Here is a 67,890-nt window from a genome sequence, read left to right as displayed (position 1 = left end):
GTATACGTGGAACAAAAATCTGGTTCGGATACAGATATTAGCTCGTCCGATCAGGATTTCTCGGAGAGTGATAATATACTTTCCAACCGACTACCTCAGAGACGGAACCGAGGCCGCTTCCTATCACGCAATAGGGGAAGAGGGAGAAGACCTCAAGAGGGAGGATTCTCTGAACCACCCATCTCTCATTATTTTTTGAGGGGCAGACGGGATCCAACAGCCCCACAATGACGTTAGGGACAATTGGGAATTCCCATTCCCCTGCCTTGTACTCCACACTAGAACAATTGGGTCAAGTCATGACTAATGACTTTGACCACTTTTGTGGCAGTACCATAGACTCAGAGGACAAACTTCAAATTGTCAATTTGTCAGATTATAGGCTCACTAGACAGGAGATGGGCCTGTTGGAGAGGGGGCTGTCCTTCGTCCCCCCGACCCGGTTCGACCCGTTCGTGTGGGCGAAGGACATCTCCCTCTTCACTCGCAAATTACGATAGAAAGAATACTTTGCTGTAAAAAACAAGGAAGAAATGAGTGAATTAGGCCTGGAATTGTCAGACCTCCAAGGTATCCAAACATTACAAGACCTGGAGGAAGAGAATCTTAGACCTATTGGGACTGGGCAATTCACAGACCTCAAACCTTCTAGCAGAGCTAATCCACCTTCTCTAACCTGTCCAGCGATTGACATTTTTGAAAAATTAGTCCTGAAAGACCTCAAAACATTAAAGATCTCTCAAAAAACACGTCCATACCTCACGTATGGAGAACCCCAGGCATTAAAAAATTTGGAAAGCAATAATCATCAAACCGGCCGATAAAGGCGGAAACATAGTGGTCATGAATAGAGAACAGTACGTGACTATGTGCCAACAGATCCTATGCGATACTTCCACTTATGGAATTTTAACAAGTGATCCAACTGAGAATTTCTTATGTGATCTGAATAAGATTCTATTACGGGCTCTAGACCGGGGATGCATTAACTACAAGGAATATCAATTTATATATTCCAAGAAACCTACTGTGGCAACTAGAGATGAGCGAGCACCAAAATGCTCAGGTGCTCGTTGCTCGAGTCAAACTTTCCGCGATGCTCGAGAGTTTGTTTCGAGTAACGAACCCCATTGAAGTCAATGGGCGACTCGAGCATTTTTGTATATGACCGATGCTCGCTAAGGTTTTCATTTGTGAAAATCTGCAAAACCTACGAAAGTGATGGAAACGACACAGAAACGGATAAGGCAGGCGAGGGGCAACATGCAGGGCTGAATCTCAGGTTCCCAGGTCTCACTATTAAGCCACAATAGCGGCAAGAGTGCCCCCCCCCCTAACAATTTTTACTTTGAACAAACCCTCATTAGCAAGGCACACTTCTGCCTCTGCACACAATCACTGCCTGCGGGACACACCGCTGCCTCTTCTCCTGGGTTACATGCTGCCCAACCCCCTGCACGACCCTGCCTCTGCAGCACACACAAAAGTGTCCCTGCGCAGCCTTCACCTGCCCTCATGCTACACGCTGGCCTCATAGCCACACCACCCTCATGTCTGTTTTTAAGTGCATCTGTCATGAGGAGGAACCGGAGGCACACACTGCAGAGGGCTGGCAGGGCCAGGTAGCAATCTTCTTTAAAAGGGGGGAGCGATAGCCCACAATGCTGTTGAGAATTGATAATACATTGACGTTCGATCTTCATTCCAATCCTGTGCCACCTCCGTCAGGAGCTGCAAACGTGGGCATAAAGGGGACTCAGCTGCCAGCCCAGCATTTCTACACATCTCCACAATGCAGCAATACTCGGTGTGGGAAGTATGTGAGCGGGCCCTGGGTCTGCCTCTGTCCCAGCAAACCCCTTGTGTGGCCCAAGGTGCTGCGAGTGACATAGCAATGGGGAATCCATGTGTCCACACACTACTCATTCTGTTTGGGTGTCGGATACCTCATCGACAACGCAAGGGGTAAACCATCTGCACTCTGCACCCTACCCAAGTCTGTCAGTGTTTTGGGGACAGACAGGTAAAACACCTCAATGGGAAGTCTGTATGCACCCACAGCATGGGTGGCTAGCAGGAACCCACAGACGGTACATAAAGAAATCCCATTGCAGTGCCCCGGATAGTTGAGGTAACGTTAGAGAAAAGACATGTTGGCTTCGGCCCACACTCCATGCCCTAGACAGTCTGGGTTTTTTAAAAGTTCCAGTGTTAAGGACCGCTACACATGACCGGTCACATTAACCTTTAAAGCCTTGGGTTCCAAATCAATTCGTATCCGGTGCACCAAGGAGGCCAAGAACTAAACAAAAAGTCAGTTTCCAGTTCTCCTCAGATACGTAGAGAGAGCCCCGGCAAGTATACAGCTCACTCTGCTTAAGGCGTACGTACTCTGAGCGGTTATTGACTTGGTATAGTTCTAATACAGGAAAGGAATGCGTCATTAGTCACGGGGTTAGTCTCATTGGGTTAAAAAAAACATTACAGCATAGTGTGAGAATATATATGAAATGTCCTTCGAATGTTTATTCCTCCCGGACGTTATCTCGTCCTCCCTTGTGAGTTTGGATGGTCGCAGCATCTTATTCACGCGATTCGCTCTTTTCCCAGAGCTTAGGGCGTGGGGGAGTCTCTTCTGATAACTGGTTGTTCCAGGCTTGGTTCTCGGAAGAATAAAAACAAATCATTAGACATTGCACCGAATCTCATGCTCTAAAGTTATTTCTGCTTGAATTATTGTTTCACTATGCACAAGCTTATTTACATCTTATAATGCTCCATTTTGTATCTAGCGGCCATTTTGAGACAGATTCTTCCATTTTATGAGACTGTACCTTCTCACCTGGCAGGTACAACTCCACTATGGGAAGTCTGTGTGCACCCACAACATGCGTGGCTAGCAGGAACCCACAGACGGTACATAAAGAAATCCCATTGTAGTGCCCCGGATAGCTGAGGTAACGTGAGAGTAAAGACATGTAGGCTTCGGCCCACACACCATGACCTAGTCAGTCTGGTTTTTTTGGGGGCCATATAGGTAGAACACCGTGAGGGGAAGACTTAATGAACCCATAGTATACACAGACCCCTGTAATATTTCTGTAGCAAAGGTATAAGCTGACTCCAGTAGCAGTTATGTTGCAGAAGTCTAGGGAGACCCCAGTAACATTTCTGTAGTAACAGTATAGACAGACCCCTGTAACATTTCATTAGCAGAAGTATAGGCAGACCCCTGTAACTTTTTTGTAGCTGAAGTATAGGCAGACCCCTGTAACATTTAGGCGCCAGAAGTATAGGCAGACCCCTGTAACATTTTAGTAGCAGAAGTATACACAGACCCCCTAGTAACATTTATGTAGCAGCAGTATTGGCAGACCCCTATAACATTTCTGTAGCAGCAGTAAAAGCAGACCCCTGTAACATTTGTGTAGCAGCAGTATATGCAGACCCCTGTAACATTTCAGTAGCAGCAGTACAGGCAGAGCCCAGTATTTGTAACATTTCTGTTGTAACAGTATAGACAGAGCCGAGTAACATTTCTGTAGTAACAGTATGGGCAGACCCCTGTAACATTTCTGTAGCAGCAGTATTAGCAGACCCCTGTAACATTTATGTAGCAGAAGCACAGGCAGACCCCTGTAACATGTCTGTGGTAGAAGTATAGGCAGACGCCAGTAACATTTCTGTAGCAGCAGTATAAGCAGACCCCTGAAACATTTATGTAGCAGAAGCATAAGCAGACCCCAATAGCATTTTTGTAGCAGCAGTATAGGCAGACCCTAGTACCATTTCTGTAGAAGTAAAGGCAGACCCCAGTAACATGTCTGTCGCCTCAGTAAAAGCAGACCCCTGTAACATTTATGTAGCAGAAGCATAGGAAGACCCCAGTACCATTTCTGTAGCAGAAGTATAGGCAGACCCCAGTAACATCCTTGTGGCAGCAGTATAGGCAGATCCCTGTAAAATTTACGTGGCAGCAGTATAAGCAGACCCCAGTAACATTTTTGTAGCAGCAGTACAGGCAGAGCCCAGTATTTGTAACATTTCAGTAGTAACAGTATAGACAGACCCCAGTAACATTTCTGTTGTAACAGTATAGACAGAGCCGAGTAACATTTCTGTAGTAACAGTATGGGAAGACCCCCGTAACATTTCTGTAGCAGCAGTATAAGCAGACCCCTGTAACATTTATGTAGCAGAAGCATAGGCAGACCCCTGTAACATTTCTGTAGTAGAAGTATAGGCAGACCCCAGTAACATTTCTGTAGCAGCAGTATAAGCAGACCCCTGAAACATTTATGTAGCAGAAGCATAGGCAGACCCCAGTACCATTTTTGTAGCAGCAGTCTAAGCAGACCCCAGTACCATTTCTGTAGAAGTAAAGGCAGACCCCAGTAACATGTCTGTCGCCTCAGTATAAGCAGACCACTAACATTTATGTAGCAGAAGCATAGGAAGACCCCAGTACTATTTTTGTAGCAGAAGTATACGCAGACCCCTGTAACATTTCTGTAGTAACAGTATAGACAGATCCCAAGGGGAATCACAGTGGTATAGAAATCTATATATACTAGGCCAGAAGCCCTTCACAGATATAGATATAAAACTTAATGACTTTTATTAAATAAAAATTAAAATCGTGGGCTAACATATAACACTCACAAACATCGAACTATCACAAACAACATATACAGTAGAGTATACAAAACCAACCCTGGTAGATTGGTTGTATAAGGTAGCTCGTCCCCTATGATATTTAGGGAGGCTACTATCATGGGATTTGTTCACTTTGAGATATTATTGAGACGTAGTAGTTGTACAAATACAAAGCTTAGAGGTACCGCTGTTACCAATAGATGATATAGGATCTTGAATAATAGTCGGACCTTAGTCTGGTCCAGTGCTTTCAAGATATACACCCAAGTCCAATACTGGGGTTATGGGTGTTAATCTTTAAATAATTATGCGGTACAGCGGATGATTTAGAAATACTCGATCGTGGCGGAGTGTTAGTTGATCGAGAAAGGTGCTAGAGAGGTGCTCGACGTGTTTCCCTGTCCTGGTTGGGGACAGTTCATCAGGAGCGGAGGTGATAATTACCACAAGCTGATGTAAGATAGTCGTACTACTAAACGATGGTCACCAGGGTTAGGTGACTAGCAGAACATATGATAGTCTCCACTGGTTTTGCGGTGGTGTCCAATCATGGACATCGCCACTAGAGATGAGCGAGCACCAAAATGCTCGGGTGCTCGTTACTCGGGACGAACTTTTCGCGATGCTCGAGGGTTCGTTTCGAATAACGAACCCCATTGAAGTCAATGGGCGACCCGAGCATTTTTGTATATCGCCGATGCTCTCTAAGGTTTTCATTTGTGAAAATCTGGGCAATTCAAGAAAGTTATGGGAACGACACAGCAACGGATAGGGCAGGCGAGGGGCTACATGTTGGGCTGCATCTCAAGTTCCCAGGTCCCACTATTAAGCCACAATACCGGCAAGAGTGGGTCCCCCCCCTTTCAACAACTTTTACTTCTGAAAAGCCCTCATTAGCAATGCATACCTTAGCTAAGCACCACACTACCTCCAGCAAAGCACAATCACTGCCTGCATGACACTCCGCTGCCACTTCTCCTGGGTTACATGCTGCCCAACCCCCCCACACGACCCAGCGTCTGCTGCACACACCAAAGTGTCCCTGCGCAGCCTTCAGCTACACATGCCATACCACCCTCATGTCTATTTATAAGTGTGTCTGCCAGAGGAAAAGCAGGCACACACTGCAGAGGGTTGGCATGGCTAGTGAGCGACCCTCCCATAAAAGGGGCGGGGCGATAGTCCACAATGCTTTACAGAAGCAATGAGAAATCCAATCCTGTGCCACCTCCATCTGGAGCTGCACACGTGGGCATAGCAATGGGGAACCTATGTGCCACACACTATTCATTCTGTCAAGGTGTCTGCATGCCCCAGTCAGACCGCGTTTTTTTATAAATAGTCACAGGCAGGTACAACTCCGCAATGGGAATTCCGTGTGCACCCACAGCATGGGTGGCTCCCTGGAACCCACCCACTGTACATAAATGTATCCCATTGCATTGCCCATCACAGCTGAGGTAATGTCGTGCTTAATGCAGGTGGGCTTCGGCCCACACTGCATGCCCCAGTCAGACTGGGGTTCTTTAGAAGTGGACACATGCAGTTACAACTCCCTGTGGACCCACAGCATGGGTGGCTCCCTGGAACCCACCGGCGGTACATAAATATATCCCATTGCATTGCCCATCACAGCTGAGGTAATGTTGTGCTTAATGCAGGTGGGCTAAAAATTAATTTGATTACACTGTAGGCGAGGGCCCCCAAAAATTGGTGTACCAACAGTACTAATGTACCTGAGAAAAATTGCCCATGCCCAACCAAGAGGGCAGGTGAAACACATTAATCGCTTTGGTTAATGTGGCTTAATTGGTAACTGGGCCTGGAGGCAGCCCAGTAAAAATAAAAATTGGTTGAGGTGAAAGTTTCAACGCTTTAATGAGCATTGAAACGTCTAAAAATTGTTTCGAAAAAGTATATGACTGAGCCTTGTGGGCCTAAGAAAAATTGCCCGTTCGGCGTGATTACGTGAGGTTTCAGGAGGAGGAGCAGGCGGAGGAGGAGGGATATTATACACAGATTGATGAAGCAAAAAGGTCCCCATTTTTGATGGTGATAGAGAAGGATGCTTCCATCCGCGGGTGCAGCCTACGTATTGTTTAGGTACCGCTGCTGTCCGCTGGTGGAGAAGAGAAGTCTGGGGAAATCCAGGCTTTGTTCATCTTGATGTGTAAGCCTGTCGGCACTGTCGGTTGACAGGTGGGTACGCTTATCCGTGATGATTCCCCAAGCCGCACTAAACACCCTCTCTGACAAGACGCTAGCCGCAGGACAAGCAAGCACCTCTAGGGCATACAGCGCAAGTTCAGGCCACGTGTCCAGCTTCCACACCCAGTAGTTGTAGGGGGCAGAGGCGTCACCGAGGACGGTCGTGCGATCTGCTACGTACTCCCTCACCATCCTTTTACAGTGCTCCCGCCAACTCAGCCTTGACTGGGGACCGGTGACACAGTCTTGCTGGGGAGCCACAAAGCTGTCAAAGGCCTTGGATAATGTTCCCCTGCCTGCGCTGTGCATGCTGCCTGATCTCTGCGCCTCCCCTGCTACCTGGGCCGCGGAAATGCGCCTTCGGCCACTAGCGCTGTCGGATGGGAAGTTTACCATCAGTTTGTCCACCAGCGCCCTGTGGTATAGCATCATTCTCGTACCCCTTTCCTCTTCGGGAATGAGAGTGGAAAGGCTCTCCTTATACCATGGGTCGAGCAGTGTGTACACCCAGTAATCCGTAGTGGCCAGAATGCGTGTAACGCGAGGGTCGCGAGAAAGGCATCCTAACATGAAGTCAGCCATGTGTGCCAGGGTACCTGTACGCAACACATGGCTGTCCTCACTCGGAAGATCACTTTCAGGATACTCCTCCTCCTCCTCCTCCTCCTCCTCTGGCCATACACGCTGAAAGGATGACAGGCAAGCTGCATCTGTACCCTCAGCAGTGGGCCAAGCTGTCTCTTCCCCCTCCTCCTCATACTCCTCCCCCTCCTCCTCAACGCGCTGAGATATAGACATGAGGGTGCTCTGACTATCCAGCGACATACTGTCTGTCCCCGCCTCCGTTTCCGATTCCAAAGCGTCTGCCTTTATGCTTTGCAGGGAACTTCTCAAGAGGCATAGCAGAGGAATGGTGACGCTAATGATTGCAGCATCCCCACTCAGCATCTGGGTAGACTCCTCAAAGTTTCCAAGGACCTGGCAGATGGCTGCCAACCAGGCCCACTCTTCTGTAAATAATTGAGGAGGCTGACTCCCACTACGCCGCCCATGTTGGAGTTGGTATTCCACTATAGCTCTACGCTGCTCATAGAGCCTGGCCAACATGTGGAGCGTAGAGTTCCACTGTGTGGGCACGTCGCACAGCAATCGGTGCACTGGCAGATGAAACCGATGTTGCAGGGTTTGCAGGGTGGCAGCGTCCGTCTTGGAGTTGCGGAAATGTGCGCTGACCCGGCGCACCTTTCCAAGCAGGTATGACAACTGTGGGTAGCTTTTCAGAAAGCGCTGAACCACCAAATTAAAGACATGGGCCAGGCATGGCACGTGCGTGAGGCTGCCGAGCTGCAGAGCCGCCACCAGGTTACGGCCGTTGTCACACACGACCATGCCCGGTTGGAGGCACAGCGGCGCAAGCCAGCGGTCGGTCTGCTCTGTCAGACCCTGCAGCAGTTCGTGGGCCGTGTGCCTCTTCTCTCCTAAGCTGAGTAGCTTCAGCACGGCCTGCTGACGCTTGCCCACCGCTGAGCTGCCATGCCGCGCGACACCGACTGCTGGCGACGTGCTGCTGCTGACACATCTTGATTGCGAGACAGAGGTTGCGTAGGAGGAGGAGGGTGGTTTAGTGGAGGAAGCATACACCACCGCAGATAGCACCACCGAGCTGGGGCACGCAATTCGTGGGGTGGGTAGGACGTGAGCGGTCCCAGGCTCTGACTCTGTCCCAGCCTCCACTAAATTCACCCAATGTGCCGTCAGGGAGATACAGTGGCCCTGCCCGCCTGTGCTTGTCCACGTGTCTGTTGTTAAGTGGACCTTGGCAGTAACCGCGTTGGTGAGGGCACGTACAATGTTGCGGGAGACGTGGTCGTGCAGGCCTGGGACGGCACATCGGGAAAAGTAGTGGCGACTGGGAACTGAGTAGCGCGGGGCCGCAGCCGCCATCATGGTTTGAAAGCCTCCGTTTCTACAAGCCTATAAGGCAGCATCTCAAGGGATGGTCGATTTGGCAATGTGCACGTTTAACACTTGAGCGTGCGGGTGCGTGGCGGCGTACTTGCGCTCGCGCTCAAACAGTTGCGCTAGCGACGTCTGGATGCTGCGCTGAGAGACATTGCTGGATGGGGCCGAGGACAGCAGAGGTGAGGGTGTGGGTGCAGGCCAGGAGGCGCTCGTGCCTGTGTCCTCAGAGGGGGGTTGGATCTCAGTGGCAGGTTGGGGCACAGGGGGAGAGGCAGTGGTGCAAACCGGAGGCGGTGAACGGCCTTCGTCCCACCTTGTGGGGTGCTTGGCCATCATATGCCTGCGCATGCTGGTGGTGGTGCCTCCCCAGCTGATCTTGGCGCGACAAACCTTGCACATCACTGTTCGTCGGTCGTGAGGCGTCTCTGTGAAAAACTGCCACACCGTAGAGCACCTTGACCTCTGCAGTGTGGCATGGCGCGAGGGGGCGCTTTGGGAAACATTTGGTGGATTATTCAGTCTGGCCCTGCCTCTACGCCTGGCCACCGCACTGGCTCGGCCTGTGCCCACACCCTGACTTGGGCCTACTGTCCTCGGCCGCGTCCACATCCTTTAGGCCTACCCCTACCCCTCAGCATGCTGTATTACCAGTAATGCAGAAACAGAACGCTGTAATTAAATGTGCCGCTTATTGGCCTGTGTTTGGAGGCTGACTTTGCTTACGGAACGCCAGGAAATAATTTGGCGCAAGCCTGCTGTAACACTTAGCTGGCTGTGTATGATTTTGTAGAACTACTACACCCAGCACACACAGACCCAGAACACTGAGCACAGTGACAGGCAGGCCAAATAGATTTTTTGACCAATATTTTTTAGAAAAGGCCCACTGCCTATATTCAATGAATATGTCTTCTGTCCCTGCCTCCACACTTCTGTCCCTGGAGTAGGTCACAGAACTGCAGAGTGTTGCACTGTCAACTGCAACACAGCGGTGATTTCAGAGCCCAGACAGAGCCATGAAATTATTTGGCGCAAGCCTGCTGTAACACTTAGCTGGCTGCGTATGATTTTGTAGAACTTATACACCCAGCACACACAGACCCAGAACACTGAGCACAGTGACAGGCAGGCCAAATAGATTTTTTGGCCAAATTTTTTTAGCAAAGGCCCACTGCCTATATTCAATCAATAATATTAATATGTCTTCTGTCCCTGCCTAACCACCACTTCTGGCCCTGGAGTATTACTGCAGGGCGCAATGCTCTGCACGGCCGATATACCAAAAAAAAAAAATGTGCATCACTGCAAAAAGCAGCCTCCACACTACTGCACACGGTTAGATGTGGCCCTAAGAAGGACCGTTGGGGTTCTTGAAGCCTACAATAACTCCTAACACTCTCCCTATAGCAGCTCCAACACAATAGCACTTTCCCTAAGCTATGTCAGAACGCATCTGTGGCGAGCCGCGGGAGGGGCCGATTTTTATACTCGGGTGACACCTGATCTCGCCAGCCACTCACTGCAGGGGGGTGGTATAGGGCTGGAACATCACAGGAGGAAGTTGTAATGCCTTCCCTGTCTTTCAATTGGCCAGAAAAGAGCGCTAACGTCTCAGAGATAAAAGTGAAAGTAACCCGAACATCGCGTGGTGCTCGTTAAGAGTAACGAGCATCCCGAACACCCTAATATTCGCCCGAGCATCAAGCTCAGACGAGTATGTTCGCTCATCTCTAATCGCCACCTTATTTTTACTTCTCATGAATAGGAATTTCCACTTAGATATTGGATTTTTTTCCCAAGTGGTATTCAAGCTGTCTATCAATATCAGATTCAACTATATGCACACCCTTCCGGGGAGCTTCATTGATTCAGAGCAGTGATGCAATCGGCTCCAATAGTTTTGTGGGTCGATGCGGTAGTGCCCCAAAATAAATCGTATGAGGAGCCCCCTCTCCAGTCTACTAAAATAATTTTATTCATCGCGCTACGGTCCATGCGCCTCAGAGTGGAACGCGGCTGTCATATAATCGGCAGACCGCCCAATCAGGAGACACCTTTCCTTTGCCTCATCACCTGGACTCCGGGAACTTTCCGAAGGTTGGGCATCGGTCACGACAAACTCCTTAGGTGAGAGAGGAACTATTTTTTCCCAATCAAGGCAGGCGCCCGAGAATAGTTCCTGGCAGTCTGTCTGCTCATGAGAGTGAGGAGGCTGTGAGGAAGGAGGAGCGAGAGGATTCAGAGTTCCAGCAGTGGACGGCGTAGAAGACTGGGTGGTCGATAGATTGCTGGATGCATTTTCTGCCATCCACGACAGGACCTGCTCACACTGCTCTGTTTGTAATAAAGGTCTACCACGTGGACCCAAAAATTGTGATATGAAGCTGGGGACCCCAAAAACTTGCCTCTCTCCTAATCCCGCAGCAGCCGGCTGCGATTCACCTGGACCAGGAACTCAGCCTGTGCCCACACCCTCACTTAGACCTCCGTGTCCTCGCCCGCGTCCACGTCCTCTAGCCCAACCCCTACCCCTCAGCATGGTGGATTACGAATAGAGCAGACACAGAGCGGTGTAAATAATTATGGAATTATTGGTGTACTGTTGGAGGCTGACAGCGGTATTGTAACGCTAACTCCAGGCACAAACAAAGAATACGGAAGGCTGCAAACAGGCCAAGCTATGCAATACTGATGCACTGCAACTCCCAGCAGCCACCCAGTAAATTTCAGACGGTCACAGGTAGCCCAGCGAAGGAGCTTTTATTTTAATTTTTTTGAAAAAGATTACCGGCTATATAGCGTGTATATGACTTTCCCTCTATCAGTCGCTGTGGCCGTACGCTGTGCGTGAAGTTGACGGCAGACACAGACCGGTGTAAAAAATTATGGAATTATTGGCGTACAGTTGGAGGCTGACAGCGGTATTGTAACGCAAACTGCAGCCAGAAAAAAATTATACGGAAGGCTGCAAACAGGCCTAGCTGGGTAATAGTGAAGCACTACAACTCCCAGCAGCCACGCAGTAAAATGCACATGGTCACAAGTAGCCCTAAGAAGGACCGTTGGGGTTTTTGTAGACAGGATTCTACACTTCCACTGTCCCTGTCTCACCAGCACTGTCCCTATACTTTGTATAATTGACTGCAGACTGAGAACGCTATAGCTGTAATAGTCTGCACAGATGAAAAAAAATTTTTTTTTGGTGCAAAACTGCTCCCAGCAGCCACAACAGTAATGCACACGGTCAGATGTGGCCCTAAGATCTCACCAGCCACCCACTGCAGGGGGTGGGATAGGGCTGGAATGTCACAGGAGGAAGTTGTAATGCCTTCCCTGCATTTCTATTGGCCAGAAAATGGCACTGAACATGCAGGGAAGGAAATGGAATTGACTCGAGTACCATGTGGTGTTCATCTCGAGTACCCTAATACTCGAACGAGCATCAAGCTCGGACCAGTGTGCACGCTCATCTGTAATTAAAACTCATTAACACTTTATGCAAATACATAAAGTTCCTGCACACTGAGGATCGCGATATTGTTGGGGTTTTTTAACGCAAGTGTCAATGGGACTTTCTAATGTTAAAAACGTATCTGCCAAAAAATTGCAAGTTTGTGCTTTGCAATTTTAGTGCGATGCGTTTTTAACATTAGAAAGTCCCATTGGCATTTGTGTTAAAAAATGCAGCTATATTACGATCGCAAGTGAAAAGGCCCCCTAGGATTAGGGATCTTGCACACTCGCGTTTTTCTTTCACATCTTTTTTTCACGTAATATCACTGCGGGGTTTTTTTAACGCAAATGTCAATAAGACTTTCTAATGTTAAAAATGCCCCCAAAAATCGCAAGTTTGTTCTTGCAATTTTTGTGTAATGCGTTTTCAAAATTAGAAAAGTCCCATTGACATTTGCGTTAAAAAAAACCGCAGTGATATTACGTGAAAAAAAGACGTGAAAGAAAACTGCAGGTGTGCAAGAGCCCTAATCCTATCAAGCAAAAATCTCAGTAATTGATATCAATGCAGCTCTTGTTCTTTGCTGCTGTGAAGCCATTCCCCTCTCTGGGATAGAAGGCCCCTGGATGTTACGTAACACTATTGTTTTTGGAGCTCAGAATTCAGAAACTCGACAGGAAGCCAACAAAATGGTTTAATTATTTCCCCAGGCTTCTCACTACAGAAGGGATCAGAATCGAGTCCAGACCTACGTTTCCCCTGAAGCTACGATCCCCAGGATGGCAATGAGTATTGGGGTGACACTTCTCCTAACAACTGCTGTCACTTTCCTGATTTACCTCACTAAATGGTGGAAAAAGGAGGAGCCAAGAAACCTGCCCCCGGGCCCCCGGCCCCTGCCACTACTGGGGAATATTTTACAATTCAACCTCACAGAAATACATCAGGATTTTGTTAAGGTAAAGTGCAGCATGTCTGCTAATGATTCTAAGATTGTCTGCCTGCAGACAGCTGGGTCGGATCCCCTGCGACAATTCTCGCAGTGGGATCTGACCCACGCCCCTGCAGCGACCAGTGTGGCTCTCACACGCTCCGCGGCTCCGGCTCTGTGATGCACGGAGGCAGCACTCTGGGAGCGACACTTCTGTGTGGGCCTCTGCGAGACCCGCGCAGAAATAGAACATGCAGCGATTTGTTTTCCGCGTGTATTTTCACGTGGCCAAATCACGGTCGTCTGCATAGGATTGCGTTTTGCAATGCAATGCTATGCAGACGGGCACGGACAGAAATTCTGCGGGAGTTGTACTTGATTAGAAAATCATGGCTGCATTCTTCCATAAACAGGATTATACCTGCCCAAAGGTTCTGTGTAGAGATGAGTGAACGTACTCGGTAAGGCCGATTTCGCAATCGAGCACCGCGATTTTTGAGTACTTCACTGGGTTGCAGAGGGGAGTGGGGGGAGAGGGACAGAGGTCCCACCTGTTCTGCGCTGCTACCCCCCGCTCCACCACGCCACGCCCCGCCCCCCGGTGCCCCCGAGTACTTTTCACCCGAGTAGTGAAGTACTCGAAAATCGCGGTGCTCGATTGCGAAATCGGCCTTACCGAGTACGTTCGCTCATCTCTAGTTCTGTGCAGTCCTGCACTAAGGGCAAAAACACACGAGTATGTTTGTTTTTCTCCCCTTATGCGGCTGTGATAATCATGGCCACATAATGGGACAAAACAAAACTAATGATTTCAATGGTTTCGCTTTCACTAGCTTTTGTTTTCAGCTGTGAATATTATGCCCTTATCTTTTTTGCACGTAGTGAATACATTGCGCTGGGAAGATCGGGCACCACTTATCTTCCCACGCTCTTTTTCAAACTCCTGCGCTATGGCGCAAAGTTTGAATGGTCGGCAAAGAGGAAGAAATTACCGAGCGCAGTTGCACCTACAGCAGTGCATTTCCCTAATGGGGTCTTTCCTTTCCTTTGCAAATTTTAGTGTGGAATTGAAAATAGCAGAATCCTGTCTGCAATTCTGCATCAAAATCCGTAGTTAGTGGTGTGGATTTTGGTGCAGAATTTAGGGAAGGCATATTCTGCAACAGTGTTGCAGACTATTCTGTTCCATGTGAAAGGTCCCTATAAATTCCATGGAGTTGCGCTGCAATGTCAGACACAGTCCATGGGCAGGTGTGACGCTGTACAGTATTTCTAATCATGCACAACCCTTTTTAGTATTGTATTATTAAGATATTCACATAGGAATTGATTGCATTAGTAACCTCGTAAGGGTGACCACCCACTACAGTTTTTTTTCACTGCGAAATTCGTAGCATTTTTTTTTCTGCAGCGGTCTATGGGACTTGTAATGTTACAATCGCGATCGCGCAAAATCGCAATTTACCCATAGACCCCTGGAGGAAAAAAACGCTGCGAGTTTCGCAGTGAAAAAAAACTGCAGTGGGTAGTCACCCTAAGGACGCAGCCTAGTTTGCTAATTAAAGAGGTTGTCTGGTTGCTGAACGATTTTGTAAGTTTTGCTGCAAAAATGTTGAAATAACATAAGCAGTAGAGATGAGCGAGCGTATTCGTCCGAGCTTGATGCTCGTTCGAGTATCAGGGTACTCGAGATGCTCGTTACTCGAGACGAGCACCACGCGGTACTCGAGTCAATTCCATTTCCTTCCCTGCTTGTTTAGCGCCATTTTCTGGCCAATAAACATGCAGGGAAGGCATTACAACTTCCTCCTGTGACGTGCCAGCCCTATTCCAACCCCCCTCCAATGAGTGGCTGGGGAGATCAGGTGACCCCCGAGCATAAAGGCAGTCCCGCCCGTGGCTCACCTCAGACACACGCTGGCAGAGATTAGGGAGAGTGCTGGTGCTATAGGGAGAGTGTTAGGCTACTGTTTGCATCTGCAAGAACCCCAACGTTCCTTCTTAGGGCCACATCTTACCGTGTGCATTACTGTTGTGGCTGCTGGGAGCAGTTTTGCACCAATTTTTTTTTTCATCTTGGGGTCTGCAGACTATTGCGTTCTCAGTTTGCAGCCAATTATACAGAGTATAGGGGCAGTACTGGTGAGGCAGGGACAGTGCTAGCGTAGAATCCTGTCAACAAGTACCCCAAAAATGCTCCTGCTTAGGGCTACCTGTGACCGTGTGCATTACTGTTCTGGCTGCTGTGACTCGTAGTGGCTCACTATTAGCCAGCTTGGCCTTTCTGCAGGCAAGCGTATAATTTTTTCGGCCTACAGTGTGCGTTACAGCACCGCTGTCAGCCTCCAAGTGCAGGCCAATGATCGCCTAATTTTTTAAACCGCTCTGTGCGCCCCGTCAACTTCACGCACAGCGTACGGCCACCTCCGCTGATAGAGGGAAAGACATATACACGCTATCTAGGCTGCTGGTTTTTTCAAAAACATGTGAAAAAAATCCTCCTTAGGGCTACCTGTGACCGTGTGCATTACTGTTCTGGCTGCTATGAGTTGTAGTGCCTCACTATTAGCCCGCTTGGCCTTTCTGCAGGCAAGCGTGTAATTTTTTTGGCCTACAGTGTGCGTTACATAACCGCTGTCAGCCTCCAAGTGCAGGCAAATAATTGCCTAATTTTTTACAACGCACTGTTTCTGCTGTATTCGAAATACACCATGCTGAGGGGTAGGGGTAGGCCTAGAGGACACGGCCGTGGACGCAAACGAGGACGCGGAGGCCCAAGTGAGGGTGTGGGCACAGGCCGAGTTCCTGGTCCAGGTCAATCGCAGCCGGCTGCTGCGGGATTAGGAGAGAGGCAAGTTTCTGGGGTCCCCAGCTTCATATCACAATTTATGGGTCCACGTGGTAGACCTTTATTACAAAATGAGCAGTGTGAGCAGGTCCTGTCGTGGATGGCAGAAAATGCATCCAGCAATGTATCGACCACCCAGTCTTCTACGCTGTCCACTGCTGCATCTCTGAATCCTCTGGCTGCTACTCCTCCTTCCTCCCAGCCTCCTCACTCCATGAAAATGACACATTCTGCTGAGCAGGCAAACTCCTAGGAACTGTTCTCGGGACCCTGCCTTGATTGGGAAAAAATGGTTCCTCTCTCACCTGAGGAGTTTATCGTGACCGATGACCAACCTTTGGAAAGCTCCCAGGGTCCGGGTGATGAGGCTGGGAACTTCCGGCAACTGTCTCAAGAGCTTTCGGTGGGTGAGGAGGTCAATGATGATGAGACACAGTTGTCTATCTGTGAGGTAGTAGTAAGAGCAGTAAGTTCGAGGGAGGAGCGCACAGAGGATTCGGAGGAAGAACAGCTGGATGATGAGGTGACTGACCCCACCTGGTTTGCTAAGCCTACTGAGGACAGGGCTTCAGAGGGGGAGGCAAGTGGAGCAGCAGGGCAGGTTGGAAGAGGCAGTGCGGTGGCCAGGGGTAGAGGCAGGGCCAGAGCGAAGAATCCCCCAACTGTTTCCCAAAGCACCCCCTCGCACCAAGCCTCCGTGCAAAGGGCTAGGTGTTCAAAAGTGTGGATGTCTTTCAGTGAGAGCGTGGATGACCGACAAACAGTGGTGTGCAACCTGTGTCGCGCCAAGATCAGCCGGGGAGCCACCACTACCAGCCTCACCACCACCAGCATGTGCAGGCATATGATGGCCAAGCACCCACACCCTCACCTCCACTGTCCTCCACCCCAACCAGCAATGACTCTCAGCGCAGCGTTCAGCTGTTGCTTACACAAGCGTTGGAGCGAAAGTGCAAATACACTGCCACCCACCGGCACGCACAAGCTTTAAACGTGCACATTGCCAAATTAATTAGCCTGGAGATGCTGCCGTACAGGCTTGTGAAAATGCAGGCTTTCAAAAACATGATGGCAGCGGCGGTCCCGCGCTACTCAGTCCCCAGTCGCCACTATTTTTCCCGGTGTGCCATCCCAGCCCTATACCAGCACGTCTCCCGCAACATAAATCATGCCCTAACCAACAAAGTTACTGGGAAGGTCAACTTAACCACGGACACGTGGACAAGTACTAGCGGGCAGGGCCACCATATCTCCCTGACAGCACATTGGGTGAATTTGGTGGAGGCTGGGACTGAGTCAGAGCCTGGGACCGCTCGCGTGCTACCAACACCCAGAAGAGCGGCTATGCCACTTCCTCTAAACCCTCCCCCTCCTCCTCCTCCTACGCAACCTCTACCTCTCAATTAAGAAGTGTGAGCAGCACGTCGCCAGCAGTCGGGATGGCGCAGTGGCGGGCAAGCGTCAGCAGGCCGTGCTGAAATTAATCAGCTTAGGTGACAAGAGGCACACAGCCCCCGAATCGTTGCAGGGTCTGACAGAGCAGACTGACCTCTGGCTTTCGCCGCTGAGCCTCCAACCGGGCATGGTCGTGTGTGACAACGGCCGTAACCTGGTGGTGGCTCTGCAGCTCAGCAGCCTCACACACGTGCCATGCCTGGCCCATGTCTTCAATCTGGTGGTTCAGCGGTTTCTGAAAAACTACCCTCACTCATCTGATCTGCTCGGCAAGGTGCGCCGCGTCAGCGCACATTACCGCAAGTCTACCACGGACGCTGCCACCCTGAGGACCCTGCAACATCGGTTTAATCTGCCAGAGCAACGACTGCTGTGCGACGTGCCCACACGGTGGAATTCTACACTGCACATGTTGGCCAGGCTGTATGAGCAGCGTAGAGCAATAGTGGAATACCAACTCCAACATGGGTGGCGTAGTGTTAGTCAGCCTCCCCAATTCTTTACCTAGGAGTGGGCCTGGATGGCAGATATCTGCCAGGTCCTCGGAAACATTGAGGAGTCTACCCAGATGGTGAGCGGTGATGCTACAATCATTAGCGTTAGCATCGCGCTGCTATGCCTGCTGAGAAGTTTGCTGCAAAGCATAAAGGCCGATGCTTTGCGGTTGGAACAGGAGATGGGGGAAGAGAGTATGTCGCTTGATAGCCATACCACCCTCATGTCTACATCTCAGTGCGTTTTGGAGGAGGAGGAGAGGGAGGAGGAGGGGGAGGAGCAGGAGGAGGGGGAAGAGACAGCTGGGCACACTGCAGAGGGTACCCATGCTGCTTGCCTCTCATCTGTTCAGCATGTAAGGGCTGAAGAGGAGGAGGAGGAATAGGAAGAGGAGGAAGAGGATCCTGAAAGTCATCTTCCTAGTAAGGACAGCGATGTGTTGCGTACAGGTACCCTGGCACACATGGGTGACTTCATGTTAGGCTGCCTTTTTCGTGACCCTCGTGTTAGACGCATTCAGGCCAACACGGATTACTGGGTATACACCCTTCTCAACCATCGGTAAAAGGAGAACCTTTCCACTCTCATTCCCGAAGAGGAAAGGGGTACGAGAATGATGCAATACCACAGGGCCCTGGTGGAAAAAGTAATGCAAAACTTCCCATCTGACAGTGCTAGTGGCAGAAGGCACAGTTCCGAGGGCCAAGTAACAGGGAAGTCGTGGACATCAGGCAGCATGTCCAGGGCAGGCAGGGGAACACTCTCCAAGGCCTTAGCCAGCTTTATGGCTCCCCAGCAAGACTGTGTCACCACTCCCCAGTCAAGGCTGAGTCGGAGGGAGCACTGTAAAAAGATGGTGAGGGAGTACGTAACCAATCGCAACACCGTCCTCCGTGATGCCTCTGCTCCATACAACTATTGGGTGTCAAAGCTGGACACGTGGCATGAACTTGCGCTGTACGCCCTGGAGGTTCTGGCTTGCCCTGCCGCTAGCGTCTTGTCAGAGAGGGTGTTTAATGCAGCTGGGGGAATCATCACAGATAAGCGTACCCGCCTGTCAACTGCCAGTGTCGATATGCTTACACTCATAAAGATGAACAACGCCTGGATTTCCCCAGACTTCTCTTCTCCACCGGTGGAGAGCAGAGGAACCTAAAGATTATTTTCACTGCAACCGGGGAAAAAAGCATTCTCTATCACCGGAAAAAAGGGGGAATTAGCTTTGTCAATCTCTCTCAGATATTAGTTCTCCTGAAACATCATGTCATCACGCTGAACTGCCAATTTTTCTGCAGCCCAAAAGGCTCTGCTTACAATTTTTTTTTTCAATTTTTCAAAGATTCAAAAGTATTGATACTTTAACATGAACCAATTTTTTTAACAGGGCTGCCTCCAGGCTCTGTTACAAATTAAGCAATAGCAAGCTGTATCTTTAAAAAATATTTATGGGTTTCACCTGCCCCCTCGGTTGAGCAATTATTCAGGGATACACTTGTACTCTTGGTACACTAATTTTTCTGGCCCTCGCCTATACTGTTATCTAGCTAATTTTTCCAGCCTTCGCCTACACTCATGGTAAACCAATGTTTCAGGGGTTCGCCTATACTCTTGCTACAGAAATTTTACAGGGGTCTGACAATACTTCTGCTACAGAAATGTTACAGGGGTCTGCCTATACTTTTACTACAGAAATGTTACAGTGGCCTGTTTATACTGTTACTACAGAAATGTTACTGGGGTCTGCCTATACTTCTGCTACAGAAATGTTACAGGGGTCTGCCCACTACTTTTACTACAGAAATGTTACTGGGGTCTGCCTATACCTTTGCTACAGAAATATTACTGGGGTCTGCCCACTACTTTTACTACAGAAATGTTACTGGGGTCTGCCTATACCTTTGCTACAGAAATGTTACAGGGGTCTGCCTATACTTTTACTACAGAAATGTTACTGGGGTTTGTCTATACGTTTACTACAGAAATGTTACAGGGTTCTGCCTATACTTCTGCTACAGAAATGTTACAGGGGTCTGCCTATGCTTTTACTGCAGAAATGTTGATGGGGTCTGCGTATACTTCTGCTACAGAAATGTTACTGGGGTCCGCCTATACCTTTGCTACTGAAATGTTACTGGTGTTTGTTTGCCTTTACTTCTGCTACAGAAATGTTACAGTGGTCTGTTTATACTGTTACTACAGAAATGTTACTGGCGTCTGCCTATACTTCTGCTACAGAAATGTTACAGGGGTCTGCCTATGCTTCTGCTACAGAAATATTACTGGGGTCTGCCTATACTTTTACTACAGAAATGTTACTGGGGTGTGCCTATACCTTCGCTACAGAAATATTACTGGGGTCTGCCCACACTTCTGCTACAGAAATGTTACAGGGGTCTGCCTATACTTTTACTACAGAAATGTTACAGGGGTCTGCCTATACTTTTACTACAGAAATGTTACTGGGGTCCGCCTACACCTTTGCTACAGAAATGTTACTGCGGTCTGCCTATACTTCTGCTACAGAAATGTTACTGGCGTCCGCCTATACGTTTGCTACTGAAATGTTACTGGTGTTTGTCTGCCAATACTTCTGCTACAGAAATGTTCCTGGGGTCTGTTTATACCTTTGCTACAGGAATGTTTCAGGGGTCTGTCTATACTATGGGTGCACTAAGTCTTCCCATCGCAGTATTTTACCTATCTGGCACAAATACACTGACTGACTAGGGCAGAAATGTGGGCCGAAGCCAAGGTCCTTGGCGGGGTAAAACTCTCCCATGCTTGGGCACTCTGATTTCTTCCTGTGTAATACCATCTTTGTGCACTGACAGCATAGGCGAGCCCAAGGAACTCAAAGACTTCCCCTTGCAGTGTTGAGCTATCTGTGTGGGGACACATGGATTTCCCATTGCTATGTAACTCTGGGCACCTTGGGTCACACAAGGTAGAGGCTGGGACCAAGCCTGACCCTGGGCCCGCTCACGGACTTCCCACACAGACTATAGCGGGTACTGGTCATGGTTTCTTGGCCTTGTAATGCCACTTCCTCCTCCTGTTTGGGGTCATTTCTTCATGTTTAATACTGTCTTTGGGTTCCTTGGACTCGCCTATGCTGTGGGTGCACAAAGACTTCCCATAGCGGTGTTTTACCTGTCTGACACAAATACACTGACTGATTTGGGTAGGGTGCAGAGTGCAGATGGCTTTCCCCTTGCATTGTCGATTGAGGTATCCGACACCTACACAGAATGAATAGAGTGTGGACACATGGATTTCCCATTGCTATGTCACTCGCGGCACCTTGGGTCACACAAGGTGTTTGCTGGGACCAAGCTTGACCCAGGGTCCGCTCACATACTTCCCACACAGACTATAGCGGGTCCTGGTCATGGTTTCTTGGCCTTGTAAAGCCACCTCCTCCTCCAGCTTGGGGTCTTGGGATCAGCAGTGGGCCACATGTATTTTCTCTCGTGTTATCACAGTTATCTGTGGCACTGGTTTGGGCCAAACAAGAGGAGCGTTACTGCATAACCAGACATTCACAGCTATACTTGCATCGGACTCCACTCTATGCCCGCAATTGCTAAGGGTGTGTGCAGAGGCCGATGTCCTCGGCGGAGTGAAAGTCTGCCATATTTGGGCACTGTAAGTTCTTCAGGTTTATTACTTTCCTTGGGTTCATTTGGCTCAGCTATGCTGTGGGTGCACAAAGACTTCCCATAGCGGTGTTTTACCTGTCTGGCACAAATACACTGACTGACTTGGGTAGGGTGCAGAGTGCAGATGGCTTTCCCCTTGCAGTGTCGATTGAGGTATCTGACACCTACACAGAATGAATAGTGTGTGGACACATGGATATCCCATTGCTATGTAACTCGCGGCACCTGGGGTCACAAAAGGTGTTTGCTTGGACTGAGCCTGACCCAGGGTCCGCTCACATACTTCCCACACAGACTATAGCGGGTCCTGGTCATGGTTTCTTGGCCTTGTAATGCCACCTCCTCCTGCTTGGGTCAGGGGATCAGCACTGGGCAACATGTATTTTCTCTCTTGTTACCACAGTTATCTGAGATGCTGGTTTGGGCCAAACAAGAGGAGCGATACTGCATTAATGAAACATTCACAGCTGTACTAGGATCGGAGTCCACTCTATGCCCACGACTGCCGAGGGTGTGTGCAGAGGCTTATGTCCTGGGGGAAATGCAACCGTGCCAGGTTGGGCCCGTGGAACTTGTTGCTGGTTAATCCAGTCTTTGTAGCGGTGAAAGCAACCGCAACCAATTAATTGAGGCGTTCTGTGCTGTACTATCATCGGAGTCCACTTTATGCTCATCATTGCTGAGGGTGTGTGCAGAGGCCGAGGTCCTGAGGAAAAGGCAACTGCGCCAGGTTGGGCCCGTGGAACTTGTTCCTGGTTAATTCAGTCTTTGTAGCGGTGAAAGCAACCGCAACAAATTAAATGAGATGTTCACTGCTGTACTAGCATCGGAGTCCGCTTTATGCCCAAGATTGCTGAGGGTGTGTGCAGAGGCCGAGGTCCTCGGCGGAGTGAAAGTCTGCCATGTTTGGGCACTGTAATTGCTTCATGTTTAATACTTTCCTTGGGTTCCTTTGGCTCGCCTATGCTGTGAGTGCACAAAGACTTCCCATAGCGGTGTTTTACCTGTCTGACACTAATACACTGACTGACTAGGGCAGAAAAGTAGGCCGAGGCCCTTCGCAGGGTGAAACTCTGCCATGTTTGGACACTCTGATTTGCTCCTGTGTAATACCATGCTTGAGTTTCTTGGGCTAGCCTATGCTGTGAGTGCACAATGAGTTCCCATTGCGTTGCTTTACCTGTCTGGCACAAATACACTGACTGACTAGGGTAGAAATGTGGGCCGAGGTCCTTGGCGGGGTGAAACTCTGCCATGTTTGGGTGCTCTGATTTCTTCTTGTGTAATACCATCTTTGTGCACCGACAGCATAGGCAAGCCCAAGGAACTCAAAGACTTTCTATTGTGGTGTAGAGCTATCTAACACCTACACAGAATGAATTGTGTGTGGACACATGGATTCCCCATTGCTATGTTACTCGCAGCACCTTGGGTCACACAAGATGAAGGCTGGGACTGAGCCTGACCCTGGGCCCGCTCACGTGCTTCCCACACAGAGTATTGCTGCATTGTGGAGATGTGTAGAAGTGCTGACACCTGAGTCCCCTTTATGCCCATGTTTGCGGCTCCTGACAATTTTGTGACGGAGGTGCCACAGGATTGGAATGATGATCGTACGTCAATTTATCATCGATTCTCCACAGCATTGTGAGCTATCGCCCCCCCCCCCCCTTTCAAGGAGGGTCGTTGCCTGGCCCTGCCAACCCTCTGCAGTGTGTGCCTCCAGTTCCTCCTCATCGCAGACGCACTTAGAAATAGACATGAAACGTTTGTGTGTGCTGTGGATGCAGGGTCGTGCGGGGGGTTGGACAGCATGTAACCCAGGAGAAGAGGCAGCAGTGTCACCCGCAGGCAGTGATTTTCCTTGGTTGCAGGTAGTGTGGTGCTTAGCTAAGGTGTGCCTTGCTAATGAGGGTTTGTCCGAAGTAAAAATTGTAAGGGGGTGACGCCAGACTCTTGCCCCCATTGTGGCTTAATAGTGGGACCTGGGAGCCTCAGATGCAGCCATGCATGCTGCCCCTGCCTTGCCCTATTTGTTTCTGTGGTGTTTCCATGACTTTTGGATGTCTTCAGAGTTTCACAAGTCATGACCTATGCGGAGCATCAGTCCCATACAAAAATGCTCGAGTCGTCCATTGACTTCAATGGGGTTCGTTACTCGAAATGAGCTCTCAAGCATCGCGGAAAGTTCGACTCGAGCAACGAGCACCCGAGCATTTTGGTGCTCGCTCATCTCTATCTAAAATCTCAATATACTGCTAGGGATAGATAGAGCTTTTCAAGATGTTTAAGCTGCTCATGCCATAGACACTAATGCAACCCTATACCATCAGTGATGTGCACTGATAACAAGCTAAATAGCCCCTCTCCCCTTGAATCTGCAGGACATGGCAATTTGGTTTTCAAGAAGAATTTCACATTTTGATTCAACTGGCCCCAGAGGTTTTCCGTTTTGCCTCAGTCCATTTTAAATGAGTCTTGCCCCAGAAAAGATGTCAGTGTTTCTGGATAGACAGTTGCCGGAAGTCCCCAGCCTCATCACCCGGACTCCGGGAACTTTCCAAAGGTTGGGCATCGGTCACGACAAACTCCTCAGGTGAGAGAGGAACCATTTTTTCCCACTGATGGCAGGGACCCGAGAACAGTTCCTGGGAATCTACCCGCTCAGAATATATCATTTTCATGGAGTTAGGAGGCTGGGAGGAAGGAGGAGCAGCAGCCAGAGGATTCATAGTTGCAGTCTCTAGTCCGGGACTAGTGGACTGTGTAGAAGACTGGGTGGTCGATACATTGCTGGATGCATTTTCTGCCATCCACGACAGGACCTGCTCACACTGCTCTGTTTGTAATAATGGTCTACCACGCGGACCCATAAATTGTGATCTGAAGCTGGGGACCCCAGAAACTTGCCTCTCTCCTAATCCCGCATCAGCCGGCTATGATTCACCTGGACCAGGAACTCAGCCTATGCCCACACCCTCACTTGGGACTCCGCGTCCTCGACCCTTACCCCTACTCCTCATCATGGCGGATTATGAATAGAGCAGGGCCTAAATAAATTACCCCACTGTACAGCACTGACAACTGTGGCTTAATTCACCACACACAGAGACTTGTAGATAGCGGAGGCTCTATGCTGTGACTTGAAAAAAGTAACCCGCTGTCTTGCGCTGATACCTAGGGGTAATTTACCGCTCGCAGAGACTTGTAGATAAGAGAGGCTGTGTGGAGTGGGAGAAGACTGTAAAGCCAGTGGATAGTGATGGTAACTGCGGCGATCTCAACCCCCCCCAAGGAAAGGGTATTGTGAGACGCTCTGCACAGCGGCAGAGCTGAAATAGTCTGCAATGGCCCCGGTAATATTACAGTACTGTTTAGCGGTGAGAATGCTGTCTAATTCACTGCAGACAGAGAACGGTATAACTGAGGTAGTACGCAGCAGGCTAGGAAATATTTGAGTGCTCTTTCACGGTGAGAGCGGTATTGTACGGCACTGCAGCCTGAATAAAAATTTTACTGAAAGGCTGCAAACAGGCCTAGATGCGTAATACAAAAATTGAAGCACTACTACTCCCAGCAGGCCCCAAGTAAAATGCACACGGTCAGATGTAGTCCAACGAAGGAGCTTTGGGGTTTTTGCACGGAGAATACGGACTGTATAGTGTATATAACTTTCCCTACAGAAGTGGCTGTGGCCCAGCTCTCCATGTCTAATTCATTGCAGACAGAGAACGGTATAAATGAGGCAGTTTGCAGCAGGCTAGGAATTATTTGCATGCAGTTTCATGGTGAGAGCGGTATTGTACGGCACTGCAGCCTGAATAAAAATTTTACTGAAAGGCTGCAAACAGGCCTAGCTGCGTCATACAAAAATGGAAGCACTACTACTCCCAGCAGGCACCAGGTAAAATGCACACGGTTAGATGTAGCCCTAAGAAGGACCGTTGGGGTTCTTGAAGACTGGACCTACGCTAACACTTTCCCTATATAAGCATCAGCACTTTCCCTATACTCTGTATAATACACTGCAGACTGAGAACTGAAATGGCCTGCACAGCCTGAGATGAAAAAAAAAAAAAAATTGGAGAAATCTGCTCCCAGCCCGCCACAACAGTAATGCACACAGTCAGGTGTGGCCCTAAGAAAGACTGTTGGGGTTCTTGAAGACTGGATCCTACTCTAACACTTTCCCTATATCAGCAGCAGCACTTTCCCTATTCTCTGCTAGCGTGTGTCTGTGGCGAGCTGCCGGCGGGACCGCTTTAAGTACTCGGCGGTCACTTGATCTCGCCAGCCACTCACTGCAAGGGACTGGGATAGGGCTGGAACGTCACAGGAGGAAGTGGCAATGCCTTCCCTGCATGCTATTGGCTAGAAAATGGCGCTAAACATGCGGGGAAGGAAATGGAATTGACTCGAGTACCGCGTGGTGCTCGCCTCGAGTAATGAGCATCTCGAACACCCTAATGCTCGGACCAGTGTGCTCGCTTATGTCTAGTTTTAGAACAACATTTGCTCCCATCCCGACAATGTCATTTGCAGGGAAGGTCTTGCATATTTCAGCAGGACAATGCTAAAGCACATACTGCACCCATCACAACAGCATGGCTTCGCAGAAGAAGAGTCCAGGTGCTGAACTAGCCGCCTGCAGTCCAGACCTTTAACTAATAGAAAACATTTAGTGCTTTATGTAAATAAAAATTTGGCAAAGAACAGCTAGAATTCTACTTTAGACAAGAATAGGACAACATTCCTCTAACAAAACCCCAGCAATTGGTCTCCTCGCTTCCCAGATGTTTACAGAGTATTGTTAAAAAAAAGGAATGTTACACAATGGCAGACATGGTGCTGACCCAACTGTTTGGATGTGTGTTGCTGCCATCAGTTTCCAAATGTTTTTTTTTTTTTTAATGAAATGGTAAAATGTCTCCCTTTCCCCTTATAACACACTATATGGACAAAAGTATTTGGACACTGCAGAAAATCAACAAATATGCAAATACTGAGTTTACCGAATAGCATGCTGGGAAGGGCATGGGCAAAATAAAAAGCTGCTCATTTTGTAATAACTATTCGATCTAGCTCTTGTGGGACGAACTAGAGCGATGGGTATGACACGCTCACGCCCATCTTCACCACAATCTCTTCTCACAACCTTGCACAAGGAATGGTGAGCTATTCCTGCCTAGAGAATGTGTGGAGAGTCTGCCTCGACGCGTTGCTGCTGTAATACAAGCAGAAGGAGGGCCGACATGTTACTAAATAGAAGAATAAAGCACTTTTTCTGAACCAAATGCAATGACCAAATCTTTTTGTCCATATAATGTATGTGTTCTATATTCTCCTGTGAATAAAATATGGTTAGATGAGATTTCCAAATCATTGCATTTCTTTTCTTTACATTTCTTTACATTTTACACAGCGTCCCAACTTTTTGGGAATTGGGGTTGTAGTATGTCCGATTGCAGGAAAGGGTTGATAGTTACATATTACTACAATGGGAAACTAACCCACAACTACCTAAAAGGGTCTGAGTGGAGAATTAGGACCCATATTCTACATATTGAAGGATACTAACAGAGGAGACCATGCCAGATCACAGAAGTTTCATAAATGGTGACTGGGTAATTCGGGAGTAGAGATGAGCGAGCACCAAAATGCTCGGGTGCTCGTTACTCGGGACGAACTTTTCGCGATGCTCGAGGGTTCGTTCCGAGTAACGAACCCCATTGAAGTCAATGGGCGACCCGAGCATTTTTGTATATCGCCGATGCTCGCTAAGGTTTTCATTTGTGAAAATCTGGGCAATTCAAGAAAGTGATGGGAACGACACAGAAACGGATAGGGCAGGCGAGGTGCTACATGTTGGGCTGCATCTCAAGTTCCCAGGTCCCACTATTAAGCCACAATAGCGGCAAGAGTGCCCCCCCCTCCCAACAACTTTGACTTCTGAAAAGCCCTCATTAGCAATGCATACCTTAGCTAAGCACCACACTACCTCCAACAAAGCACAATTACTGCCTGCATGACACTTCGCTGCCACTTCTCCTGGCTTACAAGCTGCCCCTCCCCCACGACCCAGTGTCCACAGCGCACACCAAACTGTCCCTGCCCAGCCTTCAGCTGCCCTCATGCCACGCCACCCTCATGTCTATTTATAAGTGCGTCTGCCAGAGGAAAAGCAGGCACACACTGCAGAGGGTTGGCACGGCTAGGCAGCGACCCTCTTTAAAAGGGGCGGGGCGATAGTCCACAATGCTGTACAGAAGCAATGAGAAATCCAATCCTGTGCCACCTCCATCTGGAGCTGCACACGTGGGCATAGCAATGGGGAACCTATGTGCCACACACTATTCATTCTGTCAGGGTGTCTGCATGCCCCAGTCAGACCGTGTTTTTTTATAAATAGTCACAGGCAGGTACAACTCCGCAATGGGAATTCCGTGTGCACCCACAGCATGGGTGGCTCCCTGGAACCCACCGGCGGTACATAAAAATATCCCATTGCAGTGCCCAGCACAGCTGAGGTAACGTCTGATTAAATGCAGGTGGACTTCGGCCCACACTGCATGCCCCAACCTGACCAGGGTTTTTAATTCATAGACACAGGCAGGTACAACTCCCTATTGTGAAGTCCCTGTGGACCGACAGCATGGGTGGGTGCCAGGAAGCCACTGGCGGTACATAAATATATCCCATTGCATTGCCCATCACAGCTGAGGTAATGTCGTGCTTAATGCAGGTGGGCTTCGGCCCGCACTGCATGCCCCAGTCAGACTGGGGTTCTTTAGAAGTGGACACATGCAGTTACAACTCCCTGTGGACCGACAGCATGGGTGGGTGCCAGGAAGCCACCGGCGGTACATAAATATATCCCATTGCAGTGCCCAACACAGCTGATGTAACGTCAGCTGTAATGCAGGTGGGCTAAAAATTAATTGAATTACACTGTAGGCGAGGGCCCCCAAAAATTGGTGTACCAACAGTACTAATGTACGTCAGAAAAATTGCCCATGCCCAACCAAGAGGGCAGGTAAAACCCATTAATCGCTTTGGTTAATGTGGCTTAATTTGTAGCTAGGCCTGGAGGCAGCCTAGTTAAAATAAAAATTGGTTGAGGTGAAAGTTTCAACGCTTTAATGAGCATTGAAACGTCTAAAAATTGTTTACAAAAATTATATGACTGAGCCTTGTGGGCCTAAGAAAAATTGCCCGTTCGGCGTGATTACGTGAGGTTTCAGGAGGAGGAGCAGGAGGAGGAGGAGGAATATTAGACACAGATTGATGAAGCTAAAAGGTCCCCGCTTTTGATGGTGATAGAGAACGATGCTTCCATCCGCGTGTGCAGCCTACGTATTGCTTAGGTATCGCTGCTGTCCGCTGGTGGAGAACAGAAGTCTGGGGAAATCCAGGCTTTGTTCATCTTGATGAGTGTTAGCCTGTCGGCACTGTCGGTTGACAGGTGGGTACGCTTATCCGTGATGATTCCCCCAGCCACACTAAACACACTCTCTGACAAGATGCTAGCCGCAGGACAAGCAAGCACCTCCAGGGCATACAGTGCGAGTTCAGGCCACGTGTCCATCTTCGACACCCAGTAGTTGTAGGGGGCAGAGGCGTCACAGAGGACGGTCGTGCGATCGGCTACGTACTCCCTCACCATCCTTTTACAGTGCTCCCGCCAACTGAGCCTTGACTGGGGACCGGTGACACAGTCTTGCTGGGGAGCCAGAAAGCTGGCAAAGGCCTTGGAGAATGTTTCCCTGCCTGCGCTGTACATGCTGCCTGATCTCTGCGCCTCCCCTGCTACCTGGCCCTGGGAACTGCGCCTTCGGCTACTAGCGCTGTCGGATGGGAAGTTTACCATCAGTTTGTCTATGAGGGTTAAAATTCTAAGTACAGCACCAATCCGGCCCACCCCACTTTCCCCGTTGCCGGCCGTAAGAAGAGACACCACACACAGGAGTCTGGTCTAGCTCCTCACACGGGAGAAAAAACTGCGCGCTTTATTACAGATTACATGAGATCTTATACCCTCTGTCCCATCCCCACTATGGGGTGATGGGCTCATAATCATATATGGGCAGTCCGGATTTCCGCCTTAGACAGTGAGGCGCCTCTGGCTTATACAGAAAATCACGTATTCAATTAACTCCAGTACAAAGAATTACCCACACAATTCTAAGAAGTCCGGCCTAACATCCATATATGGGAAGTCCGGATTTCTGGCCTAAGACAGTCAAAATTATGTACATTTGAACATCTTGATATCTTGTTTCTGCGCTTCTGGGAAATCGGCCAAGTACATGCGGCCTTGTGTCTGGTTCTTCTTCTCTGAATTTAAGATACATCTCTTGCAAAACCTTGGCATATCTGATGTAAGGCGAAGTATTAAAGTTTTTTTCATTTGGAATTGAATAAAACTTGCATACAGGTATAAAAGCATAAAAAACACATATGGCAATATATATATACCCTCACAAACCCCCCTAAAAAACTTAATATGGAGATCAAGCATCAGACCTTGCACTCTTCCTCGGTCGTCTCTCCCTTGCGTCAGGGTTTCTCCACTGCCCGTAAGTCCCTACTCCTAAAAGGGAAGGGATCCCTACCTAACCTCAGAAGGAGGCCATGGATTCCCTGGGCTTATTTCCGGGCCTCCATACCTTCTATCTGTACGAGTTAACACCCCACAGGGTGTGCCCTCGCCGGAACCTAAGGTCTTCTGCACTTTCCCTAGGCAAATGGGAAGTCCACTGACAGTCCATCTTATGAGACTGAGGCAGACACAGTACTAGTCCATCTCTCCATTTTTCTGGTAACGTATCTGGTTGGCATTATCGGAACTGGCTCTTCATCTTTTTCAAACAAGGGAAATTTTGGTCACATTATCCAGTCCCTTACTCATACTCTTTTTGATCAAAGGGAAAATACACATACAAGAAATTACATACCCAACCTCTTTCTGCTAAAATCATATCCACGGCCACTCTATTTTGGAACGCCATGGATGCAGTGGGCCCTAACTGGTCAGCTAACCCCTGTAAATCATCTCTGGTGTAGTTTGCAAACCTCTGCTGATTGTAAAAGATATAATTCATCCAATCTACATTATTATTAACAGTGACAATAACAAATAAGGACTCAAAACTTGCTTTAACCTGATCTCTAGAATTAAATTCAGCTCGCACCCCCCTTGGCACTCCTATTGCATCTATGTGTACATGATAGTCAAAGTTACCACCTGGAGTGTCAATGTCTCTCTTAGCACGATGCAGTGTTGGATTCTCACCCTCAGTGTAGGCTTATTGCACATTTCATTATATTAATTTGTTCTGAAACAGGGGCTAGTGTACAGTAGTCAAAGGTGTGTGTTAGAGGAATTGTACCAAATTATAGCATGTAAAGGATATGCAGGATCATTAGTTCTTTCAGTGCGAAGTGTGGATCCAAGTGGGCTTTCCTTCAAGCTTGACTGCAGTTGGGGTGGTGAACAACATCTGGTAAGGACATTCAAACAGGGTTTCTCTCTTAAACCTTTTTCACATAGACCCTGTCACCTGGTTTTAGATTGTGACACTCATCTGTAGGACCTGGGATAAAAGCAGAGACTACAGAATACATTATTGACAATTCCTTGGAGAGACCTATGACAAAATTAACAAGAAAATCATTCCCCAAACTCAGCTACTTTGGCATGTACCCTCCTAGAAAAAGAAACACTAATGGAAGACACTCAATTCAAAATTTGCCCATTTCCTCATTGCCTTTTGTATCTACTTTCCCACTACTCTGCGGACGGTAGGGTGTGTGAAAAACCTGGAATATACCCAAAACAGACATGATGTGTTGCATTATTTCACCTGTGAAGTGTGTACCTTTGTTTGACTCAATCACTTCCGGTACCCCATATCTGCGGATTACCTCATTCATGAGCTTCTGTGCGATTACCTGCTTATTTACTTTGGTAACAGAGTAGGTCTCCAACCTGAAAAACATTAACAACAACAAGCACATTTTCATGCTTCCCAACAAGTAGGAGCTGAGTGTAGCCAATTTGCAATCCCTGAAATGGGTAGAGTGGTCTAGGCAAGTGTGATGTGGCAAATTTACTTCTGCCCTGTTGCTTACGGCAAAGATCATGCAAAATTGGACAAATGATGCAGCAGCTACAGAAAACCCAGGAGCCACCCGTCCTTGTTCAAGCATCGACATCATTACTGCTTTAAGAGGTGCGTCTTTTCGTGCGTCAGCTGGGCCATCATGGGGCACAGGGACCGTGGTGGGCAAGTGCTGTTGACTGTTCACCATACGCCGTCCCTTTTTAGTCCATTTGTAGTTTTAGTCAAAGTTCAAAGCTATAATCAAAGTCCAAGATTTTTATCAAAGTCCAAGTTGTTATCAAAGTCCAAGATTTTTATCAAAGTCCAAGATTTTTATCAAAGTCCAAGTTTTTTATCAAAGTCCAAGTTTTTATCAAATTCTTCTTTTCTTCTTTCTTCCACGGCTTGAGGGCCGCTGCTTTTGCTGTGTGGCCTGTGATGGCGTTGCCTCTCGCTTCTCCGGTGTAGGAATTGGTGTGAGCTTTCCACTTTGTCTGGTAGAAATAGGGCCTCCATGAGACTGCACCGCTGCAACATTTTTAATTGGCTGTCCTGCTGTGGTAAAAAACTGTCTGGCCTTCCATGTTGGGCCGTAATCATGAGCTATGCCAGATGCATACCGGGAGTCAGTGTAAATGTTTGCCGTCTTACCTGTGGCCACTCCACACGCCTCCGTGAGTGCTTTTAATTCCGCTTCTTGTACTGCGACATGCGGAGACATTCTGCTTTTTAGGACATCTTGTTGTGTAACCACCGTATATCCAGTGTGGAGTCGTCAATCACCCTGGGTACCATCTATAAAAAACAACTCAAAATATGCATTATTAACAAGGGCTTCAGTAACTTTTTAAAACTTACATTTTCTTGTTGCATCAATGCTAGACAATCAGGCTGGTATTTTATTTCAAAAAGATCAGAACCTTGTTGCAAAAAATTTAAAAAATTCAAAAAATGGCTTGCAAAAAATTTAAAAATGGCTGATTTGCAATACCTAGATCACCTATGCCTTCTCCTCCCCCCCCCTTTAAACCAGGGTACTCAATTGGAACAATAGTAGCCGGGTTTAAGTTATTATAACATTGTAAAAAGATTTGATGGATGCAGATAAGGCCTGTAAAATGTTAGCACCTATAGCAGAAACATGAGTTACACCGGGGAAGAATAATCTACAAAACCTCTACTAATATTTGAAATGTGATATCCCTTTAAGTGAATTCCTTATTAGTCTGATCCTGCCTGCAATATCTTTATCAAATTTCAGACAGGAGAAAAAAAAACAAAACAAAAAAACTAGCTGCTCAAAATTCTCCCCCCTCCCTTGTGCAGGAGGGATGAAACATTACTACGTACTATTACATCATATAGCTCCACCCCTTCGATATTGGCTCCGTGCGTCCGTCTTCTCAACTTAATTTCAGCTTAACCGTCCACACGTCCACATCTCAACCAAGCAAAGTCCCATGCATGGGGTAGGACTTTTACCCCCAGTCAATTTCCACATCACACATTCCACCACAGCTTGAACACGGGTCACCAACTCCCATCCATCCATGCTCTCAAGTCTGCTCCGTCACCCCCCTTTGAAGGTGTACCAGTCCATACAGATGCACGGACAAAAAAAAGTTTGGCAAACATACATACATCAGTTGAAAAACATTGAGGTGAGTGCTATTAATTTTATAAAGTACATAATTCTATTGAGATGAGATTGTGAATGAACGCTATTTATGACAAATTATGTGAAAAAAAGTTTTGCTAAGTGACTGAAATATTCTATATTTCTTATCTACTGAAGCTATTATATGCTGTATTAAACACTGAAGTATTTAGTTTCTGTGACCCTGAATTTGGAGTGAGTTCTGAAAGCCCCCACTTTTTTAAAATAAATCTCTTATCTCTCCGCGACTATGAAACACATACTGAAATAAGTTTTAGCTTAAACTATTGAAAAAACATTTTGAAATCATAATTAACACATATGCTGGGACCTTGCAACATTCATTTTCAACCCCTGTATAAGTAAGAATATAACTTAGAAATTACTATATTTCCCTGCCTACTAAGACAGTATAACTAATTAAATTCATTTCAATTCATTGCAAGCAAGCCAAGATATTAACCAAGGATGTTATTGTATTTTCTCTCTCGCTGTTATCTTCCTGACCTTGGAGACTAAACACAAGTTAGCAGCTATATGTCAACAGACTCTTCTCCCCTTCAGCTAACTATTTGCACTTACAGTATATATATATACACATATATATCCACCTAGTATGGATTATACATTATCTATTATCTATCTTGTATTATACACATTTTCATCTCTCTTTGCCAACCAATCACATGCATTGTACTTCTCTCCCCTACCTAACTGCCAATATAACCTTCAATAGACACTCTCCTGACGCCCTCTTGATCACTTACTGTACTTTTCAACATTTCACTTACGGATACTTTCTTAAACAAATAATGTGTACATACGTAACTTACTCTGACTGTCTCTCTCTCTGCTTCTAGCAAACCTTGGTCTTCCAAGGCACCTCTCGGTCCTAAAGACCTCCCTCCCAGACACCATTTTGTAATCTACCGTGCGGGTCGGTGTCACACATTTTCATTAGATTTTTCTTACATTTTACAGATTCATCCACACGGCGGCAGCCCTTGAGGGGCTCTATCTTCTTTAATAAGGTCTTACGCATATTACAACAACAAAAATAATAATAATAATAACACGCTCCATAGAGTGAATCCCTCTTAATTCCAAATTGTCAGCCCCTTATATACCGGCAAAACAACCGAGGACATCTTCTTCCATGGAACCAGTCCCATAAAAATGCATCTCTCTGAAATCAAATCGCTAGCCCCATATATAAGGCAAACCGACCGAGAGTCCCTATTTCTATGAGACTTCTCATAGAGTGCGTCTCCTCCTCAGCTAAACCATTAACTAACTAAACTAAACCCGAGGGTCCCTTCTTCTATGAGACAAAATAAAAAGTAAGAGAAAAAAATTCTGCAGATACAACAAACAATCAAACAATCTCCACTATCGCTAAAACGCTACGGACTTCAACAACAAATAGACTACAGACTAGTTTCTGGGTGAGCCATTGGTGCGCATATCACGGTCAGTGGTCCATGACAGCAAACCCGGAGCCCACACGAGTTACCGTGTAGAACTCTTAACCCAACCCGTCCGGTCACAAACCACAGATAGTCAGTCCTGCTGCAAGACTCCCAGCGTAAAACACAACATAAATATATGTTTGTCTTACCTGGAGTTCTTGTGAGTTGATCAGGCTCGGTTTGCAGTAGGACGGTTTCTCAGTAGCGTGGATCCGGGTGAATTGCGCTGTAAGCTCCGATTTTACCGCCGCACGTTCGGGCGCCATTTATGAGGGTTAAAATTCTAAGTACAGCACCAATCCGGCCCACCCCACTTTCCCCGTTGCCGGCCGTAAGAAGAGACACCACACACAGGAGTCTGGTCTAGCTCCTCACACGGGAGAAAAAACTGCGCGCTTTATTACAGATTACATGAGATCTTATACCCTCTGTCCCATCCCCACTATGGGGTGATGGGCTCATAATCATATATGGGCAGTCCGGATTTCCGCCTTAGACAGTGAGGCGCCTCTGGCTTATACAGAAAATCACGTATTCAATTAACTCCAGTACAAAGAATTACCCACACAATTCTAAGAAGTCCGGCCTAACATCCATATATGGGAAGTCCGGATTTCTGGCCTAAGACAGTCAAAATTATGTACATTTGAACATCTTGATATCTTGTTTCTGCGCTTCTGGGAAATCGGCCAAGTACATGCGGCCTTGTGTCTGGTTCTTCTTCTCTGAATTTAAGATACATCTCTTGCAAAACCTTGGCATATCTGATGTAAGGCGAAGTATTAAAGTTTTTTTCATTTGGAATTGAATAAAACTTGCATACAGGTATAAAAGCATAAAAAACACATATGGCAATATATATATACCCTCACATGTCCACCAGCGCCCTGTGGTATAGCATCATTCTCGAACCCCTTTCCTCTTCGGGAATGAGAGTGGAAAGGTTCTCCTTATACCGTGGGTCGAGCAGTGTGTACACCCAGTAATCCGTAGTGGCCAGAATGCGTGTAACGCGAGGGTCACGAGAAAGGCATCCTAACATGAAGTCAGCCATGTGTGCCAGGGTACCTGTACGCAACACATGGCTGTCCTCACTCGGAAGATCACTTTCAGGATCCTCCTCCTCCTCCTCTGGCCATATACGCTGAAAGGATGACAGGTAAGCAGCATGTGTACCCTCAGCAGTGGGCCAAGCTGTCTCTTCCCCCTCCTCCTCATGCTCCTCCCCCTCCTCTGGCCATACACGCTGAAAGGATGACAGGCAAGCAGCATGTGTACCCTCAGCCGTGGGCCAAGCTGTCTCTTCCCCCTCCTCCTCATGCTCCTCCCCCTCCTCCTCAACGCACTGAGATATAGACATGAGGGTGCTCTGACTATCCAGCGACATACTGTCTTCCCCCGCCTCCGTTTCCGAGTGCAAAGCGTCTGCCTTTATGCTTTGCAAGGAACTTCTCAAGAGGCATAGCAGAGGAATGGTGACGCTAATGATTGCAGCATCCCCGCTCAGCATCTGGGTAGACTCCTCAAAGTTTCCAAGGACCTGGCAGATGGCTGCCAACCAGGCCCACTCTTCTGTAAATAATTGCGAAGGCTGACTCCCACTACGCCGCCCATGTTGGAGTTGGTATTCCACTATAGCTCTACGCTGCTCATAGAGCCTGGCCAACATGTGGAGCGTAGAGTTCCACTGTGTGGGCACGTCGCACAGCAATCGGTGCACTGGCAGATGAAACCGATGTTGCAGGGTGCGCAGGGTGGCAGTGTCCGTCTTGGAGTTGCAGAAATGTGCGCTGACTCGGCGCACCTTTCCGAGCAGGTATGACAAGTGTGGGTAGCTTTTCAGAAAGCGCTGAACCACCAAATTAAAGACATGGGCCAGGCATGGCACGTGCGTGAGGCTGCCGAGCTGCAGAGTCTCCACCAGATTACGGCCGTTGTCACACATGACCATGCCCGGTTGGAGGCTCAGCGGCGCAAGCCAGCGGTCGGTCTGCTCTGTCAGACCCTGCAGCAGTTCGTGGTCCGTGTGCCTCTTCTCTCCTAAGCTGAGTAGTTTCAGCACGGCCTGCTGACGCTTGCCCACCGCTGTGCTGCCTTGCCGCGCGACACCGACTGCTGGCGACGTGCTGCTGCTGACACATCTTTATTGCGAGACAGAGGTTGCATAGAAGGAGGAGGAGGGTGGTTTAGTGGAGGAAGCATACACCGCCGCAGATACCACCACCGAGCTGGGGCCCGCAATTCTGGGGGTGGGTAGGACGTGAGCGGTCCCAGGCTCTGACTCTGTCCCAGCCTCCACTAAATTCACCCAATGTGCCGTCAGGGAGATATAGTGGCCCTGCCCGCCTGTGCTTGTCCACGTGTCTGTTGTTAAGTGGACCTTGGCAGTAACCGCGTTGGTGAGGGCGCGTACAATGTTGCGGGAGACGTGGTCGTGCAGGGCTGGGACGGCACATCTGGAAAAGTAGTGGCAACTGGGAACCGAGTAGCGCGGGGCCGCCGCCGCCATCATGCTTTTGAAAGCCTCCGTTTCCACAACCCTATACGGCAGCATCTCCAGGCTGATCAATTTGGCAATGTGCACGTTTAACGCTTGAGCGTGCGGGTGAGTGGCGGCGTACTTGCACTCGCGCTCAAACAGTGGCGCTAGCGACGTCTGAACGCTGCGCTGAGAGACATTGCTGGATGGGGCCGAGGACAGCGGAGGTGAGGGTGTGGGTGCAGGCCAGGAGACGGTACTGCCTGTGTCCTGAGAGGGGGGTTGGATCTCAGTGGCAGGTTGGGGCACAGGGGGAGAGGCAGTGGTGCAAACCGGAGGCGGTGAACGGCCTTCGTCCCACCTTGTGGGGAGCTTGGCCATCATATGCCTGCGCATGCTGGTGGTGGTGCCTCCCCAGCTGATCTTGGCGCGACAAAGGTTGCACACCACAGTTCGGCGGTCGTCAGGCGTCTCTGTGAAAAACTGCCACACCGTAGAGCACCTTGACCTCTGCAGGGTGGCATGGCGCGAGGGGGCGCTTTGGGAACCAGTTGGTGGATTATTCGGTCTGGCCCTGCCTCTACCCCTGGCCACCGCACTGGCTCGGCCTGTGCCCACACCCTGACTTGGGCCTCCGCGTCCTCGCCCGCGTCCACGTCCTCTAGGCCTACCCCTACCCCTCAGCATGGTGTATTACCAGTAGTGCAGAAACAGAACGCTGTAATTAAATGTGCCGCTTATTGGCCTGTGGTTGGAGGCTGACTTCGCTTACGGAACGCCAGAAAATAATTTGGAGGACTACTACACCCAGCAGAGACCCAGAACACTGAGGACACAAACAGGCAGCCCAAATAGATTTTTTTCCCCAAATGTTTTTGCAAAGGCCCACTGCCTATATTCAATCAATATATCTCTTCTCTCTCTGCGTCACCACTTCTGGCCCTGGAGTATGTCAAAGAACTGCAGAGTGTTGCACTGTGGACTGCAATACAGCGGTGATTTAACAGCCCAGACAGAGCCAGGAAATAATTTTGCGCAAGCCTGCTGTAACACTTAGCTGGCTGCGTATGAATTAGGAGGACTACTACACCCAGCACAGACCCAGAACACTGAGGACAGTCATAGGCAGCCCAAATAGATTTTTTTCCCCAAATGTTTTTGCAAAGACCCACTGCCTATATTCAATCAATATGTCTTCTGTCCCTGCCTCACAATATATGTCTTCTGTCCCTGCCTAACCACCACTTCTGGCCCTGGAGTATTACTGCAGGGCACAATGCTCTGCACGGCCGATATACCAAAAAAAAAAAAGTGCAACACTGCAAAAAGCAGCCTCCACACTACTGCACACGGTCAGATGTGGCCCTAAGAAGGACCGTTGGGGTTCTTGAAGCCTAAAATACTCCTAACACTCTCCCTATAGCAGCTCCGGCACCAACAGCACTTTCCCTCCTCTATGTCAGAACGCATCTGTGGCAAGCCGCGGGAGGGGCCGATTTATATACTCGGGTGACACCTGATCTCCCCAGCCACTCACTGCAGGGGGGTGGTATAGGGCTTGAACGTCGCAGGGGGAAGTTGTAATGCCTTCCCTGTCTTTCTATTGGCCAGAAAAGCGCGCTAACGTCTCAGAGATGAAAGTGAAAGTAACTCGAACATCGCGTGGTACTCGTCACGAGTAACGAGCATCTCGAACACGCTAATACTCGAACGAGTACGTTCGCTCATCTCTATTCGGGAGCTCTTTTAGTGACCTTTACACAAGACAAAATTATCTATAGGACGCAGCACAGCTGTTGATTTTTGTCAATTAATGAACATTTGTTGCATTTGTAATTGAGGAATGTGGTCTGTGATGCATCTGGCAAAAGTTCTTGTGTTTTTTTCCGCAGACTTTGATTGCAGAATTACTTCTCCTGTATGTTAGAAATCTTTAACAATTCTGCAACATGTCCTTCATTTCACAGCAGAAGGCTTTTCCGCTGCAGAATTTAATCTTGTGGTTTTGAAGTAAAGATGTATGGATTTTAACAAGTGCAGAATTCAGGCCCCATAGGGATAACATTGCAATTCAGAAATATCCATGCAAAGTAATTCTGTACTGCGTGAAAGGTCCCTTAGTATGATCTTTGAAAATCAATTTAAGGCCTCTTCAAACGGGCGATACAGCATCACCGCGAGAAAATCGCAGCAATATCGCATCGCTGCACCGTGCAATATCGCTGCATCTTCTCACGGCAATACCGCAATTTTGTACCATCACATGCAAAGATTTTTGGGGGTGGGGCTTGAAATATAAGCCCTACCCTGAAAATAAGCTGTAACTAAAGGGGGGAAAAAGTATACATCACCTCTCCCGCGCTGTCCGGGGTGCCGCCGCAGCTTCTCCCCAGCTCCTGGCACTGATCATCTTCATCTTCTGGATGGGGATTGAAAAATCCCTGGCTGCTGGAAGAGCTAGGTGTGATTGGCTGCCGCTTAGCCAATCACAGCCAGTGCTCGAAGAATGGCTGTGATTGGTTCAATTACTGCCATTCATCGAGCACTTGCTGTGATTGGCTAATTGTCAGCCAATCACAGCCAGTGCTTCCATGAGGCAGGGGTTTTTGAATCCCCGGCCAGAAGAGAAGATGATCAGTGCCGGGATTCGGGGAGAAGATGCGGGCGGGTTGACAGCGTGTCTAAGGTGATGTATGTGTATTTTTTTAGATTATAGCTTTGATAGTAGCATTTGCTACTGTCAAAGTTGCATCGCATCGCACCGCACGAAAGCCGTGTTTTCGTGCGATGCCTTGCAACAGAGAGGAAGGCTCCAAAGGAAACCTATGCTACAAAACCTCACGAGTCGCGGGCATATCGCCGGACCCGTGAGGCTTTTTGTGTCATTTTGTAGCATGCTACAAAACATCGCATGTGTGAAGGAACCCATAGGAAAGCATGGGCTTGACATACATGCGATTTGTAGCATTGTAGCAACACTACAAAATTGCGCAACTTTGTTGGCTGTGTGAAGGAGGACTAAAGGTTACTGTATGAATTTAACATAGAAGTGAAGCATCATTTATAACAGTACTAGCGTACCCGTCGCGCGTTGCTGCGAAGACAGACATACATACATACTACGTTTTTATATATCTAGATGACGGCAGCAGCGACCACTGAGGTTTACCGCTGGGGTATGTCACTCTTATTACTAATGGGGGGAGTGTCACTATTATTACTGCTGTGGGATGTCACTATTATCGCTGGGGTGAAGGTGTCACTATTACCGCTGGGGTATGTGTACATGTGGCAGAAATGGGCAGGGCTCTTTCAGAATAGACCGGGTGCAGATTTTGACTGCTTTTTAGATGCGGAAATGCTGCAGAATTTTCCACAGAAATCTCCGCTGAGCACATTCTGCAGTATTTCCGCGTCCAAAAAGCAGTCAGAATCTGCACCCGGTCTATTCTGAAACAGCCTTGTCCTTTTTAGAACGACGGGGGTAAAATCATACGTTGTGATAAGCCCCGCCCCCTGACGTGTTGGCACTTTGCGATACATAAGTGGGTTTTGGGTTGTAGTTTGGGCACTCGGTCCCTAAAAGGTTCGCCATCACTGGCCTAGTACATGTTTGCCCACTTCCAACTCCAATGGAGACTGACTGTAAATGGCTGGCATGCTCTAGTATTTATGGTTTCAAGCTGTACGTGTCATTGCATACAGTCTATCTATCTATCTATCAGGGTTATTGCATACAGTCTATCTATCTATCTATCTATCTATCTATCTATGACATCGGGAAATGAGAGAATTAGATTTTGTAGGCCGCTGCTTCCCCCTTGCGGGCTGAATAAAATAGCCGTTGGGTGGAACATACAATTTATCCGGCTGCTGTGGCTTCTTAGGAAGATATCCTAGTACTTGTTTACCCACTTCCAACTCCAATGGTAATTGGCTGGCGTGCTCTAGTGGTTCAAAGCTGTACGTGTCATAATAGAGCCTTAATGACATCACAATGCAGCTTTATAGAACATGTTGGGGCATGTTCAAGGGCGTCCGATGTTGATGACATCAGTGATGACATCACAATAGCAGGTGGCTTACTTATTCGATCTACGTGGGGGGGGCGTAACTTTCGACGACGCTCGCGCGCCATTTATTGTAGGATATTTGTACTATGCCTATAATCTTCCCAGGAGTGTACTCAACAACTTCCCAAAGTTTCATGGCGATCGGATGAATGGTGTAGTAGCGCATAAAGGACAAACAGACACGCACGCAGACAGACATACATTCAATTTTATATATATAGATTGACTAGCGTACCCGTCGCGCGTTGCTGCGAAGACAGACATACATACATACATTCGTTTTTATATATCTAGATGACGGCAGCAGCGACCACTGAGGTTTTGTAGGCCGCTGCTTCCCCCTTGCAGGCTGAATAAAATAGCCGTTGTGTGGAACATCCAATTTATCCGGCTGCTGTGGCTTCTTGGGAAGATAGCCTAGTACATGTTTGCCCACTTCCAACTCCAATGGAGACTGACTGTAAATGGCTGGCGTGCTCTAGTATTTATGGTTTCAAGCTGTACGTGTCATTGCATACAGTCTATCTAGCTATCTATCTATCTATCAGGGTTATTGCATACAGTCTATCTATCTATGACATCAGGAAATGAGAGAATTAGATTCCGTACGTAAAATTTGAACGCTAATTCTTTGGCGCTTTGAATTGAATAATCGAGTTGGGACCCATTAACTTTTCCTATTTATGACATAATCAATGCTCGTGCCAAATTTCAAGTTTCTATGACATTGGGAAGTGAGAGAATTAAATTCCATACATAAAATTTGGACGCTAATTCTTTTGCGCTTAGAATTGAATAATCGAGTTGGGATGAGACATAAGGCCTTGCCCATAAGCATTCCCCAACCTCCAAGAACTGAACCTACCTACCTGAATGAGATTTTGTAGGCCGCTGCTTCCCCCTTGCGGGCTGAATAAAATAGCCGTTGGGTGGAACATACAATTTATCCGGCTGCTGTGGCTTCTTAGGAAGATATCCTAGTACTTGTTTACCCACTTCCAACTCCAATGGTAATTGGCTGGCGTGCTCTAGTGGTTCCAAGCTGTACGTGTCATAATAGAGCCTTAATGACATCACAATGCAGCTTTATAGAACATGTTGGGGCATGTTCAAGGGCGTCCGATCTTGATGACATCACAATAGCAGGTGGCTTACTTATTCGATCTACGTGGGGGGGTGGTAACTTTCGACGACGCTCGCGCGCGCGCCATTTATCGTAGGATAGTTGTACTATGCCTATAATCTTCCCAGGAGCGTACTCAACAACTTCCCAAAGTTTCATGGCGATCGGATGAATGGTGTAGTAGCGCATAAAGGACAAACAGACACGCACGCACGCACACAGACATACATTCATTTTTATATATATAGATTAGAAATCTACAATTTTGTGTCTACAGTTACCATACAGTATTGCATGTCATTGTGCTTTAGACTGCAAACATGCCTCTTCCTAAAATCACAGAGGTTAGGAAAAATACTCAAAGATATAAATCACAGAAAAAGAAGCCAGATACACGATATATACTACTGGAAAAGCTCAATCGCCGTTTAACCTGGTAGCATGCAGCAAGCCAGACTGCAATATAGAAGAGCTAAAATGTTTATGTGCAGACTGATTGAGCAGCCACTCAACTCATCCCAGGGTGGGGGAGGGGTGACTGCTAGGAAACCCAGTCCACACAATATGAACCGATACCAAGATGACCGCCATAGATATGTGCGCCACACATACAGATGTACAACCCACACTGATTAAGCAGTGGAGTGCCCTGAATTAATAAGTGTGCCACACTGGCATGCCATCCTGGGCATCTCCAGCATCAATAGCAAACTGCATGCATAGAAAACACTAATAAATGTGGGTGTTAGTCAGTATTTGAAATTCAAAACACGTAAGCTGGCGTGCTGCGGCAAGGCTACTTCGCGTACGCCAGAACCTACGCTATCTCCCAATTAACTACATTAAATCACAGAGGTAAGAAAAAAAATGCTCAAAGACATAACTCCTAGAAAAAGAAGCCAGATACACAATATATACTACAGGAAAAGCTCAACCATTGTTTAACCTGGTAGCAGCAGCAGCAAGCCAGATTACAACATAGAGGAGCAAAAATGTTCATGTGCAGACTGATTGAGCAGGCCCTCAAATCAACCCCGGGTGGTGGTGGTGGGGGGGGGATAACTGTTAACAAACCCAGTCCACACAATATGAACTGATACCAAGATGACCGCCATAGATAGGTGCGCCACACATATAGGCATACAACCCACACTGACTAAGCAGTGGATTGCCCTGCATTAATAAGTGTGCCACACTGGCATGCCATCCTGGGCTCCTCCAGCATCTATAGCAAACCGCATGCATAGAAAACACACACTGATAAATGCTGGTCTTGGTATTTTAGACCCAAAACACGTGAGCTGACGTGCCGCGACAAGGCCACCCTGTGTACGGCAGAACCTACGCTACATCACAATTAACTACAAAAAATAACATGAACATTTTTGCCCCTCTAAATTGCAATCTGGCAAACATGCCTCTTCTAGTCTTAATCTGCAGTTATATTCCCATTCTCTTCCTTCTGTTCCATAAGAAATGGAGTATCACACAGGGTTTGTTTGTAGTCTGGAACGATGGAGGCACATAGATCTACTTAGGAGCTGTAGACTATTCTGTACATGACCAATTCTTTAAAAGACACTCTACTCTGACCACGCTTATCTGACAAGTAAAATATACCCAATCTTAGAGTAAATTAACTTCAGTCCTAGATGTTACATATATGGTCTTTAAATTAGTCCACCAGGTTAGGAAACCCATTTTCCTATACCCTATTAGGGAATTCAATTAATACAGGGGGTCTTCAATTCAGGTTCCTCTTCTCTTGGCCAGATTGAGAGTGGTTATAAAGTGTGCCCCTAGCTCTGGAGGACCTGCCCTGCCCGACATTAAACAGACAGACCATTGATTGGAATGTCCACTATGAAATGTGTAATTTCCTCTGTGGTAGCACTGCAAAACATTTGAACACCTATTGCAAAGTTGCTCTACTGTTTACACTCATTTATCTGGATCCCAGCTGAGGGATACTTCGTGTATTATCAAGGGACTAGAGATGAGCGAGTGTACTCGCTAAGGCAAACTACTTGAGCGAGTAGTGCCTTATGCCAGTACCTGCCCGCTCGTCTCTAAAGATTCAGCTGCCGGCGGGGGGCGGCGGGGGAGAGCGGGGAGGAACGAGGGGGGGGGGGAGATCTCTCTCTCACTTCCTTCCCCCTGCTCACCCCCGCAACTCACCGCTCTCCCCCGCCGGCACCCGAATCTTTTGAGACGAACGGGCGGGTACTCGCCTAAGGCACTACTCGCTCAAGTAGTTTGCCTTAGAGAGTACGCTCGCTCATCTCTACAAGGGACCCTTCTAACATGCAGGGTTTTCCAAAGCGGATGACCTTTTTCATTGGGTTAGGAGACCATAATGTTCTAAGAACATTTTAGGTAGTTTGGCTATGGCTTCATATTGTTTCATTTATGTTTACCTTTATGCTTTGTGATGTTAAGAATTTCCTCTTCTTCTCTTATGTCCTTTCTTCTTACAGCTCAGTGAGAAATATGGCTCTGTGTACATTATTCAAATTGTTCACCAACAAATTGTCATGTTAGTCGGATATGAGGCTGTTAAGGAAGCTCTTGTTGACAGTGGGGATATATTTAATGACAGAGGAAAACTTGAAATTAACAATCTATTGTTTGGAGACTATGGTAAGTGGGACATTTTCCAACTGCACCCATTTAGGCACTAGAGTAACAAGTTTGGCCAGCCTGTACCACCTAAATTGAACAGTGCCACTTTTATTGCTGTCCTCATTTCATCGATTGGCTGAAGTGAAGAACATCCTACGCATTAGAGGATCTATGAGCTTCAGTCATTTCGTTTTGAGACATGTCTGCAGGCTAAATGTAAAATTTCTGAAGATTGGAGAACTTTGTGCATCTTAAACCAGGTATGTAGCCAAGGGAATTTAGAAAAGAGGTTGTGTGGTAGGTCCAACAAACTATTCTGCCTTGGCCATTGTGACCCTTGGGGGATGTCAACTCACTGGGATCACCATCTTTATGTATAAAATGTTTTGGGCCGCACACAAAATATGCTATAAAACACTGCGTTATTGTTTAAAACTGGTTGTCAGCAGCTTTTTTGTGCTTGACACAGTACAAGACAAAGCAGTTAAAATACAATTCAATACAAAACAAATGCTAGGGCTGTCTGAGCACTAACTGATACACTTCAGCTTTACCCAGCTGATGTAGATGCAGATCTGCAACCTGCCCCATGAAAACCCCACACTGGTTCATTACCATCTTCCTTGGGGTGTGTGGCTCCCTAAAGCTCCCCAAAACTGACTGGCTCACCCTTCCCTTTAAAGGAGTTCTTTCAGACAAATATTACTGATGACCTATTCTTAGCATAGGTCATCAATAGTTAATTGGCTGGGATCCACTGCTTAGGACCCCGGGCAATCAGTTTTTCGTGCTGTTAGGACAACACACAGGGATATGGAGTGTGCATTTACCAGCATTGACCACTACAAAGCTAACTGTTTCCGCCCCATACCCCTGTGTGTTGTGGTGCTGACACTAGTGCCTAATCAGCTGACTGGTCAGGGTCCCGAGCAGTGGATCCCAGCCAATCAACTATTGATGACCTATTCTGAGCATGTGTAGGAAAATTAGGAGAGCATTCCATCTGTGAGCCAAAACGTCTGTGTTGATTAATAGAGATGAGGACACCCACCTTTCGTGGTGGTCATCTAAACCACCATGTCACACATAAGAATGCCTTGATACCACACTGTAATTCCTGACAACCAGACGGAACCAGGAAGAGCACACTCGAAGAAGCCGACAGCCAAAGCAAGGATCGGAAATGAATAGGAAAATAATGTGTAAATAACCCCGGTGCTCCTGTGCGTTCACTCAGTAAGAATAATAATTGATGGAGAAGCACTTACTTGCACAGAGGGGCCCATATGAGTGACGAGCCTCCCCTGTAGAATTCTGGGAAGGCACGTCTCAACCTTGTGTTCAGTAGTTCAGGGTCCAGAGAGCAGCATCGAGATGGATGAATGGTCACTGTCATCTATCTTGGTGCTGTTCTCTGGACCGGGAGTACTGAACACAAGGTTGAGAGATGCCTTCCTGGACTTCTACAGAGGAGGCTCGTCACCCCTATAGGCCCCCTGTGCAAGTAAGTGCTTCTCTATCAATTATCACTTGTATTGAGTAAATGCACAGGAGCCCCGGGGTTATTTACACATTATTTTCCTATTCTGAGCATAGAACTTCAATAGAATTGGCCTGGAACATCCCTTTGAGGGTACTCTTAGGTGGAGTAAAATTAGCCTAATTGGCCAGCTCCAAAGTAGAGAAGCCTCTTCTCTGTTGCACATACTGCCTGCAGTGTCTTTACTTAGGCCCCCAAGCCATTTCAGTAGCTGCACTGCACTGCTACACCATTTAGATACAAAATTAGGGCAACAAGCTGAATTTTTGCCACCTTGTTATGGGAAGTCTAGTTACAACTATGCCTTGAACCATGGCTCAAGACACAGTAGCACCAAAAGCTTGAAGAGCACAATATAATACCACGTTTCTCCTGTAGTGTTTGCTGTGGGACAATAACAGCTGAGCATGAAAGGTTTCCGCTGCTAGTTGGGGCATCATGTCACTATTCTGTACAACTTTAGAAAAGAAATTAGTCTGAGCTGTTCTTATAATATCCTGGCCGATAGCCAGAAACAAAAAAAACTGTCCATGACCTGAAACTGTGAAGTTTGTGTCCATAGACCATTCTCTACTATGTCCTAGGGATTGTTGTGAGCAATGGGGAAAGGTGGCAAACAATGCGACGATTCTCTCTGATGACCTTGAGAAATTTAGGAATGGGCAAGAGGAGTGTTGAAATGAGGATCCAAGAGGAGGCCCAGTGTCTTAGAGAGAGAATTATGTTAAAACAAGGTAAGTGAATTGTGTCTAATCCTGTATTTCCAGTATATTCATCTATTGTTACCTCAACAATTAGAGTTTTGCCTTTAATTGCAGATACGTCATTTGATCCAACATACATTCTTGGGTTGGCTGTCTCCAATGTTATATGTTCTGTTGTTTTTGGTGAGAGGTTTGACTACGAGGACAAAAAATTCCTGACACTTTTATCCTACAACAGAGAAATCTTCAGGCGACTGAATTCTTTCTCTGGTCAGGTAAATATTGTTAAGATTCATTTTGCCCTGGCACCCCTCTTGCTTCCCGGGTAATGTTATGACTTTACCAAGATCTCTTGCAAAAAGTAATGAACTCTGAGGCCCAGATTCATTCTAAATTATTAAGTGATGCAAGTTTTTCATCAGATTTTACCAGGCTAAAAAGTTTAGAAAGTTGGCCTGTGCAGCATGGTGGAGGCAAGCTAGGAGATAGAGAAATACTATTTGAATATTATGGCAATGGTGAAGGCCCTTGACCATCGGGAGCCATATTCACTTGGGCATTTAGACTACTCATCAAAGTTTAAATGCCTTTTGTTAACCCAAATTAATTCTCCCATAGACAAAGTGATTGGTAAGGTGCCTGCAATCTTTAATGACAAGAGTTCAGGAATACTCTCAATCCGCCCTTGAATAACAAGATAGCAAAATATTAATACAGAACTGGATCACTAGAACAAACAAACCATGACTAGGTATCAATGGATTACATGCAACCAGGGGTGTAGCTAAAGGCTCAGGCGCCTGGGTACAAATATTCAGCATCCCGCCTCTTCCCCACCCGTACCTATAACCATACCCATACCTAAACAGTGCTGCATACAGATGCAAAAAACATTTACATACATGCTCTAATCTCTTAGCATAACCTTTCCAAACATGACTACCTTGCTGGACGTGATTTGTTTGTAGCCACTTAGGCTGTGTTCATGTTTTTTGGGAGGTTTTTGCATTTTTGAACCATAATTAAAAAACAAACTGCATGCGGTATTCAATAACCTCATGCATTTTTAAGAAATTACGACATTAAAAAACTGCATGTGGATTTAAACACATGCGGTTTAAAAAAAATGCAATTTATGAAAACCACTGGCAGGTTTTTGATCATTTTTTTAATTGTGTGTAAAGTGTGCAATCATATACAGGTCATACCCAGGTAATACCAGCACACTCCATATCACTATATGCATGACGTATAACCTATACCAGCTGTAAATATATATATATGTGTGTATATATAATTAGAGATGAGCGAACGCACTCGTCTGAGCTTGATGCTCGTTCGAGTATTAGGGTGCTCCAGATGCTCAGTACTCGAGTCAATTCCATTTCCTTCCCTGCATGTTTAGCGCCATTTTCTAGCTAATAGACATGCAGGGAAGGCATTACAACTTCCTCCTGTGACGTTCCAGCCCTATCCCACCCCCCTGCAGTGAGTGGCTGGTGAGATCAAGTGACCGCCGAGTATTTAAAGCGGTCCCGCCGGCAGCTCGCCTCAGACACACTGGGAGAGATTAGGGAGAGTGCTGCTGCTGCTATAGGGAGAGTGTTAGGCTACTGTTAGCGTCTTCAAGAACCCCAACGGTCCTTCTTAGGGCCACATCTGACCGTGTGCATTACTGTTGTGGCTGGCTGGGAGCAGTTTTGCACCAAGATTTTTTTTTTCATCTTGGGCTGTGCAGGCTATAGCGTTCTCAGTCTGCAGTCTATTATACAGAGTATAGGGGCAGTACTGGTGAGACAGGGACAGTGGAAGTGTAGAATCCTGTCTACAAGAACCCCAACGGTCCTTCTTAGGGCTACCTGTGACTGTAGTGCCTCACTATTACCCAGCTAGGCCTGTTTGCAGCCTTGCGTATATTTTTTTTCTGGCTGCAGTTTGCGTTACATTACCGCTGTTAGCCTCCAACTGGACGCCGATAATTCCAGAATTTTTTACACCGCTCTGTGTCCGCCGTCAACTTCGCGCACACCATACGGCGACAGCCGCTGATAGAGGGAAAGTCATATACACGCTATATAGCCTATATTCTTTTTCAAAAAAAAAATTTTAAAAAGCTCCTTCTTAGGGCTACCTGTGACCGTGTACATTGTACTGCCTGGCTGCTGGGAGTTGTAGTGCCTCACTATTACCCAGCTAGGCCTTTTTGCAGCCTAGCGTATAATTTTTCTCTGACTGCAGTTTGCGTTACATAACCGCTGTCAGCCTCCAACTGGACGCCAATAATTGCATAATTTTTTTACCCCACTCTGCGTGTGCCGTCAACTTCACGCACAGCGTGCGGCGACAGCCCCTGATAGAGGGAAAGTCATATACACTCTATATAGGCTGTATTCTTGTTCAAAAAAATTTAAATAAAAGCTGCTTTGTTGGGCTACCTGTGACCGTCTGAAATTTACTGGTTGTCTGCTGCGAGTTGTAGTGAATCACTATTGCACGGCTAGGCCTGTTTGCAGCCTTCCTTATTCTTTGTTTCTGCCTGAAGTTAGCGTTACATAACCGCTGTCAGCGTGAAAGTGTACGCCAATAATTCCATAATTATTCACACCGCTCTGTGTCTGCCGTCAACTTGACGCACAGTGTATGGCGACAGCCAATTATAGAGGGAAAGTCATATACACGCTATATAGCCTGTATTCTTTTTCAAACAAATGTAAACAAAAGCTCCTTCGTTGGGCTACCTGTGACCATGTGCATTTTACTGCCTGGCTGCTGGGAGTTGTAGTGAATCACTATTGCACGGCTAGGTCTGTTTGCAGCCTTCCTTATTCTTTGTTTCTGCCTGCAGTTAGCGTTACATAACCGCTGTCAGCGTGAAAGTGTACGCCAATAATTCCATAATTATTCACACCACTCTGTGTCTGCTCTATTTATAATACACCATGCTGAGGGGTAGAGGTAGGGTTAGAGGACATGGACGAGGACGTCCAAGTGAGGGTGTGGGCACAGGCCGAGTTCCGGGTCCAGGTGAATCGCAGCCGGCTGCTGCGGGATTAGGAGAGAGGCAAGTTTCTGGGGTCCCCAGCTTCATATCACAATTTATGGGTCCGCGTGGTAGACCTTTATTACAAACAGAGCAGTGTGAGCAGGTCCTGTCGTGGATGGCAGAAAATGCATCCAGCAATGTATGGACCACCCAGTCTTCTACGCAGTCCACTGCTGCAACTCTGAATCCTCTCGCTGCTGCTCCTCCTTCCTCCCAGCCTTCTCACTCCATGAAAATGACACATTCTGATGAGCAGACAGACTCCCAGGAACTGTTCTCGGGCCCCTACCTTGATTGGAAAAAAATGGTTCCTTTCTCACCTGAGGAGTTTGTCGTGACCGATGCCCAACCTTTGGAAAGTTCCCGGGGTCTGGGTGATGAGGCTGGGGACTTATGGCAACTGTCTCAAGAGCTTTCAGTGGGTGAGGAGGTCGATGATGATGAGACACAGTTGTCTATCAGTGAGTCAGTAGCAAGGGCAGTAAGTCCGAGGGCGGAGCGCACAGAGGATTCAGAGGAAGAGCAGCTGGACGATGAGGTGAGTGACCCCACCTGGTTTGCTAAGCCTACTGAGGAGAGGTCTTCAGAGGGGGAGGCAAGTGCAGCAGCAGGACAGGTTGGAAGAGGCAGTGGGGTGGCCAGGGGTAGAGGCAGGGCCAGAGCGAAGACTCCCCCAACTGTTTCCCAAAGCACCCCCTCGCACCAAGCCACCCTGCAGAGACCTAGGTCTTCAAAGGTGTGGATGTTTTTCAGTGAGAGCACGGATGACCGATGAACAGTGGTGTGCAACCTGTGTCGCGCCAAGATCAGCCGGGGAGCCACCAGTACCAGCCTCACCACCACCAGCATGCTAGGGATATGATGGCCCAGCACCCCACAAGGTGGAACGAAGGCCGTTCGCCTCCGGGTCGCACCACTGCCACTCCCCCTGTGCCCCAGCCTGCCACTCAGATCCAACCCCCCTCTCAGGACACAGGCACGAGAGCCTCCCGGCCTGCACCCACACCCTCACCTCCGCTGTCCTCGGTCCCATCCAGCAATGTCTCTCAGCGCAGCGTCCAGCTGTTGCTAGCGCAAGCGTTGGAGCGAAAGCGCAAATACGCTGCCACACACCCGCACGCTCAAACTTTAAATGTGCAAATAGCCAAATTGATCAACCTGGAGATGCTGCCGTACAGGCTTGTGGAAACGGAGGCTTTCAAAAACATGATGGTGGCGGCGGTCCCGCGCTACTCAATCCCCAGTCGGCACTATTTTTCCCGGTGTGCTGTCCCAGCCCTACACCAGCATGTCTCCCGCAACATTAATTTTGCCCTCACAACGCAGTTACTGGGAAGGTCCACTTAACCACGGACACGTGGACAAGTACTGGCGGGCAGGGCCACTGTATCTCCCTGACGGCATATTGGGTGAATTTGGTGAAGGCTGGGACCGAGTCAGAGCCTGGGACCGCACACGTCCTACCGAGACCCAGAATAGCGGGTCCTTCCTCGGTTCTGGTATCTGCAGCGGTCTATGCCACCTCCTCTAAACCCTCCCCCTCCTACTCCTATGCAACCTCTACCTCTCAATTAAGAAATGTGAGCAGCACGTCGCCAGCAGTCGCTGTATCTTTAAAAAAATGTTTATGGGTTTCACCTGCCCTCTGGGTTGATAAATTTTTCAGAGGTACACTTATACTCTTGGTACACTTATTTGTCGGGCCCACGCCTACACTCTTATCCAACTTATTTTTCCGGCCTTCACCTACGTTCATGGTATCCCAATGTTTCAGAGGATGGTCTATACTATTACTACAGAAATTTTGCTGGGGTCTGCCTGCCTATACTTCTGCTACAAGAAAGTTACAGGGGTCTGCCTATACTGCTGACACTTACATGTTATAAGGGTCTGCCTATAAGGAAGATGGAATAAATCCTCCACAGTGCCACCTATTGAAAGGCAGCATTCCTTCGAGTCAAAGTGGGACTTTTTATACAAGTCTTGTTACAATGACTGGGAATTAAAAGCAAAGCCAAACTCCATGTACATACAGCTGTTTCCGGGTTATTGCCCTTCATCAGTGTACAGTAGGAGTCTGGCTTTTGCTAGTGAGAGGCCTGGGACAGGGGTCAGAAACGCTCTTTCTTTTCTCCTTAGGGAGAGCAACTATATACTATAAACTAAGTGAGGAGACTCAAATGGCCACGCACGCTCCTCTGGGTAATATGCAAATAAGGGAGATGGAATAAATCCTCCACAGTGCCACCTATTGAAAGGCAGCATTCCTTCGAGTCAAAGTGGGACTTTGGGGTCTGCCTATACTGCTGCCACTTGAATGTTGCAGGGGCCTGCCTATACTTCTGCCACATAAATGTTACAGGGGTCTTCCTGTACTGCTGCCACAAGGATGTTACTGGGGTCTGCTTATACCGCTGCCACATTAATTTTACAGGGGTTTGCCTATACTGCTGCCACAAGGATGTTACTGGGGTCTGCCCACACTGCTGCCACATAAAAGTTACAGGGTCTGCCTATACTTCTGCTACAGAAATATTACTGGGATCTGTCTATAGTGTTACTACAGAAATGTTACAGGGGTCTGCGTATACTTCTGCTACAAAAATGTTACTGGGGTATGCCTGTACTGCTGCCACGTAAATTTTACAGGGGTCTGCCTATACTGCTGCCACAAGGATGTTACTGGGGTCTGCCTATACTTCTGCTACAGAAATGTTACTGGGATTTGTCTATACTGTTACTATAGAAATGTTACAGGGGTCTGCGTATACTTCTGCTACAAAAATGGTACTGAGGTCTGCCTATGCTTCTGCTACATAAATGTCACAGGGGTCTGCTTATACTGCGGCGACAGACATGTTATCGAGGTCTGCCTTTACTTTTACAGAAATGGTAATGGGGTCTGCCTATACTGCTGCTACAAAAATGGTACTGGGGTCTGCCTATACTTCTGCTACATAAATGTTTCAGGGGTCTGTTTATACTGCTGCTACAGAAATGTTACATGGGTCTGCCTATACTGCTGCTACATAAATGTTACTGGGGTCTGCCTATACTGTTATTACAGAAATGTTACTGGGGTCTGTCTATACTGTTACTACTGAAATGTTACAAATACTGGGCTCTACCTGTACTGCTGCTACTGAAATGTTACAGGGGTCTGCATATACTGCTGCTACACAAATGTTACAGGGGTCTGCTTATACTGCTGCTACAGAAATGTTACTCGGCTCTGTCTATGCTGTTACAACAGAAATGTTACTGGGGTCTGTCTATACTGTTACTACTGAAATGTTACAAATACTGGGCTCTGCCTGTACTACTGCTACTGAAATGTTACAGGGGTCTGCATATACTGCTGCTACACAAATGTTACAGGGGTCTGCCAATACTGCTGCTACATAAATGTTACTAGGCGGTCTGCGTATACTTCTGCTACTAAAATGTTACTGGGGTCTGCCTATACTTCAGCTACAGAAATGTAACAGGGGTCTGCCTATACTTCTGCTAATGAAATGTTACAGGGGTCTGTCTATACTGTTACTATAGAAATGTTACTGGGGTCTCCCTAGACTTCTGCAACATAACTGTTACTGGGGTCAGCTTATAGCTTTGCTACAGGAATATTACAGGGGTCTGTGTATACTATGGGTGCACTAAGTCTACCCCTCACGGTGTTCTACCTATCTGGCCCCCCAAAAAACACTGACTGACTAGGGCATGGAGTGTGAGCTGAAGCTAACATGTATTTTCTCTCACGTAGCCTCAGCTATCTGGGGCACTGCAATGGGATTTCTTTATGTACCGTCTGTGGGTTCCTGCGAGCCACCCATGCTGTGGGTGCACACAGACTTGCCATAGCGGAGTTGTACCTGCCTGTCCCCAAAACACTGACATACTTGGGTAGGGTGCAGTGTGCAGATGGTTTACCGCTTGCGTTGTCGATGAGGTATCCGACACCCAAACAGAATGAGTAGTGTGTGGACACATGGGAGTCCCCATTGCTATGTCACTCGCAGCACCTTGGGCCACATAAGGTGTTTGCTGGGACAGAGGCTGACCCAGGGCCCGCTCACATACTTCCCACACAGAGTATTGCTGCATTGTGGAGATGTGTAGAAGTGCTGGGCTGGCAGCTGAGTTCCCTTTATGCCCGTGTTTGCAGCTCCTGACGGAGGTGGCACAGGATTGGAGTTCTCATTGCTTCTGTACAGCATTGTGGCCAATGCCCCCCCCCCCCCTGCCAACCCTCTGCAGTGTGTGCCTCCGGTTCCTCATCATCGCAGACGTACTTATAAATAGACATGAGGGTGGTGTGGCTATGAGGCCAGCATGTGGCATGAGGGCAGCTGAAGGCTGCGCAGGGACACTTTTGTGTGCGCTGCGGACGCAGGGTTGTACGGGGGGTTGGGCAGCATGTAACCCAGGAGAAGTGGCAGCGGTGTGTCCCGCAGGCAGTGATTGTCCTTGGTTGGAGGTAGTGTGGTGCTTAGCTAAGGTGTGCATTGCTAATGAGGGTTTGTCCAAAGTAAAAATTGTTAGGGGGGGGGGGCACTCTTGCCGCTATTGTGGCTTAATAGTGAGACCTGGGAACCTGAGATGCAGCCCTGCATGTTGCCCCTCGCCTGCCCTATCCGTTTCTGTGTCGTTTCCATCACTTTCGTAGGTTTTGCAGATTTTCACAATTGAAAACCTTAGCGAGCATGGGTCACATATAAAAATGCTCGAGTCGCCCATTGACTTCAATGGGGTTCGTTACTCGAAACGAGCTCTCAGGCATCGCAAAAAGCTCGACTCGAGCAACGAGCACCCTAGCATTTTGGCGCTCGCTCCTCGCTCCTCTCCCTCTCCCTCCCTCTCTCTCTATATATATATAATATATATAGTAGGAGCCCTCACTGACTGACTCACTGACAGACTCGCAGCTAATTCTCTAACTTCCCACAACTCGATTATTCAATTCTAAGTGCAAAAGTATTGGCACCCCTATGTAATGTACCTAATCTAATTCTCTAACTTACCGGTGTCATACGAATATGAAATTTGGCACGACCATTCTTTAGGTTCTAAATATGAAAAGTAAAGGAGTTAAAACATGATTATTCAATGCTAAGTGCAAAAGTATTGGCACCCCTATGTAATGTAACTTTCCAGTGTTGTCCAAGCGTGAAATTTGTCACGAGCATTCTGTAGGTCCTAATCAGGAAAAGTAAAGGGGTCGCAACTCGATTATTCAATGCTAATTGCAAAAGTAAGTGCACCCCTATGTAATGTAATTTACCAATGTCATACAATCATAATATTTGGCACGACCATTCTTTAGGTCCTAAATAGGAAAAGTACAGGGGTCAGAACTTGATTATTGAATGCTAAGTGCAAAAGTATTGGCACCCCTGTGTAATGTACCTAATCTAATTCCCTAACTTCCCTGTGTCCTACAAACCTGAAATTTGGCATGAGTCTTCTTACAAGCATGAAGTTTGGCACAAGCATTCTTTAGAGCCTAAATTAAAAAAGTAACAGGGTCACAACTCGATTATTTAATGCTAATAGCAAAAGTAAGTGCACCTCTATGCACCTCTATGTAATGCAACTTCCCGGTGTCGTTCAAGCGTGAAATTTGGCACGAGTATTCTTTAGGTCCTAAATAGGAAAAGTCAAGGGGTCATAACTTGACTATTCAATGCTAATTGTAAAAGTAAGTGCACCCCTATGTAATGTAACTTCCCGATGTTGTGCAAGCATGTAATTTGGCGCGAGCACTCTTTGGGTCCTAAGTGCGGAGAGTGGGAGGTACATGCAGACTGAGAAGAATCTAACACTCCTCTATGTGTATACATATTTTATTCCTTGGTTGCTCTAAAGTAACCAACGCGTTCATAAAACTTTCTGTGCAAACAATATGTAAACACCTGTATCAAATTAACTGGGCTGAAGCCGGGCATATCAGCTAGTATACAATTATATAGGAGATATTGAGGTTATATCAGCATGGTCTATATCACTAAATACAGGGAGATATATAACTTATATTGGCTGTAAATTTATACTTCTATTACCAGGAGCTATCCAGGTCACACCAGCATTCTCCATTTCACTATATGCAGGCCTGTACATCTCCCTGTATATAGTGATATCGACCATGCTAGTGTAACTTTAGTATCTCCTATATATAATTATATGTATAAGCTATACAGTATAACTCATATCAGCTATACATATATAATTATATACTCACAAATATGCTTGTTCAGTTCCCCTCCAATGCTATCAGCCACTGCGCCTGACAGTGTACTGATAGACTGCAGTTATGAAGGAGTCTGCAGCGTGGAATTGGCTGCTGGCTGCCCTGAGTAATGGCCCACCCCTCCTTAAGTGTCATTCAGAGCCGGCCCATGGACCATGGCATTAAAGCAGTATATGGCAGAGGCCCTGTGACCTACCCCAGCTAAGGGTCCAGCTAGCGGTATGCCAGTACATGCATCCTAAAAAGGCATTTTCTAAGGAAATGCATTTCAATACTGAGAATGATTTTTTTTAAATCCATCTTTAAAACCTGTATTAGGACATAATTGATACATTATTTTCTAGCTTCTTGGTATGTTTCCACGTTTAATGAGATGCCTTCCTGGGCCACACCAAAAAATTCTATCAAACAGTATCAAGTTAAGAAGTTTTGTAAAGGAAATGGTGAAAGCACACCAAGACACCCTTGATGAGAATTACCCACGGGACCTCATTGACTGCTTTCTCTTGAAAATGCAAGAGGTAGGTTTGACCACAAGTCCTATTTCTTAGGGTTTCTTTACATGTGATGACTTGTCACAGCACTAAACAATGATTTGGAAAGTTTCATAACAAGGATCCAATGGTCATTTCCATGAGGGCAAATCTCACATCATGGCTGCATGCAATGGTACGCAATATTTGTAACAGAATTACATTTACCAATCGTGTTGGAATTGAAGAAATTGATTGCAATACCAGTAATATAGTAGATTCAATTAAAAACTTTTTTACAGGAAAAAAATAATCTCGATAATGAGTTCTGTGAGCAGAACTTAGAGGGGATAGTAATTGATTTGTTCTTTGCTGGGACTGAGTCTACAACCATGACACTGAGATACAGCTTCCTAATACTTCTTAAATACCCAGAGGTACAAGGTAAGAGATTTCTCCACTTAATGGGGGTTCTTCACAGAAGCTAAACATTGCTCCTTAGGGTTGTAGTATGGATCCATGGTGGTGAAGATGTTAGACCTACTGCACATCTCATGTTTCTCTTACTTTCATTAGAAAGTGTTTTTAGAGATTGGTATAAAGCAAGAAGGTCACATACTATTAGCTTCTTTTAGCCCACGTGAAATCCTGATCATTTGGCATACAAAAAGAGTCACATAATAATAATCCTTATTTGTATAGCACCAACTTATTCCGCAGCGCTTAAACATGTTTGATTAACAGGAATTTGCCTTGTATTCCACCACTCATTGGGTCCACAGCAAATTTTCAGAGACCTTGAAATGCCGTAGCTCCTGACATTCATGATGAAGTTCCTCACAATTTGATGTTTAAAGAAATCAGTGATTTGCTGCTGTTGGTTCTCATTCTGCAGAGAAAATCCAAGAAGAGATTGACCGTATAGTAGGTCAAAATCGATGTCCATCAGTAGAAGACAGGAGTAAAATGCCATACACAGATGCGGTTATCCATGAAATTCAGCGAGTCGCAGATATTTTCCCTATAGGACTGGCTCGTGCAGCAAGGCAAGATACGACTTTGAAAGGATTTCACATTCCCAAGGTAGGCTACTAATAGCAGAGTAATATTTTCTGTTACCCCGTTACCAATTGAAGAACATATTACAAATCTATCCATCATCCTCCGTAGGGCATGATGGTGATTCCTCTTTTAACATCCGTTCTGAAGGACCCAAAGCATTTCAAAAATCCAGAACAGTTTGACCCTGGACATTTTCTTGATGATAATGGTGATTTTAAGAAGAGTGAAGCCTTTCTGACTTTTTCTGCAGGTATTATGATGTTTAAGAGGTTTTCTCGAAGTAAACTATTGATGTCCTTTTTTCAGGATAGGTCATCAACAATTGATCAGCAGGGGTGCGTAGCTTGGGATCTCCGCCAATCAACTGATTGAAGTGACAGTGGTGCTTGGGTGACTGCGATTATCACTTGAGACTGCACTTAGCACAGCACATTGTATAATAGCTGTACTTGGTATTGCAGCTCAGTCCTATTCATTTCAATAAAAACATTTGGTACTGTGTTGGTCAGTAGAGCAAAATGTAATTCTTCTCAGTAGGAGAAACCAAGTAATTTTATAGATCTGATACTTTTTAATAGCTAACAAAAAATACATGATTCTTCCTTAGGCTTAAATGGAATAGATCCAAAGTATGTGTGTGTGTGTGTGTATGTATGTATATTGTGGCAGTGCAGTAGCAAGAGTGGCCTGTAGGAGGCCTCTGAGCACAGTTACTGTGTTTGGTTTAGTTAACCTGCACCTGCAAGGGTGTGGCTACACAGTTTAAATTTCCCCTCCCTCACAAATTTGGTGTCCTTGAAGCCTGTGGCGCTTAGGTCCATTGAGACCCATGGGGCCTGAGGTCTATGTAGATCGGGTGCTGGTCTGTGAGGGACCTGGAAGCACAGAGTGGACAGGGGTTAGTCAGCCCCTCGCTCATCACCTGTCGGGGCGAAGTCACCTTCCTGGAAGGTCCGCTTGAAGAAGTGGTTTGCGTTGCTATGTGCACTGTGACAGACAACAGTGTGAAGTTGCATATGATATGCTGGACTGTATGTTTACTGAATACATTGCTATGCTGAAATAAACGCTGGAGGAACCAGCATTTGGACTATCCACAGAAAACAAGGCAGTGGAGAAAGATGTACAGCAAGAAATGACTCTACCCACAAAGAACCTTGTAGGAAGTGCACCGAGTCCTCTTGAATGGAGAAAAAGAAGTGCTGTTGTGAAGAAGAAGAGGAGATTGGTGGTTGTAGGGGATTCCCTATTGAGAGGAACAGAGACCGCTGTCTGTAGACCTGACATAACCTCACGAGAGGTGTGCTGTCTTCCACGTGCACAAATCAAAGGTGTGTCTGATAGGCTGTCAAGAGTCTTCAGTCCTACAGAACACCACCCATTCCTACTAATACATGTAGGGACAAATGATACTGCAAAAAAAGACCATGCAACTATCTGTAGAGACTTTGAAGACCTCGGAAAGAAGGTGAAGGAACTAGCAGCTCAGGTGGTCTTCTCATCCATACTCCCAGTGGATGGCCATGGAATAAGAAGATGGAACAGGATTCTAGAGGTGAACAACTGGCTACATCGATGGTGCCATCAGCAAAGATTTGGATTCCTAGACCATGGAGTGAATTACCTATATGATCGACTGCTTGCTAGAGACGGGTTGCACCTTACAAAAACAGGTAAACACATTTTTGGTGGTCGCCTTCCTTCACTCATTAGAAGAGCTTTAAACTAGAACAATATGGGAAGGGAAGGGAAAGGCAAAAATATACAGCTAATTAATACATTTGAGACCCTAGCTATTAGAAGTGGAAGGAAGAATCAGAAGGCAAGTAGAGGAGCAAGAGACACCGATCACAAACTAAAATGTTTTTATACAAATGCACAGAGTGTGGGAAACATACAAGGAGAATTGGAGCTCCTAACACAGGAAGAGAAATATGATGTCATAGGCATCACGGAAACTTGGTGGAATAATACACGATTGGAACACAAGGCTTGAAGGATACAACTTACGGTATTTATAAAAAACAGACCTAATAAAAGGGGAGGAGGTGTTGTGTTGTATGTTAGGAGAACATTCATCTCCACCGAGATTCAAGCTTCAGAGCTGGGAGTTCTGTAGAAACTGTTTGAGTAAGAATACAAGGAGAGAACAACAGAAAGGACACCATTGTAGGCATTTACTATAGGCCGTCTGGACAAGCAGAAGATATGGAGGAACTCTTTCTACATCAGATGGCCAATCTCTCCAAAAAGCATGACATAGTGATTATGGTAGATTTTAACTATCCAGACATTTGTTGGGAATCTCTCAGATAAAAGTAATGGATCCAACAAATTCTCATCCGCTCTTGCTGACAACTTTATCTTCCAAAAGGTCGAAGAGAAAACAAGGGGATCTGCTATCTTGGACCTAATTCTTACCAACAGGGGGGGGGGGGGGAATGGTTGAGGGAGTAAGGGTGGCTGAGTCCTTAGGAGGCAGTGATCATGCTATCCTTGAATTTGGGATAAAAAGGGGAGGAAGACCTGAGGAAACTCAGACCTCAAGGTTGGATTTCAGAAAGGCAGATTTCAATGAACTCAGAAAGAGGGTAGAAAGAATTCAATAGCTGGGTGTTTTTAATTCTTAGACAGAATGGGAAGAATTGAGCTAAGCAGCAGCACATGTGAAAAAGACTTGGGTATACTAATAGATCATAGACTGAACATGAGTCAACAATGTGATGCAGCAGCCAAAAAGGCAAACACAATTCTGAGATGTATTAAGAGAAGCATAGAGTCTAGATCACGTGAGGTCATTATCCCCTCTACTCTTCCTTAGTCAGACCTCATCTGGAATACTGGGTCCAGTTCTGGGCACCCCACTTTAAAAAAGATATAGACAAACTGGAGCAAGTTCAGAGAAGAGTTACCAAGATGGTAAGCGGTCTGCAAATCATGTCCTATGAAGAACAGGTAAAGGATCTGGGAATGTTTAGCTTGCAAAAAAGAAGGCTGAGAGGAGACTTAATAGCGGTCTACAAATATCTGAAGGGTTTGTCACACTGCAAAGGGATCAGCCCTATTCTCATTTGCACAAGGAAAGACTAGAAGCAATGGGATGAAACTGCAAGGGGGGAGACACAGATTAGATATTAGACAGTGAGGGTGATCAATGAGTGGAACAGGTTGCCACGGGAGGTGGTGAGTTCTCCTTCAATGTAGGTGTTCAAACAAAGGCTGGACAAATATCTGTCTGGGATGATTTAGTGATCCTGCACTGAGCAGGGGGTTGGACCCAATGAGCCTGGAGGACCCTTCCAACTCTACCATTCTATGATTCTAAGACTTTACCCTGTGTTTTCTGGACATCATTGCGGTGCTGCTTCCCCTGGGCAGGGGAAAGTAAGCAAAGCTATCCCGTCCAAATAACCCCAACTTGCCATAAATGGTGTTTGGTTGTGGGCAGTGAATTTTTTACACCAGAGAGGTCGATTTAAAAGTTAAGTTCTGTGTGTGCAGCTAAAGATCCAGCAGACTGAAGTTTAAAGAGCCAGGAGGCCGAAGTCTGTCGTTGCCATGCGCAAAAGACGGCGACAGCGGGAGGCGATTGGTAAAAGACAGATGGATAGTGTGTTGAGGTGCGACCATATGGACGATGGTGCACCAGAGAATCTAGTGGCCAGGAGGCTAGTGCAAGTGGAGGTGAGAACCTGCCAGCTAATAGTGGGTGGGATCCCACCGTTGGTGGAATTGGATCCACAGCAGGGCAGGTCAGCAGTTATGCCAGACATCTTGTTATTCCTTCATTGTGGTCCAGAGACTGACAAAGTGGTGAGTCTAACCTTTGAGACTCCAAGTGGCACTGTGACATAGGACTTGACTAAATGTGAAAGTCTGCAAGTGGAGTTTGTGTTGGGCACAGACTTTACCCATTTGTTTCAGCTGTGGGAGGGAAGGTATCCACTGCAGTTTCACACAAAAACTGCAGGTGTGAACAGTGCTCAAGGACTGTCACCTGTGGGCCCAGAGGAGCAGCTGCAGTGCCACACATCAACTAGGGGGAGTGAGGAGAGCGCTCCGAGGACTGATGAAAGGGGGTCAAATGGACTGGAACATTATGATGTGGTTTTCTTTCAGAATAAAGGAAAACATGATAATGCAAAGTTGTACGAAGTACCTAATATGTCTTTGCTGTAGATTGGTGCAGGGAAATCTGCACAATATGAACACATGTCTAGTAGAAATGCTTATGATAATGAAGGGAAATCTGCACAATGTAAACTGGTGTCTAAAAATGCATATGCGGGAGATTGTTCAGGCATGGTTAGACTAGCTAATAACCATGGAAAGGTGCTGTGTGGCACACCTAGAGTTAGGGTGCGTTCACACAAGCGTGTTTTTGTGCGTACATACGCACGCACAAAAACACGCTTCTATTTGCAACAATGCATTCCCTATGGTGTGTGCACATGTCCATACTTTGCAGGTGCGTGCTCAGCGTGTCTTCTCCTGCTGTCCCTGCACTGTGGTGCTGATCTATCAGCAGGTGGGGATTTAAAATCCCCCCTGCTGAAAGAGCTGAATGTGATTGGCTGAGGTGCTCAGCCAATCCCAGGCAGCTCTCCCCGAATGAATGATGGGCGAGAGCTGCCTTTGATTGGCTGAGCACCTCAGCTAATCACATTCAGCTTTCAGCTGATAGATCAGCACTACAGTGCAGGGGGCAGCAGGAGAAGACGCGGCTGTGCCCCAGCAGCTGAAGGGAGGTGAGTATCTATTTTTTTTGTTTTTTAAAGCACTTTTACTTGATTTTCAGGGAAAGGCTTATATTCAAAGCCCTTCCCTTAAATCAATTGCAGGCAGCAGAATCCTCTACCGCAGCTGACGTGTGACAGCTGCGGTAGAGAATTAAAGAATTCCTCTGCTGCATCTGTCACATGTGGCAGATGTAACAGCAGGGAATTCTTTTAACTAGCGGGGATGAAGGAAACATCTGCTGCATGCAGATGTATTCTTCATCCCCGCGGGGGACACAGCAGCGGCCGACAGGTAAGTATTTTTTTTTTTACACTACTTTTAATTGGCTTTTCAGGGAAGGGCTTATGAAGCCCTTCCCTGAAGAGCCATTGACAGCTGCCAGGACTCAGTGGTGACTTCTGTCGCTGTCCCTAGCTCTGTAGCGCTGCTGAGCTATCAGCAGTCGGGGATTTAAAATCCCCGCCTGCTGGTAGCTCTGATTGTGATCGGCGCTATTAACCCTTTTACAGTGATATTTAAATCCGCCAAACGATGTTCCAGGGTCCTGTAAAGCTCCCCCACGATGAAATTGCAGGGAGCTGTGCAGGTGTCATGGAAGCTGGGGGCTTTCTGGAAGGCCCCAGGGCTGTCTTAGCAGACTGCCTATCAAGCCATGCCATGGGGTGGCTTGATAGACTGCCCAATAGCAGTATGATGTAATGTTATGACAGCCAGAATTCAATTATTTAACTAGGTGTGTATGTGCAGAGCAGATAACTGAAAAATAGAGCTCTGTGATGATGTATGAGTTTTTCAGTCCAACTTGCCAGATATAGGTAATGAAAAATCCTATATGTGCAAATACTCCTAAAATTCCATTTCAGTCCCCTAAGCTCCATGACCATAATGGTGTTTTATCTATAATGCAATCAGCTCAAGCATTATTTAATGGCTGTAGACAATGGGGACTTTTGTTGCAATGATGTTTCATCCATAAGGATGTAGAATTTCCCAGTCATTGTTTGAAGCTGCCACGATTGGCTTCTTGTGCTGGAGAGCAGAGGACCAGCAAAGGAGTAGGATTGAAAAATTAGGACAATTCTAACATAATTTGTCTTCCGTCTTCCTAGGCAAACGTATGTGTATGGGAGTGACCCTGGCCCGCATGGAGATCTTCCTATTCCTCACTACTTTACTGCAGAAGTTTACTTTGAAGCCCACTGTAGACAGAAAGCTCATCGACATCAAACCAGAACCCAACACCAATGGCTCTCAACCGCGCGATTATAAGATGTTTGCTGTCCCTCGCTGAATACTCCTCACAATGCTTATGTCAGACGGCATGACATACATCATCTATCGACAGTAGTGTCTCTGCTTAAAGGGGCTACATGGTAACTTAACAACTGGTTATGTAGTAAAAGTTGTTATAGCAATAGAAGTACACTGTTCTATATCTTTTCTTATGTTTCTCACTATATAAATGATTTCAGAACGTACAATATACTTGAGCGGCTGCTACTTTAAGTGCGTCTGTTATCTTTCTGCCCAAACAGGTCCTTTGCTTGCTTGGCATCTTATATCTAAAACACAAAATCTGTTTGCTTGTGTTGTATATAAATCCCCAGTTCTTGTCCGATTTGAGTAAAATTTGGCATTTTTTGTTGCCAATAGCAACCAATCATAGCTCAACTTTCATTTGTTATTCTGCTGAGGTAAAATAAAACCTGTGCTATGATTGGTTGCTATGGGCAACAGTATTTAATCCTCTTAGTGCTGAGGTAAAACAAAAGCTGCTCTGTGATTGGTTGCTATGGGCACCAAAAACAGTTTTTTTAATGATTGCTGATTTACTGTTAGACAGTTTTGATAAATGAGCGCTGGTGTTCATAAATTTGTTCCATGTATTTCTGTCTGGGGACATATCATTTTTGAAAACTGTTATCCACATGGACATCCAAGGCGGAATTAGGAAGGAAAAAATGGACAAATGATTGGTGGCTTCACCAGGGTTAGTCTGGGGCGAAAAATGAGTCCTGAAACACCAACGCTCAGTATGACTTTTCTAGTGGGAATTATTTGTTACTTGATAGAGTCCGTAGAATCCATTGGTGAAAGCACATGTGGGGGTTGCTGCATTAAAATTCAAGCAAATGCAAAAAATGCAAATAAGAGACAACAACATTTCAGATTTTTTTTGTAGCCTATAACCTTCTCCAGGTTGAGATTATACTATGTGCAAAATGTCATGTCAGGCGGTTGTACAGTGTGTGCGTAATGCTCAACCAAACAGACATTGACAATTATACAGAGGATATCTATCTTGTCAGTAAATAGCAGCACCTAAAGGGTTAACGTGTTCATGTTGTCCACCAGAATGTATTCGATTCTTGCCTTTACCTCCCAGCAGTTCCGCATTCTGATTACAGATCACATTCTTTCACTTTTGATACTTTACTAACTTGTGAATGACCATCTGTTAACCCATCCCATAAGAGCACAAGAGTTTTTTCTGTATACTCCTATTATGTGATGTAACGCTTGTCCATAAAAAGCTGTGTTTTTGCTCAGATTGAATCAGAAGCGTAATGATGTTGAAGAACATTGTGTCACCATAACATCAGAAGCAAGATAGATCAGCACTCAGGGCTCAGTCACACGGGTGTTTTAACGTGCGGTTTTCCACATGTAAAAAAAAACGCACTAGATAGAACCAATGCTTTCAATGGCAGCGGTCACATGTGCGAATTTTACATGCAGAAAAACACCTGCGGCGAAAATTATAGGACACCAGTTGGCAAAACGCAGGTAACTGCAGCAGCCGGTGTGTTTTGTATGTGAAACACCTGGATGCTGTCGCATCCAGGGGTTTCACCTTGCGCTCAATGGGGCTGGCAGCAGCAGTGACAGCTGTGGCAGAGGAGCGCGATGTTCTCCCATTGAATTCAATGGAGCTGGCAATACAGCCTGCTCCATTGAAAGCAATGGGCTGCCGGCAAGCCCTGCAGTGATTTTTCCAGGAAGGGCTTAAAATATTAGCTCTTTCCTGAAAAGCATCCCAAAAATGTGTAAAAAATTTTAAAAAAAATCTATACTCACCTCTCTGCAGCTGCTGGGGCTCAGGCGCGTCCAGCCGGCTCTTCTCTTGCACTGCTATGAAGAACTTTCAACAGGCGGGGATTTAAAATCCCCGCCTGCTGAAAGGGCTGGCTCTGTTTGGCTGAGCACTGTGACCAATCAGAGGCAGCTATCAGCTATTGAATGACAGCTGAGAGCTACCTGTGATTGGTCCCTGCACTCAGCCATTCAGAGGCAGCACTCACCTATTCATGAATGCCTTAGTAGGGAATAGCGGGCAACACACTTCCTGACTGGAAAAACGCTGCTAGGTGAGTTTTTTCCTGCGTGCCGCCAGCTTCGGTCACACAAATGTTTGAACACATCAGTCTAAACGCCCGTGTGACTGAGCCCAACAGGCTCTTTCAATAATGTAAAATCAGCATCATTATTTCTCCAACAATTAAAGCTGCAACATTTTGACCTATTTGAAGGCTTTTCTCAAGCATGCAGCAAAATGGCATAAGTGTGTGTGTGTATATATATATCAATAGCAAACCCACATAAGAAGCACCCCTATACTCTGCAATCTAATAGGTCAGGATATCTGTAACACAGGTGTCGGGCCAGAAGTTATTTAGACTTGATAAATATGAGAATTACCTGTAACCACTCAGACTCCCCAGATGCAGCGTCCAGCTCCTTCTATCATGCATGTGTGGTCAAACAGCCAATCACTGATAGACCTGTGCCAGCTCCGCACTCAGCAGCGTCACTGGGCATGCGTGAGAGTAGAAACAATGCCAGAACGGATGTCACCAGTAGTCTTCTGCCCACTCTAGTCTCAAATACACTATTGTGCATGCACGGGAATAGAAAACTCGTGAGAAGAGATGTCACCAGTAGTCTTCTGCCCACCACTGTCTCAAAAACACCACTCTGCATGCGCAAAGAGTGGTACTCCCATGGGAACAGGACACCACTATCATCCTCATCTTCAGCATCGCCTCACAGCGTAACAATACATTAAGATCAATTATGGGCTACCAAAACATAAAGGGACCTCATATTGCTATATAGCAAGAATATGGATATGAGAATGATTCTAGCATGAGCAGCACATCACAATGCTATAGCACATTGCTAGCAGGGATGTCATCAACATACTGCCAGGAAACAGGGAAACACTATCTAAGACAATCGTGTAAACCCAATCAATACCATTTATACACAATGGGTTTGCCACAGACATTCAGAAAGCACAATGGATGCAAACATCAGTTACCACACAGAAACATATCTGATACATGGGCCCATAATACCAATCAATGGCTTAATATGTAGTATTTCCACTAAGTACCCATTCCATGAGCATCAGCAAAGATGAGATAGACCAATTAGAACACCAATAAAGAATTTTTATTAGATGGAGCGCAAGACATCATACATCCAGGGAACCAACCAGCATCAGTACATCCAGGAGCAATCCACTAAGATACTGGATCCATTGGATCATTATCCAAGACTAACTAGGGGCGGGCATCCTGGGCACCTTAATCCCGACAACATATGCCCTGTATGAGGGCAATACAAACAATAAGTACAAGATAGAAATGATCACAAAGAACATAAGAAAACAACAAATACATTAACCCCTTCCCGCTCCAGGACGTACATTTACATCCTGGAGCATCGGGGTATGTATGAAGAGACCACTCTTCACACAGCGCTGGCGTCAGCTGTTTTTTACAGCTGACACCCGCGGGCAATAGCTGCTATCGGCCGTGCGGCCGATTGTGCCTATTAACCCTTTAAATGCCGCTGTCAATTCTGACAGCGGCATTTAAATCC

At 46.8% G+C, this 67,890-nt stretch overlaps 1 protein-coding gene across 1 annotated transcript; it reads left to right on the top strand.

Moving 5' to 3' along the window:
- Positions 1-12,957: 12,957 nt before the first annotated feature.
- On the top strand, positions 12,958-65,562 carry LOC136573223 (cytochrome P450 2C8-like). The gene is made up of 9 exons (XM_066574508.1): positions 12,958-13,239; positions 45,050-45,212; positions 47,319-47,468; positions 47,553-47,713; positions 57,073-57,249; positions 57,504-57,645; positions 58,097-58,284; positions 58,372-58,513; positions 64,113-65,562. Exons 1-9 carry the CDS (start codon positions 13,060-13,062, stop codon positions 64,292-64,294), a joined length of 1,485 nt encoding a protein of 494 aa, XP_066430605.1. The 5' UTR covers positions 12,958-13,059; the 3' UTR covers positions 64,295-65,562.
- The last annotated feature ends 2,328 nt before the right edge of the window (positions 65,563-67,890 follow it).

Source organism: Eleutherodactylus coqui, chromosome 7, assembly GCF_035609145.1.
Source record: "Eleutherodactylus coqui strain aEleCoq1 chromosome 7, aEleCoq1.hap1, whole genome shotgun sequence".
In the NCBI taxonomy this organism is placed as follows: Eukaryota; Metazoa; Chordata; class Amphibia; order Anura; family Eleutherodactylidae; genus Eleutherodactylus; species Eleutherodactylus coqui.
The sequence above is the reverse complement of the archived record's forward strand: the minus strand, read 5'-3'. Positions and strand labels throughout refer to the sequence as shown.

What these genes read in the sequence shown, in the direction of transcription:
- LOC136573223 (XM_066574508.1), top strand. Translation starts at nt 13,060, where the DNA reads ATGGCAATGAGTATTGGGGTGACACTTCTCCTAACAACTGCTGTCACT. An exon ending in TCTATTGTTTGGAGACTATG is followed by an intron (nt 45,213 to 47,318) that starts GTAAGTGGGACA and finishes ACTATGTCCTAG; the next exon opens with GGATTGTTGTGAGCAATGGG. An exon ending in CTTTCTGACTTTTTCTGCAG is followed by an intron (nt 58,514 to 64,112) that starts GTATTATGATGT and finishes CCGTCTTCCTAG; the next exon opens with GCAAACGTATGTGTATGGGA.